At 46.1% G+C, this 64,110-nt stretch overlaps 1 protein-coding gene across 2 annotated transcripts; it reads right to left on the bottom strand.

Moving 5' to 3' along the window:
- Window positions 1-26,137: 26,137 nt before the first annotated feature.
- On the bottom strand, window positions 26,138-57,025 carry TLR5 (toll like receptor 5). Of its 2 annotated transcripts, XM_023203676.1 has the most exons (4): window positions 56,918-56,993; window positions 56,400-56,528; window positions 45,947-46,112; window positions 26,138-29,768 (listed from the first exon to the last, which is right to left on the bottom strand). In XM_023203676.1, the coding sequence occupies exon 4, from the start codon at window positions 29,762-29,764 to the stop codon at window positions 27,188-27,190; it is 2,577 nt and encodes an 858-aa protein (XP_023059444.1). In that variant the 5' UTR covers window positions 29,765-29,768; window positions 45,947-46,112; window positions 56,400-56,528; window positions 56,918-56,993; the 3' UTR covers window positions 26,138-27,187. The 2 variants fall into 2 exon arrangements, with proteins under 2 accessions (XP_023059444.1, XP_023059441.1); XM_023203673.1 differs by lacking the exon at window positions 56,400-56,528 and having other exon boundaries at window positions 56,918-57,025.
- Between the last annotated feature and the right edge of the window lie 7,085 nt (window positions 57,026-64,110).

Raw genomic sequence — 64,110 nt, forward strand, 5'->3', positions numbered from 1 at the left:
TCCTTGGGAAAACGTTAGCAAGGATTTCATTACTAATCCTTAGACTGGAGTGAGATCTGTGTTGGGTCAGGGCAATGTGAGGACGCCCCGGCACTACGGAGGGGCCCAGGGAGAGCCCCAGTGGATCTAAATCGTTCTTACCCTTCCAGGACTAACTCACGTCCTTCTTCCTGGCACGTCTGAGCTTGCGTTATTCTGGCAAAAACCAAACTAAATTACAGTAAATATATCACACACATTATTTCCAGTGCCACTTCATTAGCCGGTGCTGTTTTGTAGGGCTAATTAACTGTGGCGCATATGTTTGTCTTCTCCAGTTGATGCTGGTGCATGTGTACGGTCTGAGTTTTGTTTTTCCCCAGCCCCACCCCCATGGTGCCTAATACACCACACTGTGCACAGCAGGCGCTTGGCGCACGCCTGTAAACTGAAGGCTGCTTGGGAGCCCATCGCGTTCCCTTATGCCAGCCTTAGCACAGTGTTGGGGTCGCCCACACCCAAGGCTCCCCATGTACCTGTGGAGGGGCTAGAATGGAAACGAAAGGCATGCCCCACACATTGTACTTTCTCAGTTTTGGAGAGGCTCGCCCTAAGGTCCTATGCAGATATTTCCATTCTCAACAACGTTGGCCACACCCCTGGAGGTTTTGGAAGTTACTTGAAGGGCCCGAGTTTGACAAGGCCGTCTGCTGCTCTCTCTGATCTCAGGCCCTCAGGAAAGAAGGCGGAGGCATTTGGCACTGTAGTGGATGGAAACCAGGCTGCCCCGAGTGACTGTTTTCTTTCGACACCAAAGAAATGGAATTTGCCTGAGAGTCTCAGAGCGTCTCTTCCCACTTAATAAATTCTGTTTGAAATGGATGATAATGGCTTCAGGGACAATGTGTTCGAGACGGATTGTAACGGGAGATTAGGGAACAACGGGTTCACAACCCCCAGACCTGACGCCGCAGGCTTTGAGTCAGGGCCCTCCTGGGAGGACAAGCAGCTGGTCTAGGTGGAGGCAGAATTTGGAAAGAACCCAGGGCTGGAGCAGGGCTGCATAATGAACTGAGGATGTGTAGGAGATCTGAGGCCAGAAGATGTTTCAAAGGTAGGGAAGGCCAGTGGGGAGAGTGCTGGGGAGGGGCCCTCTTTGAGGCTGTTCCAGGAGATCAGCTCTTGCCAGGAGCTGGACTTTGAACGTGGTTCCTGTGATTACAAAATCCAGTGGGCCAGTAACAAATGATAACGATTATGTCCCCTTGCTACCTTAGGATTTGGTGCTGCTGAATGCTCTGGCCTCAGAGGGCCCCGTGACTTTGGGGTACTGTCAAAGAAAAAATTATTCATGATACTTGTTATAGATGGTAAGGCAGACTCTATTCACTGGGGGATCACAGTAGCCCTCGGGACCACTGCGGTGGGGTCTTGCAGGGGGGAGAGAGACTGACTCAACCGAGTCCAACAGGGACGAGTGAGGATTCATAGCCCAGGAGCAGAGTGGGTGTCCGCAGATGGAAAATTACTAAGAGGAGGCATTTTTGCTAGACTGACCACAGAATTCCTGCTGCAGGCAGGCCAGGCTGAGAAGATACCCAGGGTGATTGGCTTCCAAGGGTGGGGAGTTGTTGCTAAACTAACAATAGGATTCTTGCTCAAACTGGATTCTGCAAGACAGAATGAAGCCCAAAGTCATACCTAGTTGAGTAGAGGACTCAGAGGAGCCTAAAGGTTTGCTCAAATGCAAGAGTCTTTGTCAGTGCCCATATTCAAACCAGGTCAGGGGGAGCCCTGCTGTTGGCTTGCTGGGAGAGAGAACCCCGACACACTCACATCATTGGAAATGTGTCAATACTTATGCAATGTGGATTAATATGTGTTTTACACATTACATATTCATGTGGCATATAATGGAAGCTCCCCCAAGAACCAGCAGAGAATGCATGGGAGCACACAGAATGCATAAGGACACCATTCATTTTGGATTAGTAATGGCCTCATTTTAACTTGACTACCTTTCTAAAGCCTTATCTTCAAATGAGGTCCCATTCTGAGGAACATGGGACTGTCCATGACAGATAGAGTAGCTGTCATCATTGTCGCCATCATCATCACCCCCATTTCACAGATGAGGAAATTGAGGCCCGAAGAAGTTGGGGTCGCCTGAAACACAAGAAATAAATGGCAGAGGCAGACCCTGTGGCTCAGGTGCCTCTACTACTATTATTTTTACATGCAGGAATTGCTTATTGGACACATACTTGTGCCAGGTCTCACAACAGCCCCACAAAGAAGAACCTGAAACTGGAAGAAGTAACTTGCAATAGCAACAATTTTCAGAGCTGGATGTTGAACTTGGGTCCTGTGATTCCAAATCCCATGCTCTGTTGACTCCCTGGCCTTTTGTCTCCTCAGGGTGTGTAGCTCACTCCAAACCCTATGCATATGGGGAAGTCTCCTCTGGCCCCACAGCCGGCATGGACCGAGCACATCCCTTATAGATAAGCCAGGTCAAGCCTAACGTTTTCTTGTGAGTTTGTAGGGATCACAGTTTGTCCTTGGGGATAGCTGAGCCTTGTTTTTAGAGCTTTCCTTTGACAGGCCCGCTCTGTCGCCCAGGCTGGAGTGCAGTGGCACGATCTCGGCTCACTGCAACCTCTGCCTCCCAGGTTAAGTGATTCTTGTGCCTCAGCCTCCTGAGTAACTGGACTACAGGTACGTGCCACCACACCTGGCTAATTTTTGTATTATTATAATTTTTTGAGATAGAGTCTCACTCTGTGACCAGGTTGGAGTGCAGTGGTGTGATCTCGGCTCACTGCAACCTCTGCCTCGTGGGTTCAAGCAATTTTCCCGCCTCAGCCTCCTAAGTAGCTGGGTGCCCGCCACCATGCCCAGCTAATTTTTGTATTTTTAATACAGACGGGGTTTCACCATGTTGGCCAGCATGGTCTTGATCTCTTGACGTTGTGATCCAACTGCCAAGGCCTCCCAGAGTGCTGGGATTACAGGCGTGAGCCACCACGCCTGGCCTAATTTTTGTATGTTTAGTGGAGATCAGGTTGGCCAGCCTGGTCTCGAACTCTTGGCCTCAAGTGATCCACCCACCTCAGCCTCCCAAAGTGCTAGGTTTACAGGTGTGGGCCACTGCACCTGGCAAACTGAGCCATTTTTTAATCTGCTGTGTTTGAATTTTAAGGTGCACTGTGGGGAATATGATCTTCTGTTCTCCTTACTCCTCTCACAGGCTTGATATTTAGCTCCCCAGTGCCTGGAATTGTACTATCTCTGTCTTCAAATGCGGATTTAAATACCCACATCAATCCTGAAAAACTCTGGCAATTGTCTCCAGAGTCAGTGAAGGTGTCTGCGGGAGCTTAGGTCTTTGAAGTTCAGGCTTAGGAGTTTGCTAATTTCTCATTGTGCTGCTGGGTGATAAATGTTGTTTTGCTTTCTTTTTCTTTTTTTTTTTTTTTCAGCCTTGTTTTAAATGAAAAGAAATGGCAGTTGGCAATATCCCTGAAGCTTTTTAGTGGGGCTCCTATAATGAGGTTTGCTGAAATTCTGGATAGGAAATATTTCCCTCTGTAGACTCAGATGCAGGATTTTAAACTTTTGTGATGTCTGTGGTCTTTTTCTTTTGAGCTGGCTGGGTTTGCCTCTTCAAAGATGTCAGCCCCAGCCTTGCCAAGTTTGGAGTTTACAGCTCCATTGCTAGTGACTTGCGTGAGTGTAAAAATAGGTCAGTGGTTTTTTTCCTCCCTCTCTTTTAAAGAAGAGAGAGAAATGTGTGTGTGTGTGTGTGTGTGTGTGTCTGTGTTTTCCAACATCCCATCAGTCAAAAACAGTTAAAGCAATTTTAGCTCACTTTTTCCCCAAAAGATTCACTCCAAGTATGACTCAGATCATGGAACACTTCAAGGAAAATTTTTTCTGTGAAAGTTAAGTGCAATTAATGAGGAGAGATCTGGTGGGAGAAAGAATTCCTCAGTGTTCGCTGTAATGTCAATTACGCGCTGCCTGACAAACACACATAAAACGTGTAACAGATCCACTGCCTGCTCCTGTGCCACATCAGATTATTATGAGAGTGAGCATTTCTTTCCATTACGAATCTGTATGGCTTAATTTTCCCAGCTGAAACTTTAAACAAGATGAAATTGCATGCACCCATATGTGTGTGCGCGCGCGCGCACACACACACTCAACTATATTCTTTGAAAATACCACTGAAGAAAGTTTCCTAAAAACACATAAAACAAGGAAGCAGTTCAGTCATGAATACGTTTTCTATATGCTAAAAGCGGGTAGGTTAGAGTCTAGATGCAAAACAGCTTAAACAGTTCTTGCTGCAACAAGGTTGCTGCCAGCTCTGTAAAGACTTGGAGTTTTATCCTATTCAGAATTGGCTTCTATTTCTTCCAAGTGCAGACACATCCTTATGGCCTTGCCTATAAACACAGCCACTAGTATTTGCGTAGAAGTCTGGGAGTCCCCGCCTCACGCTTCTCCTCCTTCCCTCGCTCCACACTAACTTGCTCCCATATGGTCTCTGTAGTGCTCTGGAGGCTCCCTTGTCCGTGTCTGTTTTCTTACCCACCCCCAATCAGGGACCTCCTCTTTTCCCCAAGTCCTCAGGTTTCTCCTCTCTCCTTTCCATGAGCACTTCAATGTCCTCAAGCCTCTCCCACCTTGGAACAGAAACCTCTCAACTCCATGTCTCCCTCCTAAACACCCTATAGCTCCTCTGCCCTTCACAGCCAAATTGCTTGCTGCAGCTGTCTACATTTGCTGCCTCCACCTTCATATCTACGCATTCCCCCAAAACAACTGCCTGATGCTTTCCTGACATCCTTGGGGTCGGCCTCCTGGCTTCTGTGCTGCTGCTTTTTGCCTCCAACCCCACCTCTCCTTTGCCCACACTTCTAGCATCTCTTCTTCTACTCTCCCCTTAAATGCCATTTTTTTTTCCAGGGCTCCGTCCATCCTTAACCTCAGGTTTCTCACTCTGCAAGCTCTGCACCCGATCCCACCTCTCCCTTTGTGTTGATGGTTCTCAAACCTGCACCTGCCACTTGGGCCTCTTTCCTAAGCTCCAGAGGCCTGCTGACTTCTCATGGATCAGGGCTTTGATCTAAGTTGCCATGTTACCTGCAGCCCACTCATGACTCTGTGTTCAGGAACGTCTCTGGAATCCTGGGGCCATCCTTGACTCCTCCCTCTCCTTCTAGTCAACTTCAGATCTCTCCCGTTCAGGCAGAGCAGTCTGATTCCCTTACCAGCTCCCCCATGCCTCTAGACCAGGGATCCCAGCACCACATACCAGAAGTCAGGGTGTTACCCAGCTCCACCTCCAACCCACCTGCCCTGACCTGCTCCGCTTCCTACTGACCCCAACTGCAGCCTCTTCTCTTTTAAATAATAACAGCAGTTAACATGTATTCAGTGCCTGTTGTGTGCCAGCTGCTGAGAAAAGCGCCTCATCGCTTTCAGACCCTGTGAGCTCAGTACCCATATTATCCCATTTTACGAATGGGAAAATGGAGGCCCAGGGTGGGTTTTGTTGGGTCTTTCCTGTGAACCCCTCTTGGGCTCCCCAGCCTGCTGTGGCCGCTTCACAGCTTTTGGCTGCCCCGTGCACTTTATGTCGCAACCCCAGAGCAGCCGTCACCCCCATTCCTGTGCTCAGCCCTGTCCTCAAAACGCAGCCGGGTCAGAGCCCTGGGGTCCCACTTGCTCGGGCCTCATTTCCTCTGCCCTCACCCCTTGCTCCTGAATTTCTAAATGAAAAAGAAAAAAAGTCTACTAACTAATATTCTCTGCTCTCAGGTAGTATCTTTGCAACCCAACCTCCTCACTGTAGCAGGATTATTTCTTCAAAATTGCAATCCAGTCATGTCCCTTCCAGCTTAAGACACTTCCACGACATCTCATTGTTGTCCTCAGGACAAAGTTTAAACTCTTAGCTTGGAACTGATCATGGCGGTCACTCTAATGTCCGCTCTCCCGACTCCTTGGGCAGCCCCAGGGGCACAGCAGGCAGTCCAGCCTTCCTTGCTTCCTTTTCCCTCTCCTTTACAAACATTCTTGGGATGTGCCAGACAAGCACTGGGCTGATCACGGAGAATGTGGAGATGAAACAGACAAGCTAGCAGACAAAGAGCAGGGTTCCTGCAGGCGTGTGGGGAGGGTCAGCTCCCTAGAACAATTTTAGACGAGCACCACAAGTATTACGTCGCAGGTGCATGGCTTCCCCGGTTCCGGGTCGATGGACTCCTGATGACTCCTTTGGCTCCGATAACCTCCCCTCATCTGGCTCTCCAGCTCCTAGTGAGTTCTAAACCCGGAAAGCTCAGCGGAGCATCTCCTCTGCTCCAGGATGCCTCCCAGGCTCCCCCTGCTGGAGGCTGGACACAGCTCAGGAACAGCCCTAGAGGATGCTGTGTTAAGATAAATGAGCCCGGCGCGGTGGCTCACGTCTGTAATCCCAGCACTTTGGAAGTCCGAGGCGGACGGATCACGAGGTCAGGAAATCGAGACCATCCTGGCTAACACAGTGAAACCTTGCCTCTACTAAAAATACAAAAAAAAAAAAAAAAAATAGCTGGACGTGGTGGCGGGCACCTGTGGTCCCAGCTACTCGGGAGGCTAAGGCAGGAGAATGGCGTGACCCGGGAGGCGGAGCTTGCAGTGAGCCGAGATCGCACCACTGCGCTCCAGCCTGGATGAGAGCGAGATTCTGTCTCGAAAAATAAATAAATAAATAAATTCTACATTTTATCCTAAATGCAGTAAGGTCCAATTTAAAGATTGCGTGTGTGTGTGTGTGTGTGTGTGTGTGTGTGTGTGTGAGAGAGAGAGAGAGAGAGACAGGGTATCACTCTGTCACTCAGGCTGGAGTGCAGTGGTGCAATCATAGCCTTGACCTCCATACTCAAGTGATTCTCCCACCCCAGCCTCCCAAGTAGCTGGGACCACAGGTGTGTGCCACTCCATCTGGCTAATTTTTAAATTACTTCTTAGAGATGGGGTCTCACTATATTGCCCAGGCTGGTCTTGAATTCCTGGGCTCAAGTGATTCTCCTGCCTTGGCCTCCCAAAGTGCTGGGATTATGGGCATGAGCCACCGCGCCTGACCTCATTTAAAGATTTTAGCTGGAGGGTGACATGGGTGACATGGCTGAATTTGTTCTTGGAATGGTCCCTCTGGCTGCCACGTGGAAAAGGAATAAGAAGACTGGAGTAGTTCTCAGAGCACTGATGCAAAATCCCGGGGTATACTGGAGTCTCCAGGCAGTTTACAGAACCCCAGGCCTGGGTCCCACCCTACAGATCCTAAGCAATTGGTCTGGGGTATAACCTAGGCCATGGGAAGGCCACAGGATTTTTAAAAGCTCCTCATTAGAACAATGATCCTTAATCTGTTTTGCATGAGAACCACCTGGGGGAAACCTTAAACAATGCCCAGGTCCTACCTCCGGGGATCCTGATATAATTTGTATGGAGTGGGGCCTGGGTGTTGAGAGTTTTGAAAGGCTCCCCAGGTGATTCTGATGTGGACTTACATGGCTGAGAACCACTGAGTAAGAGGCTATCACAGTAATCCAGATGAGTGAGCCAGACCCTGGGGATGGCAGGAAGTAGAGTCGGAAACACTTAGGAGGTAGAACTGGCTGAGCTTGGTGATGGACTGCATGGGCAGGTCTAAGGCAGGAGAAGAAGAAGGCCTACACAGTTCTTAGTTTCCTGACTTGGTCAAGGGGGAAATGGTGGCCGCTGCAGGCTGGGGTCAACTCTCATCCTAAATCTGCTGCTGCTACCTGCAGTCCTGGCAATTGAGAAACACTCTACTTCAGTCTTGGACAATGACAATATTCCAGGTGTGCTTTGCTTTTAAGAAAATCAAGTGCCAATGTCTCTTGATAAGACCCAGTGAAACTCTGAAAGTGCTGCCCCAAGGGACGCCATCTCCCAGGGGGAGATCTAGGCTGTGGAAAGCAACCTGAGGCCCCACAAGGAAGGGACTGGACCAAAACCATAGGATATGAGAGCAGAAAGGGACTTTACAGACCTTCCCTGTCACATCAGAAGGTGGAAGAGTTGGTGTGGGGTGGAGAGGGAAACTGAGGCCCAGGGAGATCAAATGCCTCATACACAGAGAGCAGTTTTTACTACTGCATCTCATAATTCTAAAGCACATTTTTTCATATTTAACATTGAACAAGCGGATGTGTTATGCAATTGTCATTGTTTAAACGTCAGTGTTTTGATTTATTAGTGGTACATCAAATAAAGGAGCATCTTACAATCAATGATATCTTACATATAATGGCATTATTTTACTTTAATTTTACAACCAACTTGGAGATCCATTGAACAAGATGTTCCATTGGCCAAGTACATTGTCATGTGGCTTCACTGAGATAACACAATCATCCATCAGCTGAGCACTTCCTCTGTGAGGTTGGGCTTACCCATTTCTGATACCCTGTGACTTCAGCTCTGTTCTGATCCTCGGCAGGAGCCTGAGAACTACAAGTGGGGACATGACCCTGAAGATGACACTGATGACTGTTCCCAGGGTTCTAGGGATGCTCACACAGCTCTTGCTGCTTTCCCTTTTATGGCTGTGGGAACTCACATTATTTTCATGACAACTAAGGACTTGAGCTAGTTTGGTCAGTAGTGTGTGGACTTCACCGGGCAGCTGCTAGGGCTCGTCCATATTAACCATCATGGTGGTGCAGAATGTGATGCCATTGAAGGAGCCAGGCAAATAGGTCCTGCATGCTATCTGCTAGGTATTTGCTTTAGGGGTATGTGCTATAAATGGGTTATAAACAAGTTTTAAACAGGTTATAAATGGATTGTGTGAACGAGTTCAAGACAGCCCCTGTGTATTGGCCCCCATGCTGTTTACTTCTGCACCACAGCCCAGGACCGTTAACTCAAGACTGCCAGCACCAAACTCAAATTCTGGCACACCCAATTGCTTTAAATGCAGCCCAAATATTATTTGCCCATTTAAAGCCTGCCTGCTTTGATAATTTGCAAAACCACAGCCGACACCCTCTCACCATAGGTAAGAGCTAAAGACCCCAAATGGCTGCTGTTCTTTGGAGCTCTCTGACCCAGAGACTCCTCACCATGATGCTCCCCACCATGAACCCTCTTGGGTTCAAACAATCCTCCAGCCTCAGTCCCCCCCAAGTAGATGAGACTTCAGGTACGTGCCACCATGCCTGGTTAATTTTTAAATCTTTTTTTTAGGGATGGGGTTTCACCATGCTTGCCTAGGTTGGTCTCAAACTCCTGAGCTCAGCAATCTGCACACCTGGGCCTCCCAAAGTGCTGGGATTACAGGTGTGAGCCACTGCACCTGGCCCCTTTTCTTTTCCTCTAGACCTGTGACATCTCCTAGACCTGTAACCTCCTCTCTGATACTCCTCTCCCCTGGGAATGTCCTTGCCCTTTTCTTCTGGTGGCCCTGCCACTGCCTCTGGAAGGCCTCCTGCCATGAGGCACTTTCCCCTTCTGTGCAGTCTGTCCGAGCCTCATCCAAATAAAGCTCTTGTGTGCTACTGCCATGTCATGGTCTTGTCTTTTCCTTGATCCTTCCCCAACATTCAAACTCATGAGAGTATAATTGTGTACATAAGCAGATAAATCTAATTTTAGACAATACCTACCAAGGGGCTTCACTGACATCTGTAATGTGAGAGTTAAGCAGCTTGGCTACTGAAACGCCACTGTTTTTACTGAAAGATACAATATATGCAGGGGTCATTCATCACAGATACAGAACGCCCTAAAAAGAAAAAAAAGTAGCATCAAACACATTTTAAATTACAGACCAGGAGAGTAAACAGACTTGGCTTGTTGGTTTTGTTGCTGCCTCATGGGGCTAAGGGCTGGACCCTGGACGGTCCCAAGGGGCAGCTCAGTTACCATCCTTAGGAAGAGGATACAACTCTCTACAGCTCTTCCCAACACCAAACACAGAGTAGCTATGCATATCTCAGGAATGGAGATGGAGCAAGAGAAAAACTAGCAATAACAGCTAGGGTTAGTTGCACTTCTAGTAGGTGCTAAACAACATGCAAGGTGTTGTGCACGCATTATCTCAGGTATTACTCACAAAATCCTATTATTAGTCCAAAGCTCAGAAGAGTTCATCAATTTGCCCAAAGTTGCAAATCTAATCCATGGTAGAATTGGGATTCAAAGCCTGGTCAATGAGACTCTAGGAAGGACAGGATTTAACTGCCTTACCCTGTTGCAGAAATTCAACTGGCCTGAGCATTTTGCAATGTGTCATCACTTCTGATAATGGGTTGAATAAAGGATGGCAGCAACATAGGTAGGAATTGTGTCTTCTGCTGTCTCTCTCAAAGTTACAGGCCAGGGGAGGGTGGGACAGGTGTCAGCAGACAGGCTCCATGGACATGCTACATTCTGGTGTCAGATTTGGGGTACTGACCTCCACTGGGGTGTGTGTGGTGGAACAGGGTTCTGCCTACTTACAGCCCAGTTCCATCAGCTCAGGAACCCCGTCATCCTCCCAGGCTCCTTTCTGGCCACCTGCAACAGCTGGGCCCAGGGCTGCTTCCCTATTCAAGAAAGAGAGATGTCGAAGTGACAGGGATGGAATAGGATGCTGAGAGATCAAGGGAAGTTTCTAGTTATTTTCCCATCCACACCTAAGCTCTCTTGTTCTCCGTTGTCAGCACAGTCAGGAACATCTCGTCACTCACCCCACCTCCATAGGAACCGACCCACTGTGGATGGTTTTCCATGGCAGCCATAACTATGTGCACAAATGGAGTGGCTTGAACCAAAGAAATGTCTTGTTTCACAGTCCTGGAAGCTGAAAGTCCAAGATCAAGGTGTAAGCAGGGTTGGTTCCTTCTGAGGGCTGTGGGGAGGGTCTGTTCCTGGCCTCTCCCTTGGCTTCTGGTGGTTTTCTGGTGATCCTTGGCTTGTAGAAGCATCACTATAATTGCTGCCTTCATCTTCATCTGGCACTTCTCCTGCGTGAGTGTCTACCTCTAAATTTCCCATTTTTACTTAATTTTTATTTTAAAATTTAAAAAAACTTTTAATAGCAGAAAATTTTGGGCATATACAAAAAAAGAATAGTATAATGAGCCCCCATGTACTGATTACGTAGCGTCGACAATGACCAGTGTATAGCCAATCTTACCTCATTTGTTCCTCCTCCCTGCACCTATCTCTACAGAAATATTTTAAAGCAAATTCTAATTATTATTATTTTATTTACATAAATGTCAGTCACATGTCTTCTAAATGATAACTTTTTTTTTTTTTTTTTGGACATAGAGTCTCACTCTGTCACCCAGGCTAGAGTGCAGTGGTGATATCTTGGCTCACTGCAACCTCCACATCCTGGGTTCAAGCGATTCTCATGCCTCAATCTCCTGAGTAACTGGGATAACAGGCACATGCCACCATGCCCAGCTAATTTTGTGTTTAGTAGAGACAGGGTTTTGCCATATTGGCTAGGCTGGTCTTGAACTCCTGATCTCAAGTGATCCACCTGCCTTGGCCTCCTGAAGTGCTGGGATTACAGACATGAGCCACCACACCCAGTCAATAACTCTTAAATACATAATCTTGGTACAATTATCTCACTATTAACTGAACAAAACAGTATTACCTGGCCAGTCATGGTGGCTGACATCTGTAATCCCAGCACTTTGGGAGGCTGAGGCAGGTAGATCACTTGAGGTCAGGAATTTGCGACCAGCCTGGCCAATATAGCGAGACCTCGTCTCTACTACAAAAATTAGCCAGGTGTGGTGGTGTGCACCTATAATCCCAGCTACTCAGGAGGCTGAGGCAGGAGAATCACTTGAACTTGGGAGGCAGAGGTTGCAGTGAGCCAAGATCGCACCACTGCACTCCAGCCTGAGCGACAGAGTGAGACTCTGTCTCAAAAAACAAAACCAAAACCAAAAAACCCAGTATTACCAGATAGCTACACAGTGTTCACGTTTCCCCAAAAGCCTTATTTACAGTCAATTTATTCAAGTCAAGATCTCAACAAGGTCTATGTACACATTGTGTTTGGTTGATATGCCTTAAATTTCTTAAAATCTATAGCAGTTTCCTCTTTTCTCTTTTTTTCTTGTCATTTATTTGTTGGAAAAAATTAGTTCATTTACCTTGTAGCATTTCACACATTTTGAATTTGGCTGATTATATCCTTTTCTTTTCTTGTCTTTTCTTCTTTTTCTTTTCTTTTCTTTCTTGTTTTGTTTTGTTTTGTTTAGAGACAAAGTCTTGCTCTGTCAACCAGGCTAGAGTGCAGTGGCACAAACACGACTCACTGCAATCTCCACCTCCTGGGTTCAAGAGATTCTCTGGCCTCAGCCCCCCAAGTAGTTGGGACTTCAGGTACATGCCACCATGCCTGGCTAATTTTTTTGTATTTTTTGTAGAGATGGGGTTTCGCCGTGTTGCTTAGGCTGGTCTTGAACTCCTGAGCTTAGCAATCCACCCGCGTGGGTGTCCTAAAGTGCTGGGATTATACAGGTGTGAGCCGCCATGCCCAGCCCCTTTTCTTTTCTTTTTTTAAAAAACTTTTAGGTTCAGGGGTACAAGGCCAGTTTTGTTATATAGGTAAACTCTTGACACTGGGGTTTGTTGTGCAGATTATTTCATCACCCAGGTACTAAGCCTAGTACCCAATAGGTATTAGGCTTTTTCTGATCCTCTCCTTCCTCCCACCTTCTACCCTCAAGTAGGCCCCAGTGAGTGCTGTTCCCCTCTATATGTCCATGTGTTCTCATAATTTACCTTCCACTTATAAGTAAGAACATGTGGCATTTGGTTTTCTGTTCCTGCATTAGTTTGCTAAGGATGATGGCCTCTACCTCCATTCATGTTTCTGCAAAGGACATAATCTTCTCCTTTTTTATAGCTGTGAAGTATTCCATAGTGTATACGTACCACATTTCCTTTATCCAATCTGCCCTTGATGAATTTCCCATTTTTTAAGGACACCAGTCATATTGGATTAACCCCTTTCTACTATAGTATAACCTTGTCTTACCTGATTCCACCTTCAGTGATCCTGTGTTAGTCTGTTCTTGCACTGCTATAAAGAAATACCTGAGGGTGGGTAACTTATCAAGGAAAGAGGTTTAATTGGCTCATGGTTCTCCAGGCTGTACAGGAAGCATGGCTATGGCATCTACTCAGCTTCTGGGGAGGCCTCAGGGAGCTTTTACTCAGGGCAGAAGGCAAGCGGAGCAGGCAGGTTTCATGGTCAAAGCAGGAGCAAGAGAGGGAGAAGGAGGGTCCACACACTTTCAGCCCACCTGATCTCACGAGAACTCACTCACTGTCATGAGGACAGCACCACGAGGATGGGGCTGAACCAGTCATGAGAAATCCTCCTCCACGAGCCAGTCACCTCCCACCAGGCCCCACCTTCCACACTGGGGACTACATTTCAACATGAGATTTTGGGGGACAAATAGCTAAACTCTATCAGACCCTATCTCCAAATAAAGGAAAATTCTGAGACACTAGGGGTAGGACTTCAACAAATAAATTTCGGGTGTCCACAACTCAGCCCACAGCACTCCATAATTCACAAAGCCTTTTTTTTTCCTGCAGTAGTTTTGATTGAGTCAATTGACTGTTGTACCTGTAAGTCCCCTCATGTCTCACACTCACAAAGCAGCTCACGATCTTCCCTGGCTGTACGGGGAGCCCAGGTTTCCACCGCCCGTATGAGATTGAGTGTTTTCCCTCCCAGGTCGCAGACTCCCTGATCACAGGGTACAGCTCTCTGCAGAGCACACAGGCTCCCATCAGGGGCTGTGGGAGCGGGCCCAGGCCAGCACGGGTCCTCGGGCTGTCGTGTTCTCAGAAGTGCTGAGTATTCTCTCCTTAAGAGCCTGGTTCCCGAGACGACCATCCTGTCCTGACCTGGTCTCCATGTCACAGCGCTTACTTCTCTCACTTCGGCCTTTGCTTTGCCCTTCAGACGAGCTGCTCTCCATTGTCTTGTTGGCTAAGGCATTGGCTCTTGCTCATGGTTGCCTTGGCCACCTTGGGGAATGTCTCTAAGGTTTGGGCTGACCCTGAATCATCCTGCCCCTGCCACTCTCCTGGGGGGACACTCCCACTCCAAGCCCCAGCTTCCTGGGAGAGGCTGAAAATGCTATTCACAGGGTGCTGACTTCCCTCATGGGGCTGGAGCCATACTCAGAGAGAGTGCTGGATTGTCCAAGGTAAACTTGGCGTTACCACCAACCCCTGGCTCTCCCTCAGAGCCAAAGTCCCTTCTGCAGAGAGAGGCAAAGCCAGGAATACTTCCCTGAACTCTGTCCCTGTCTGGTTCCTGGTTAGAGTTTGCAAATGAGAAGCACCCTTGAGATTAGGACAGAGGCAGGGGAAAGGTCTTTGTTCTTCAGGGGTAGTTACAGCCAGATCTGTAAGGAGTTGAGATTTGGGAACAAACATGCTTGCTGCTGCCAACAAGCATGGGACATATACATCTCTTTGAGTGTTTTGGGATGAGGTCTTTAGTGTCAACTTTCCTGACCTCCACTCCCCCAGGTCTTGCAATATTTCAGTATACCTTTACTTCTCTAAATTAAAACTTTGAACACCTGGAGTACATACAGTGGCTTCTGTTTTCTTGATTGAACCCTGTCTGAGATAGGGAGAAGGAGCAAACCTCCAATGAGAGGCAATGTCTTATGGATCCTGTGGTGTTTTGTTAGGACGCAGTGACAGTGCTTCAGCAGTGAGGAGAGAACAAGGTAAATTCCAGCAAACAGAGCAGCCTCTCTGGGAGAGCCACCTTGAGGAGAAGAAAAGGGGCATTTCAGGGGTGGAGGAAGGTTAAGCAAAGGATCAGCAAAACTCAGATTGGAATCACTAGCTAGACAAGTTGCTTCATCTTTCAAGTCAGAGTCTCAGTTTCCTGATCTGTGAAATGGGGAGGTGACCACTCTTTACATTATCTAGTTATGTGAATTCAATGAGATGATTTAGGTAAATTCTCTAGAATGGAGCCTGGAAGTAGAAGGTGCCCAATTAATGCTTCTTTTTTTCTTCCTTCTTGGCAGAGACAATCCATTTGCTTAACAAAGATGCTGCCGTCAGCTATCACAGAGGGCTAGGGTACTCCTTTGCTTTCAGCTGGAGGGAACAGCTTCTTACTCTTTCTTCCCATTAAGGAAGAAGGGGGATGAGGGAGGGCGGAGAACAATATTTTCAGTGCTGTGAGTTCCTTTCTGCTGGTGTATAGTCTAAGGCTGGAACAGCTCCTTAAGGCCATACATTTAATTTTCCTCAATTTAAACATAAAGAGCTAAAACTAGAAATCCTCTAGAAGAAAACATCTTTATGATCTTGGTGTAGGCAAATGTTCCCTAGGCAGGATACAAGAACACAAACCATAAAATAAATAGATAAATTGGACTTCATCAAAATTTAAAAGCTTTACTGATTGTTAACAAAATGAAAAGGCAAACCACAGAGTGTGAGAAATTAATAGTGATACATATATCTGATAAAGACTTGTATCTGAATACATAAAACATGCCTACAAATAAATACTAAAAGACAAGCAACTCAGTTAAAATGAGCACAAATCTTGACCAGGCACTCCATAAAAGAAGATACATGAATGGCTAATAAGCATGTGAAGAGGTACTCAGCATGTTAGTCATTAGGGAAATGCAAATGAAAATACTGTAAGCTACTACTTCACACCCAACAGAATGGCTAAAATGCAAAAGACTGACCATATCAAGTATTGACAAGGATATGGAGCAACTGGAACCTCATACATAGCTGGCAGAAGTATAAAATGTTACCATTATTTTAGAAAACAGCTTGGCGGTTTCTTTCACAGGTGATATGGTTTGGCTGTGTCCCCATCTAGATCTCATCTTGAATTCCCATGTGTTGTGGGAGGCACCCAGTGAAAGGTAATGGAATCATGGGGGCAGGTCTTTCCCATGCTGTTCTCGCAATAGCAAATGAGTCTCATGAGATCTGATGGTATTATAAGGGGGAGTTTCCCTGAAAAGCTCTTTTCTCTTGTCTACCACCATCTAAGATGTGGCTTTCACCTTCTGCCATGATTGTGAGGCCTCCCCAGCCATGTGGAACTGTGAGTCCAATAAACCTTTCTTTTGTAAATTGCCCAGTCTGGGTATGTCTTTATCAGCAGTGTGAAAATGGACTAATACAGTAAATTAATATCAGTAGACTGGGGTGCTACTGAACAGATACCCAATAATATGGAAGCAACTTTGGAACTGGGTAACAGGCAGGCATTGGAAGAGTTTGGAGGGCTCAGAAGAAGACAGGAAAATGTACAAAAGTTTGGAACTTCCTAGAGACTTGTTGAATGGCTTTGCCCAAAATCCTAATAGCGATATGGACAATTAAGTCCAGGCTGAAGTGGTCCCAGATGGAAATGAGAAACTTGTTGGGAACTGGAGCAAAGGTGACTCTTTTTATGTTTTAGCAAAGAGACTGGTGGCATTTTGTCCCTTCCCTAGAGATATGTGGAACTTTGAACTTGAGAAAGATGATTTAGGGTATCTGGCAGAAGAAATTTCTAACCAGCAAAGCATTCAAGAGGTGATTTGGGTGCTGTTAAAGGCCTTCAGTTTTATAATGGAAGCAGAGCAAACAAGTTCAGAAAATTTGCAGCTTGATAATGAGATAGAAAAGAAAGTCCCATTTTCTGAGGAGAAATTCAAGCTGGCTGCAGAAATTTGCATAAGTAATGAGAAGCCAAATGTTAATCCCCAAGACAATGGGAAAAATGCCTCCAGGACATGTCAGAGGGCTTCACAGCAGCCCCTCCCATCACAGACTTAGAGGCCTAGAAGGAAAAAGTGGTTTCATGGGCCAGGCCCAGGTTCCCCATGCTGTGTGCAGCCTAGGGACTTGGTCCCAGCTGCTCCAGCTGTGGCTGACAGGGGCCAACGTAGAGCTCAGGCTGTGGTTTCAGAAGGTGCAAGCCTCAAGCCTTGGCAGCTTCCACATGGTGTTGAGCCTGCGAGTGCACTGAAGTCAAGAATTGAGGTTTTGGGAACGTCTGCCTAGATTTCAGAGGAAGTGTGGAAACACCTGGATGTCCAGGTAGAAGTTTGCTACAGGGGCGGGGCTGTCAGGCGGAAGCTCTGCTGGAGCAGTGCAGAAGGGAAATGTGGGGTCAAAGTCCCCACAGAGAGTCCCTACTGAGGTACTACCTAGTGAAGCTGTGAGAAGAGGGCCACTGTCCTCCAGACCCCAGAATGGTAGATCCACTGACAGCTTGCACTGTGTGTCTGGAAAAGCTGCAGACACTCAATGCCAGTCCATGAAAGCAGCTGGGAGAGAGGCTGTACACTGCAAAGCCACAGGGGTGAAGCTGCCCAAGACCATGGGAACCTACCTATTGCATCAGCATGATCTGGATGTGAGACATGGAATCAAAGGACATAATTTGGGAGCTTTAAGATTTGACTGCCCTGCTGGATTTCAGACTTGTATGGGTCCTGTAACCCCTTATTTTGGCCAGTTTCTCCCATTTGGAATGGCTGTATTTACCGAAGGCCTGTACCCCCATTGTATCTAGGAAGTAACTAACTTGCTTTTGATTTTACAGGCTCATAGGCAGAAGGGACTTGCCTGGTCTCAGATGAGACATTGGACTGTGGACTTCTGAGTTAATGCTAAAATGAGTTAAGACTTTGGGGACTGTTGGGAAGGCATGATTGTCTTTGAAATGTGAGGACATGAAATTTGGGAGGGGTCAGGGGCAGAATGATATGGTTTGGCTGTGTCCCCACCCAAATCTCACCTTGAATTCCCATATGTTGTGGGAGGGACCTAGAGAAAGGTAATTGAATCATGGGGGCACATCTTTCCTGTGCTGTTCTCATGATAGCAAATGAGTCTCATGAGATCTGATGGTGTAGTAAGGGGGAGTTTCCCTGTACAAGCTCTCTTCTCTTGTCTGCTGCCATGTGAGACGTGCCTTTCACCTTCCACCATGATTGTGAGGCTTCTCCAGCCACATGGAACTGTAAGTCCAACAGACCTCTTTTTTTTTTTTTTTTTTTTTTGAGATGAAGTCTTGCTCTGTTGCCCAGGCTGGAGTGCAGTGACACAATCTCGGCTCACTGCAACCTCTGCCTCCTGGGTTCAAGTGGTCCTCCTGCCTCAGCCCCCCAGTAGATGGGATTACAGGTACATGCCACCATGCCTGGCTAATTTTTGTATTTTTAGTAGAGACGGGGTTTCGCCATGTTGGCCAAGCTGGTCTCAAACTCCTGACCTCAGGTGATCCACACGCCTCAGCCTCCCAAAGTGCTGGATTACAGGTTGGAACCACTGTGCCCAGCCTATAAACCTCTTTCTTTTGTAAATTGCCCAGTCTTGGGTATGCCTTTATCAACAGCATGAAAACAGACTAATACAACAGGAGAACATACACCTACCTTATGACCTGGCAATTTCACTCCTACATGTTTATCCAAGAGAAAGGAAAACATGTCCACAAAAAGATTTGTAAATGAATGGACATAGTAGCTTTATTTCTAATAGCTAAAAACTGGAAACAACCCAGGTATCCCTCAATAGGAGACTGGATAAATAAATTGAAACATATCCACACTGCAATAAAAAGGAAACTCACTGATATTATAATATCCTGGAAGCATCTCAAAAAATTATGTTACATAAAGGAAGACAGATGCAAAGGTTGATCGAATGAATCAATCAATGAATGAAGTTCTAGAGCAGCCAAAATCAGTCTATGTTGATAGATTACAACAGTGGTTGTCTGAGTTGGGGCAGGGGTAAGGATTGGCAGGAAAGGGAAAGAGGGAACTTTCTGGAGCAAAGGAAACATTCTATATGCTGATGGAGGTAATGGTTACATGGGTGTAGACACTGAAATATACATTTGGAATGTATCCATTGTATTGTATGTTTAAGAAAAACCCAGTTTACTGATTTTCTTCTCAGATTTCCAGAGGTATTGCCTTGACCTCCAAAGAGATTAGATTCACCCGAGGGACAAGGAACTGTGTCCAGACCAGTGGAACTAGAAGCAGACCTGTGGAACCCAGAGAAACCTAGATGGTCAACTTTTCCACAACATGGTTTCTGTCTCTGCACTACCAGGTGTTAATGTGCATTTATTTTGTGCTAGGAACTGTGCTAATTAGTTCCATATACCTTTTAATCCTGGGGGAAACAACAACAACAAACCAAACCCTGAAGCTCCAAGGGGTGAAACAACACACAGCTAAGACTGCAACTCCGCATTCTCATTCCAAGCCCAGAAGAAGCCGGCTGGGGAACTCCTCCCCCGAGGCTCACGTTGGGGTTGTCCCTTGCCAGCCAGGAACTTCCTATACCAGCTTCTCCTTTGTTTCACACCTAAGCCTGAGTGTCTTCCTTAAATAACCAGTGGTGATCCCTAGTTCCCACTCCAAAAAGCTTCTTTTGTTTTCACAGGGACCAGTGCACGGAAACCACTGGTGACTTACTTTTGCAAATCCTTCCAGGCTTGGCACAACCTGCAGGCTTGGAAGATCCTGGCACTATAACATAGCTGCAGCTGGGGAAAGCCCTGGGAACTCATTAATGGCCAAGAAAAAACCATGAAGGTGACCTCAAGTGTTAGGCCCCTAGGACTAGGGCTAATGGTAGACGCAGGCCAGCGCAGCAGAAAAATGCCCCAGTCTCCACTCTGCCAAAGCACCTGCTTCCTGAAGGGTGGCTGGGGCCCGATGAGACATGATGTCATTGATTTTTATCGCAACCTTCCTGGGGAGGAGACAGGAAAACAGGGGCCCAAGGAGGTGAATAGCCTAAGCTGGGAAAAGAAACACAATTTCCAGTTTGTTGGATCATATCCCTGAGTTTCAGGAATAAAGCCACCTTGTCAGACTCTCCTGGACTGTGGTGTCTAAGAGGACCATGGAAGCCTAGTGAGTTCTTTCCATGGAATTTTTTGTGAAATAAAAATGTTTAATTTCTTAAAAGGTCTATCTAAATGGAAGTTATTGTGGCCATGAAGAAATCAAATATTTAATTGCTAAGTAAAAGAGATTAAAAGTGCCTTTAATCTTAAGAAAACTAAAATTGGGCAAAACATTATACATAAAACATATTATATATGTGTGTGTATCATTTGTATGTATATTCACCTGTTGAAATAGTTTTTTTTATTGGTGGCTTAATTTTAGAATTTTGGCTAATTATTTCTAGATTCTCCGTCTTCTGCCAAGGGCAGGAGTTACTGTCTCAATTTTATGTAAGTACATATTTATTTTTGTTTCTGTCTGTTTTAAGTATTATTAATGAAATGCATGCACAGAGTTAAACTTTAAATAATATCAAATACTCGTAATAAAAGCTTGCAGTTCCCTGACTCCTCCAATCTCCCTAAGCTCTCCAGGATAATCACGTATGTTTTTCCTTTGGTGGGAGCAGAGCATTGAAACACATTTAGATCAGAGGCCATCCCTGACAAAAATAAGGTATCTTGGGAAGAATGTCCCAGAAGCTCTACATGAATTAGTCTGCTACATGTTTCTATTCCTTTAACCAACAAATCTGCCTAATTCATATCCCAGCACCCTGCGAGGCCGAGGTGGGTGGATCACCTGAGGTCAGGAGTTCAAGATGAGCTTGGCCAACATGGTGAAACCCTGTCTCTACTAAAAACACAAAAATTATCTGGGCCTGGTGGCACACATCTGTAATCCTAGCTACTTGGGAGGCTGAGGCAGGGGAATTGCTCCAGCCCAGGAGGCAAAGGTTGCAGTGAACCAAGATTGTGACACTGCACTCCAGCCTGGGTGACAGAGTGAGACTCCATCTCAAAAAAAAAAATTGTTTTTTAAACGGAAAACTACTATCTCACAGAAAAGTGAACAAATTCATCAGTGCAGATAAGATGTATTATCAAAAGTCTTGCTGTCACCCAGGTCAGGCCATAAAACATATCCAGCATCCTGGAAGCCCCCTCCAGTGCTACCCGCTCCTCCACAGAGGTGACTACTGTCCTCATTATCACCACAGATAAGTTCTGCCTTGTTAAAATTTCTCAAATTGCAATCACTTGGTGTCTCATCATTATGCCTTGCTTCTTTGACTTAACATTTTTTTCAAGATTCACTTATGTTGTTACATGTAGCTATAATTGGCTAATTGTCATTTCTGTAAGGCTTTCAATTACCAGAATTTATTGATCCATTTTGTGGTTGACGGACACGTGGATTGTTTCCAATGTTGGCTACTACAAATAATGCTACTACCAACATTTTTGTACATGTGTTTTAGTGCATAAGTGCATGGATTTCTAGTGTGTATATACTTATGAGTAGAATTTCAGCATCACAGGGCATGTGTGGTTCAACTTTAGTAGATGACTAACTGTTCTTTAAAGTAACAGTCTCCGACTGGGCACAGCTCACGCCTGTAATCCCAGCACTTTGGGAGCCCAAGCAGGCAGATCGCTTGAGGTCAGGAGTTCAAGACCAGTCTGGCCAACATGGCAAAACCCCATCTCTACTAAAAAGACAAAAAAATTAGCTGAGTGTGGTGGCACGCACCTGTAATCCCAGCTACTTGGGAGGCTGAGGCAGAAGAATTGCTTAAACCTGGGAGGTGGATGTTACAGTGAGCTGAGATTGTGCCACTGCACTCCAGACTGTGTGACAGAGTAAGACTTCCTCTCAAAAAAAAAATAATAACAAAATAAAAAATAAAAGGAGCAGTCGTCAACCTTTTTGGCACCAGGGACCAGTTTCAGAGAAAACAATTTTTCCACCGACTGGTGGGGGATAAGGGTGGGTTGGTTTCAGAATGATTCAAGCCCATTACATTTATTGTGCACTATATTTCTATTATTATTACATTGTAATATAGAATGAAATAATTATACAGCTCACCACAATGTAGAATCAGTGGGAGCCCTGAGCTTGTTCTCCTGCAACTAGATGGTCCCATCTGGGGGTGATGGAAGACAATGACGACCATCAGGCATTAGATTCTCATAAGGGTCAAACAACCTAGATCCCTCGTACACGAATTTCGAGCGCCTATGAGAATCTAATGCCGCAGCTGATCTGACAGGAGGCGGAGCTCAGGCAGTAATACAAGTGATGAAGAGTGGCTGCAAACACAGACGAAGTTTCATTCGCTTGCCTGCTGCTCACCTCCCGCTATATGACACGCTTCCTATCAGGCTACAGACCAGTACGGGTCTGTGGCCCTGGGGGTTGGGGAACCCTGCTTTATAGTGTGCCAATTTACATTCTCACCAATCACGCAGGGAAGTTTCAATTGCTTCACAGCCTTGCCAATACTTGGTACTGTCAGTCTTCTTAATGTTAGCCATTCTGGTGGGTGGGTAGTGGGATTGCGATGTGGTTTCAATTTGTACGTCTCTGATGACTAAAGGAGGCTGAATATCTTTTCATTTCCTTATTGGACATTGGATATCCTTTTGTGAAATTCTTAAGTGTCATGTCCATTTTTCTTTTCTGTGGTCTTTTTCTTATTGATTTGCAGAAGTTCTTTTAGATTTTGGCTTGAGTCCTTTTTGGATACGTGTATTACATATATCTCCCTCCATGCTGAAGTTTCCCTTTTCATTCACTGATAGTCTTTCTTTGGTGAATAGATGGTCTTAATTGCAATGTAGTCATCTTTCTTTTTTTTTTTTTTTTTTTTTTTTTTTTTTTTTGAGACGGAGTCTCGCTCTGTCGCCCAGGCTGGAGTGCAGTGGCCGGATCTCAGCTCACTGCAAGCTCTGCCTCCCGGGTTCACGCCATTCTCCTGCCTCAGCCTCCCGAGTAGCTGGGACTACAGGCGCCCGCCAACACGCCCGGCTAATTTTTTGTATTTTAGTAGAGACGGGGTTTCACCGTGTTAGCCAGGATGGTCTCGATCTCCTGACCTCGTGATCCGCCCGTCTCGGCCTCCCAAAGTGCTGGGATTACAGGCTTGAGCCACCGCGCCCGGCTAGTCATCTTTCTTGATTTCATTCTTCTCTTGCCTCTTGGCCCCATTTACTACCTTGTAGCTTTCCAGTGTCTTTAAATAGATTCTAAAAAATAGTTTCTCCAGCTTTTCTAGATGCTCCAAATGGAATAATTGGGCAGAACTTCCTCAGGCAATCATCATTAATTTGTCTGGTTCTTTCTTCTGGCATTTTCATACTTCGAAATACATATATTTGGAATGTTATTTCTTGATTTAATATTGCAGACTTTTTAAAATCAATTTTATATTGTGGTACATGAGCATTTAACTGTCTTAAACTTTTACTCCACAGTCTCTTGTCCTCTTAATGTGGTTCTTTCATGATTTGAAACTTCAAACCACATTTGCTGTACATAATATCAAGACTCTCTAAAACATTCTTCACTGCAAGTGCATGTAGTTGGCAAGGGATTTTCAGAGTCAATTGTACTTGGCATGAGTGGGATTCTCTTTGAAGTTTTCAGCAGCCCTAGTCAATATTCTAGATCTTTCCAGAATAGTCGCGGTTTCAACTACAGAAAGCTCTAGCCGTTCTGAGATCGAACTGTGGTAGTTTCTCACTATTTTGGAGTGACCCCAGAAGTCCATGCTATGTGGAATTTATCTACTTCCTGAGGCATGGCTTTGAATCACTGCCCCGTGGAAGACAGGGCAGTCACTTAGCAACCAGCGTCTCAGCAGACTCCCCAGGGCCCACTTCCCAACGTGGCTCCCTCCGTTGGGCCTTCCTTTTGTCAGGCACGCAGCAAGTCTTGTGACGTGATAAATACTTGGGAAAATGGCCTCAAAAAGAATTCCAACTGCTGGGCCTGACCATGGAAAAGAAGACGAATTAAAATAATTTTAGTAAGTTTTGGATCTTTGCCAGAAAAGGGAAGTTTTTGAAATAGCGTGGTATGTTGAATCCAACAGTGGCTAGGATGTAGAAGTGAACAGGTCTCCCATACACTCTATACAAAGACCACAAAAGATGCCTTTTAAATGTGTTTCATTAGGAAAATTACCTATAATTTGTGTTTTTAAATAAGAAGATTAGAAAAGGCTGTGGGATAGACTTCTTTCCTATGTTGAGAGTTATCTGTGTTTCAGCTTGTTCTTCCTGTAAATACACCCGCACTTGTCATTTTACATGTCCCAGGTTTGGTTTGGAAAATAGAGTCATAGCGATGGTCACCCAAACCAAGGGAAGTCCCTGTTGTAGCACTACCTCCAACCCCTAGCCAGACTAGGAAACCCCTTTCCCTAGGAGTTTCTTACAAGGTGTTCTGACCAGGAGATTTCTTCAGTGTCCTGGGTGCCCCTTCTGCACTCCCTAGAGCTGGGGGAAAACCATGGCTGAACAGCAGGTGGGACAGGACAGCATGAACCGAGGCAGAGTGGTCTTTCCAGTCTTCCTGATTTGCAGCTATACCTGTTACTGGCACAGTATACTTTTGTTTGGTTTTATTGTATTTCTTTCTTTCTTTTTCTTTTCCTTTTTTTTTTTTTTTTTTTTGAGTTAGGATCTCACTCTGTCACCCAGGAGTACAATAGTGCCATCTTGGCTCACTGCAATCTCCACCTCTTGGGTTCGAGGAATTCTCCTGCCTCAGCCTCCCTAGTAGCTGGGATTACAGGCGTGCACCACCATGCCCAGCTAATTTTTGTATTTTTAGTAGAGATGGGTTTTCACCATGTTGGGCAGGCTGGTCTCAAACTCCTGACCTCAAGTGATTGGCTCACCTTGGCCTCCCAAAGTGCTGGGATTACAGGCATGAGCCACCAGTGCTTGGCCCTGTTTTACTGTATTTCTTAGCACAAGGTTCCAGGAGACCTTATTCACTGCAAATTCATGTGGGTTCTGTTTTCCTCCCCACCCCTTCAGCTCTCCATTCTAGCCCTGCTCCCAGCTGCTTATCCAGGCTGCCACTGTCCCACTACCCAGGAGCCCTGTGCCACGCCTGGCCATTTGAAATGGTGTTCAGGGGTGTCTGACAGCCTGTGGTCTCCTGCCCTCTTCAGCTCACCACTCAGCACCTCCATGGACATCTTGCTCCTTCAGGCCCTCATCCTCCCTGCGCCTCCTGTGCAAAGTCTAATAACAGCAGGTGTTGACATGAGGAAAGCTGGGCTTCCCAATATACTTCATTGATCCACAAGACATTTATTAAGCACATACTGTGGGCCAGGCACCATAATGGGCCTGCGATACACAGATGAACAAGACAAGGTCCTGACTGCAGTGTCTCACAAACTAAGCCGTTCACACACATACACAAACACACTGGCGCAACACAATGTCATGTATCTGTGACAGAAAATCTGTCACTGGGGTCAAGAGGGATGGGCAGTCGTGCTAATCAAGGAAATTCACCAGGCAGACAGGTGGTAGGATGGGGAGAAGAAATTCCATGGGGAGGAAGAAGCATGGGCAGATGTATAGGTGGGAAACCCATGAATGGTCCCAAAACCATAAGTGATCTGCTATAGCCAGTGAGGGCAGGACACAGAAGACAAGGTCTTTCCTCAGGGAACTTATCTTCTAGAGGGGTGGGCGGCCAGGCAGGCTTAGAACAAAGGAAACAGGAAGTGGTAGTAAGAGCTACTTTTAAAAGACCAGATAAAGTGTCAAGAGTTTTCACAAAAGGGAGACAGGACTTTGGGTTGGAGGGATCCCAGGGAGCTTCATGGGCTGGATTTTGAACATGTAGGATGGATGTGCAGAGATGGCAGAAGAATCCAGAGGAAAGAGGAAGAGTGGGGCCTGCATGGTGTGCATGAAAATAATGCCATCACTGGGTGCAGGGCAAGCTTGGTCTCATTGATTTTAAGTGGCCAAAAGAAGTTGGGATGAGAATAGCATGATAGCGTGTGTGTGTGTGTGTGTGTGTGTGTGTGTGTGTGTGTGTGTGTATTGGAGGAGTCAGGATTGAGGGGCCCAGTGAGGGGAAGAAGGTGACAGTCTGGAGAGCTGAGGAGGTGACCTGGAGTTATGCTGGACTTGGAGGAGGCAGTGTGTGAAGCTATGGCAAAGCTATTTTGGCACAGTTTCCTTGCTTTAAATGTTCTTAGTCCTTTTGCAAAAACACATTTCTATATTAATAAACATGAAAAAAGGAACAGAATGGAAAATACACATAGATTTCATTTAAGATAAAAAAATACAACTTCAATGAAATTGCAACTGCCCCCAGAAGGCCTTCAGTGTATGTGTTCTCTTGTGGTCATTAGGGCAACAAAGGAAAAGATCTGAGAGGCCCTGACATCCTTGGCCAATTTAATTTTCACAGGAATTCCATGACATAGATGCTGTTATGTGAGAAAATGTAGGCCCAGCAAGGGCATACCATGGCCCAGGTTACACAGCTAATACACAGCTGACTCAGAACTCAACCCAGGATCTGTGTGCAAAGTCCGTATTTTTCATGTAACAGCCTGAGCGGCTGATCAATGAGGTGTGCTAGGAAATAAAGCTGAAAAGGTAGGTTGGTGATAAATCATGGAAGGTCTTGAAGGCCAGGCTGAAATAAAGGCAGCATGTGAAAGAAAGTTCTTGGCTCACTAGGGCGAGACCTGGAGAAGCTGAAGGTAAGAACATGAAGTGCAGTACAGCCACAAGAGAGGGAGTGACTCTCATTCATCCCAGCTTCTTTGGGGCCACCTCTTATCTACAAGACAAAGTGTGACTGGCACTCAACAGTGGCATTGTTTCTGTGGCAAAAGAAGGAAATGTGCCTCTGCTTCTGTTTGTTTTGTACTTAATGTTGTTTTGCAAAACACAGAGAACCCAGAATCATGGACCATCTCATTTTTGAGCTGAATGCTAGAGAAAGCACGTCAGCCATCTGCAGCTTCTCCCAAGTGTCCTTCCCATGATTAGGGATACATTCCATAATCAACACAGCAGGACAGAACAGTATTATTGGATCTGAAAGAAAACCAATGGAGACTGGGAATCTCTAAAGGCAGCTGCAATTTTCTAGATCTATTTTTTTCCATTTGGAGGTTAGTGAGACAGAACATGGTGTTGATATGAAAATCGAGAGATTTATGTTGTTTTCATAGTAGCAAAAAGAAAAAAAAAATCTCCGGAGAGGACCACAAAATGGTAACTTGGTGCAAATACAAAGTGAAGAGTTATTGGTGGCTTGAGATAGGTTGGAAATTGCTCCTTTGATTAGGAGATGGTTGCTATAGTTTGCAATGGAATGTTACTGTCTTTCTTCTTTTCTTTTTCTTTCTTTAGTATCTGTTGAGAGAGTTTATGAAGAAACCAGCCAACATCCTGGAGATCCTCAGGCCACCTCAAGTACTGCTGTTTCTGTACAAAGCCTCTAATGGATTGATGTTTCATCAACTGGTACTGGGACAAGGACCCAACCACCACCATGATGAGAGCACTGTTAAGGTCAGATAAGCACCTGCCCTGGGCATAACTGAAGGCTTCAAGGCACCAGCCATCTCTAAGGAAGTGTCTGCTCACAAGACAAACAATCTTTCTACTGTTCCAGATGGCATGCTGGATATTGGTAATGTGGTTTTCTCCTGGGACAAAGTCTCTTTCTTCAAAGCACAGGTTAAATCTGTTTTGGTCACTGTATTGAGTGTCCAAGTGTTTGAGCAAAGCATTCTGCACCCATGCGAAATCTTTGCTGCTGAAGCACAAATAGGCATCATATTTGTACATATCAGGTTCTGTGCCCTGGGGATGGTACTTGAACACCAGTCTCTGGGCTGTCTTATAACAGATAAAACAGAAGCCCCGGAACTTCGTGACTGTGAGGATGGTCACGAGGAACAGAGCCACAGTGACAGTGCATACAATGAAAAGGGAGAACTTTAGGGACTTTAAGACTTCCTCTTCATCACAAGCTTCCGTGGAAAGAGAGAAGAGGGAAACCCCAGAGAGCGAGTCAGGGTACATGCAATATATGTCTGCATGAGGCCCAGCTATAGTGACACTGGTGTGATTAAGCCAATGGATAAAAGTGCTAATTGCACATTCACAAATGAACTTGTTATGAGTTATATTCAAGACACTAAGTGATACAAATAAATCAGGATCGGGAGCTAGGAGCTGATTCCCAGATATGTCAAGGATCTTTAAATTAGCCGGTAAATCATTGTGAGAAAGAACTGTCAGCCTGTTGGAGTTGAGGCTTAGTCGCTTTAATGCAGTCAGATGGCTAAATACTCCTGGTGGAAGGGAATTAAGATAATTATTATTCAAATACAGAACTTGAAGATGAGAAAGTCCCTCAAAAACATCCCAACAGAGCTCAGTGTCCCAGGCAAGTTTCAACATATTTTCTCCAAGGAAAAGCTGTTCTAAGCTGGGATTCTCTGAAGGGGTTTGATCTCCACTACAAGAGGATAAGCGATTTTGATTTAAAATGAGAATCTGGAGATGAGGTACCCGTAGGAGAAAGTAGAGAATATCTAGATTTTCTAGCCTGTTTTCTGATAAGTGGATGAAGTTGGCTGTAAGGTTGATCTCTGACAAAGTCACTAGTTTATTGCCACTCAAGAAGATGTCAGGTATGCTTGGAATAAAATGAATGGTTGTAAGAGCGTTGTCTCGGAGATCCAAGGTGTGTAAGTTTTCCAGGAATTTGAATGTTTGGTCTTGAATTATTCCAATGTGATTCTTTTGCAAATCAATGTAGGCTACCTTAGGTAGTCCATAGAAATTCGAACTGTAAAGTTCCCCCAGTAGGTTATACGACAAATTGAGAACTTGAAGGTTGTCAAGTCCGTAAAATGCTTCAACTGCAATCTTATTTATCTTGTTGTAGGCAAGGTTCAGAACCTGCAAATCCTGGAGTGTCTCAAAGACTCGGGAGTTCAGGGAGAAGATAAACCCATGTGAAAGGTCCAGGTGTCTCACTGAACTTCTGGCCAGGCCAGCAAATGTGTTCTGGTCAGGATCTTTGATGTTATGGAAGCCAAACCCGGCACCCATGATGTGGTGCGCAAGAATCAAAGAGAAGGCCTGGCTTTTGCTGATGGCATTGCTAAAGTTTCCTGTGATATCCACTGTCCAGCCATTTCCAGAAACATCTAGTATCTCCAGCACCATGTTTCTGAATGGGTTCATGCATTTTCCCCAGTCCACTGAGACTCTGCTATACAAGTTATTAGCTGCGAGGCTGAAAAAGGAGAGCATTTTCCCTTGGAGGGGCTCGAGCTCATGTTCACATACAAGAAATATTTGGTTGGAGGAAAAATCTATGGACTTCAAGGAATTCAGCTTCCCAAATGAAGGATGAAGGTAAAGGCTATGAATCTGATTTTTGGATAGATCCAAGCGAGTTAAAGACTTTAAATTTCTGAAATAACCATCTCTCAATACAGCATCGGAGAGACCACAGAAATACAGTCTAAGTTCAAACAGATGGAATAGTCCCTGAAAAGCATCTGGATGCAAGAAGTATATCTGACTACCTCCCAGGTCCAAGATTCTAAGGTTGGGCAGGTTTCTGAAGGCCTCCTTGTCAATAGTCAAGGGGGTATACTGGTTCCCGAGCTCCAGCAGCTGCAGCTGTTCCAGAAAGGGGAAGGATGAAACAGTGACTGTCTGGATATAGTTGAAGCTCAGCAGGAGCCTCTCAGTGGTGTTGAGGACCTGGGGGACCTGGGTGAGGTTGCAGAAACGATAAAAGGCTATTTGGCCATCAAAGGAGCAGGAAGGAAATCCAAACACAGGACTGGCCACAAGCACCACTCCTAGGAGAAGGTCCAGGTGGTCTCCCATGATCCTATGGAGAAGAAGGGAGAATGAAAACACAGGCATTTAAGCTCGAGGTATTGCACTTGGGTCTTCAGATCCTGGGGGTATTCTCTATGATGTTCCTGCTCCCTTTGACCCCTTCATTCCTCTGACTCCACAAACGTGGCTGCTGGCAGATACAGACAAAGCTATTCTTACTCTCTTTCTGTTTTTTTGAGACAGGGTCTTGCTCTGTCGCCCAGACTGTAGGGCAGTGGCACCATCACGGCTCACTGCCACCTCCGCCTCCCGCGTTCAAACCATCCTCCCATCTCAGCCTCCTGATTAGCTGGAACTACAGACATGTGCCACCGTACCTGGCTAATTTTTGTATTTTTAGTAGAAATGGGGTTTCACCACATTGCCCAGGCTGGTCTCCAACTTGTGGGCTCAAGCGACCTGCCCGCCTCAACCTCCTAAAGTGCTGGGATTACAGGTATGAGTCACTACACCTGGCCTATTCTTGCTCTCTTTCTATCAAACACTTATGTTGAATTCTCTATATACTAGGCACTATTCTAGGTACTTAAAAAACATTTCACTTAATCTTTTAAAAAATTTTATTTATTATTCTAAATTAAAATTTAAAAATTGAGATGGGGTATCGCTTTGTTGCCCAGGCTGGTCTTGAACTCCTGAGCTGAAGTGATCCTCCCACCTCGGCCTCCCAACGTGCTGGGATTACAGGCATGAGCCACTGCACCCTGCCTGCACTTAATCTTTATAATAACTCTACGTTTGTTCATTCATTCATTTTTTCATTCATGATTTGCTGACGGGAGTTGGAGAAAACAGCAGGAAGAGACACAGTGTTGCTTCACTTCAGCCAGGCACCCTGTTCCTAGCCCACAGAAAGTTCGGCTGATGGGTGGAAAATAAATTCACTGTTTTTCTCCCTTAACTTGTCTAGGCTACTGGCCCATCTCTGTTTATCCGACCTTTCTCCACACACAGTCCATCCCATCATGCAGAAATCGGGCACTTTCTGGCATCCCTACAAAGAGTCAGATGTGATGGGCTTAATAAAAGTGTGATAAGTGCCTAGTGCTCTCCTGGCAGCTGTGTGAGTGTGTGAGTGTACAACAATAAACAGAGACTGGCCCACTTGCTTAAGTCCTGTGGGGGAGCTGACTGTCTGTCTGGGTGGGTTGAGTGTTTCCTTCATGGATGCAGCAGAAATGGTGCTCAACAAATGTGTCTGGCTTATGTTCCAAGTATTGTGCTGGGTGCTATGAAGAGAAAACGCACAAGAACCCCACCCACAGAGCACTTGGTGTCTGTTATTTGCATAGCACCTCCATCTTTGGTGCCTGCTATGCATTCCATTTGCTCTAAATGTAACGAAAGGCCTCTGTTGGAAGGTAAAGGAAGAGTTACATAGCTCAGAGGGCAGGTGAATGAGAGGAAAAATAAATGAAAGAAACAGGAAGAAGGCAATGGTTTATAAAGAGCATGAATCCTATGATCACATGAGACAACATCACTGGCAAAGGTGTCAACACCAGAAGAGATTAAGCCTGGAGCAGTCACGGTGCTGGAGGTAAGCTATCTCTAACGAGGCTGTGCTTTGTGTTGGGGCTGATGTATGGTGGGGTTTCCACAGAAACTGTGAGGCCGTGGCACACAAGCTACAGCAAATCAGAAGTAGGCATCGATGCCTGGGTTGACTCGAAATATCAAACTCAGGCATCTGATAATTGTTAGGAAAAACTTGGTGAGAATGTTTATCACCACTCTGAATTTCTCCCTCATCTTAGTAAATGGCTTCACCATATCCATCCAGAGACTCAGGATGACAACATAGCAGAGTCACCCTCATTCTTTTAAACATCACCCCCATATCCAATCCATCAGCAAGTCCTGTTGGTGCCACCTCCCAAGCCTATTCACTGCCCTACTGTAAGCCACCGCCATCTCTTTGTGTGGGCCAGACTGGAGACTCCTCACTGGCTCTCTTATTTCTGGTCTTCCTTTCATTTTCCAGCCAGCAGCCAGCATGATCTTTTAAAAACATAATCTAGTTGATATCATTCCTCTTTGTACAGGGCCCTTTCCTTCCTTCCCACTGTACTTGGAATAAAATCCTACGAGGACTTACATGAGTCAGCTCTTGACTGTCTTGTCAACATTATCTTGAATAGTTTTTCTACTCAATAACTCACTAAAAAAAAATTTGCTGAGTACCTATTATGTGTCAGGCACGGTTTTATTTATCATTTATTTATTTGAGACAGGGTCTCACTCTGTCACCCAGGCTGGAGTGCAGTGGTGCTATCTCAGCTCACTGCAACCTCTGCCTCCCAGGTTCAAGTGATCCTCCCACCTCAGCCTCCTGAGTAGCTTGGATTAGAAGTGTGTGCCACCCACGCCCGGCTAATTTTTGTATTTTCAGCAGAAACGGGGTTTCAGCATGTTGGCCAGGCTGTTCTTCAACTCCTGACCTCAAGTGATCCGCCGGCCTCAGCCTCCCAAAGTGCTGGGATTACAGGCGTGAGCCAGCACACCAAGCCTTGGGCATTGTTTTAGGAGCTGGAGATACAGCTGTGAACAAAATGGACCAAGCCTGCCCTCGTGGAGCTTACATTCTGGTGGACGGAAGAGGTGATAGACAACAAAAGGAAGAGGAAATATGTACTGACAGGTGGAGGTAAGTGCAATGGAGGAAAGTAAAGTGGGAAAAAGGAGATGGGGTGCCAGGGCTGGGGTGGTGGCTGCTATTTATGGAGAGGAGACAGGAAAGGTGTCTCTGATGTAATGAGATTAGGGCAGGGGTCTGAAGGAAGTAAGGAAAAATGTGGAGAGGCCCAGTGTTTGAGGGAGAGGAGCGGCCAGCACCAAAGTCCTGGGGTGGAAGTTCCAGCCATCCTGGAATACACATGTGGTCCGTCATTCCAATCTCTTTCCAGTCTCGGGATCTTGGCACGTGCTGCCTCCTCCATGTGAACCCTCTTCTTTCTGCTCTTACTGCGACTGGATCTCATACCAGTGTTTCCTCAGCGCCTTCTCCTGCACACACCATTTGAAATAACTCCCCCGCCCAGTTACTCTTTCAAAAACCATCTTATTTCCATCAAAGCAATGATCACAGCCCTTAATTGTTTTGTCTATTTGGTTGCTTATTTATCATACTTAACATCTCTTCCCCTGGTAGACTATATTCTCCACACAGCAAACAGTTAGAAAGAAGCATGGTGCTCACAAAAAAAAAAGGAAAGAGTATGTTGAATATGTTGAATGAACAACACTGCCATCAACAGAAAGATAAAGGGATTGGATCTGTTCAAGGACCTTTGCCTCAGTGCATTTTATCTGTAACACTCTCTAAAAGCAGTGGCTCCTGATGGGGACAGCTGCCTTCTAGGAAGCTGTAAATTTGCAGGCTTGCTTTTTGGTTGTCGCAGTGACAGGGGTGGGTATCCCCCCTGTAATCAGGATGGCATAATAATGTATGTCAATGAAAAGAGCCAAACTGTAAAATATTTGAAGAGATTTATTCTGAGTCAAATACGAGGGCCATGGCCCATGACACAGCCTTCAGGAGACCCTGAGAATGTGTGCCCAAGGTGGTCAGGATGCAGCTTGGTTTTATATATTTTTGGGAGACATGAGACATCAGTCAAATACATTTAAGATACACATTGGTCTGGTCCAGAAGCACGAGACAACTTGAGGGGCGGGGAGGAGCTTCCAATTTATAGGTAGACTTAAAATTTTTCTAATTGGCAATTGGTTGAAAGAGTTATCAATAGAGGCCAGGTGTGGTGGCTCATGCCTGTAATCCCAGCACTTTGGGAGGCTGAGGCAGGCAGATCGCTTGAGGTCAGGGTTGGAGACCAGCCTGGCCAACATGGCAAAACCCCATCTCTACTAAAAATACAAAAATTAGCCAGGCATGGTGGTGTGTGCCTGAAATCCTAGCTACTCAGGAGGCTGAGGCAGGAGAGTTGCTTGAACCCAGGAGGCAGAGGTTGCAGTGAGCTGAGCTTGTGCCATTGTACTCCAGCCTGGGTGACACAGCGAGACTCCATCTCAAAAAAAAAAAAAAAAAAAAAAGAGTTCTCAAAAGGAAAGAATGCCTGGGTTGGGATAGGAGGTTGTGGAGTCCAAAGTTTGATCATGCAGATGAAGCCTCCAGGTAGCCAGCTACAGAGAACAGAATGTAAATGCCTCTCATCAGACCTAAGGTCTGCGTTGATGTTAATGTTGGCGGGTTTAATGAGGCATTTTCAGCCCCCACTTCCATCATGGCCTAAACCAGACTTGTAAGTTAAATTTTTGAGTGCCCTGACCTAGAAGGAAGTCCATTCAGATGGGCCGGGCACAGTGTGTCTCTCCTGTAATCCCAGCACTTTGGGAGGCTGAGGCAGGCGGATCACCTGAGGTCAGGGATTTGAGACCAGGAGGCAGAGTTGCAGTGAGCTGAGCTTGTGCCACTGCACTCCAGCCTGGGTGACACAGAGAGACTCCATCTCAAAAAAAAGAGAAAGAATAAAGAAAGACCATTCAAATGGTTGTGGGGCCTTTGAATTTAATTTTTGGTTTACATGTGCATGACAGTCCTGTACCATGCAGAATCGGCCAGCATCCACACAGCTGTAGGATGTCCTGCCCAAAGTCCCTAAGGGTCAAAAACTTGCTCAAAATTACCTCAGAATGTAACTTTGTGTTATATGCTGAAAAAATAGTTTTTGCACTGTTTTAATATATACTGAACTTTTCAGGAATGCAACTACTATGTCAGTCTAGGCAATTGTCAATCTAGGAAAGACTGTACCTTGTTTAGTTTGGACCTTTATAAAGTGTTATAAACCAAAAACAAAATTCTAAGCTCCCCAACTGACTGATGGACCCCTCTCTTGGCCAAGAGAAGGGGCCTGAAAAACTAGTTCAGGCCATGATGAGAAAGGTGAGGGAGTCAGACACGCCTCATTATACCCTCCTCCCTTTGGAATTCAGGAACAACTGACCAGTATTAACATTAAAACAGACATCTTCAGACTGATAGAACAGACTCTTTGTAGCAATAAGATACCAACACAATAGGCCTGGCACAGTGGTTCATACCTGTAATCCCAGCACTTTGGGAGGTCAAGGTGGGTGGATCAGCTAAGGTCAGGAGTTCAAGACCAGCTTGGCTGACATGGTGGAACCCCGTCTCTACTAAAAATACAAAAAATTAGCCGGGCAGGGTGGTGGCATCTGTATTGGGGAGGTTGAAGCATGAGAATCACTTGAACCCAGGAGGGAGAGGTTGCAGAGATCATGCCACTGCACTCCAGCCTGGGCAACAGAGTGAGACTGTCTCAAAAATAAAATAAAATAAAATAAATAAAATAAAATAAAATACACAACAGATAGCAGGATCTGGAATACATTTAAGTATTTTACCCCAAAATAGAATAATTCTTTGACATATTTTGAAAGGGCCCTGCACAGCTGTCTCTTGTGGGAAAATCTACATCTGTAGAGAATCCCCTTTCCTTTCCAGGTCTTTTCCTGATCCAGGAGAGATTTAATTAAGAGTCTGGCACCTTTTTAGTTCTCATGAAAGAGACATTTACCATCTATTCTCTCTAAAGCCTGCTACCTGGAGGCTTCATCTGCATAAGAACCTTTCTTCACAACCCCTTGATTCCAGGACTTCAGATAAAAACTTAATTCTTTCAGCGAATTGCCAACCAGAAAGTCTTTTAATCCATCTATGACTTGGAAGCCCCAGGCTTTGAGTTGTCCTCCCTTTCAGACCAAACCAATGCATACCCCACATAGATTGATTGATATCTCGTGTCTCTCTACAATATATAAAACCAAGCTGTAGCCCCAACACCTTAGGCACATGTCCTCAGGACTTCCTGAGGCTGTCACAGGTTGTGGTCCTCACATTTGGCTTGGAATAAACCTCTTGAAATATTTCACAGAGTCTGACTCTTTTTTGTTGACAGTGTTATTCAGCATTTCAGAAAATCACTTCATGGTGGCCAGTGCCTCTGTGGAGAGTCAAACAATGTCACACACTGTACCCGTCTGCACCATATGGTGACAGCATTTATGTGTGAGCAAATTTACTTAGTCCTCATTTCAAAATGTCAAGTGTAATACAAAAGTTTGAGAAGAGGCAGGGTGTGGAGGTTCACTCCAGTGATCCCAGCACTTGGGGAGGCCAAGGCGGGTAGATCACTTGATCCCAGAAGTTTAAGACCAGCCTAGGCAACATGGCAAAAACCGATATCTACAAAAAAATGCAAAAATTAGCTGGGCATGGTGGTGCATACCCGTAGTCCCAGCTACTCGGGAGGCTGAGGTGAGAGGATAGCTGAGGCCTGGGAGTTTGAGGCTGCAGTAAGCTGTGTTTGTGCCACTGCACTCCAGCCTGGGCAACAGAGTAAGACCCTGCCTTGGAAAAAAATGTTTAAGAAGTGTCAGTTGAATATTATCTTACTTCTCTTAAATCCAAGCATCTTCTTTATAAGTAGGTGTGAGTGTTTAACTCATTTCATCTTCTAGTTGCACACAAGCATTCACAGGCTGAGACATGTACCAACTCATTATAAATTACTTCCCCTTTTATTTCTTTTTTATATCCCAGTTAGGACAGTATATTGATTTCTATAAAATTATGCATGTAGGTGGATTATGTTACATCTATGAATGTCATTTCAAAATAATAAAGAGGTCATTTCAAATATTTGTTATAAAACGGAGGCCTGGGTCTGACAGTGCTGCAGTGCTGAGAGGTAAAGCTTCCAGGTCTTTTTCCACATTCCTTACAGGCACTCTGATGATGAAAGCCAGGAATTCTGTGAATCCTATGTATTCTTTTCACCTACATAGTCTGTGATTATTTTGTTTTGTTTGAGACAGAGTCTCACTCTGCTGTCCAGGCTGGAGTGCAGTGGTGTGATTACAGCTCACTGCAGCCTCAATTTCCTGGGCTCAAGTGATCCTCCCACCTCAGCCTCCTGAGTAGCTGGGACCACAGGTACATACCACCATGCCAGCTAATGTTTGCACTTTTTTTGTAGAGACAGGGTTTTGCCATATTGTCCAGACAGGTCTCGAACTCCTGGGCTCAAGCAATCAGCCCACCTCCGCCTCCCAAAGTGCTGGGATTACATACATGTGCCTGGCCAGTGTTTGTTTCTTTTGTAGGTGATGAGATTGAGTAATGCAAACTAAAAACTGGTCAGGAGTTGGAGACCAGTCTGGACAACATGGTGAAACCCAACTCTACTAAAAATTCAAAAATTAGCTGTGTGCAGTGGCGGGCGCCTGTAATTCCAGCTACTTGGGAGGCTGAAGCAGGCGAAACCCTTGAACTCAGGTGATGGAGGCTGTAGTGAGCCAAAATCATGCCATTGCAGTCCAGCCTGGGCAACAAGACCAAGACTCTAAAAAAAAAAAAAAAAAGAAAGAAGAAGAAAGGATTGGAACCCCCTTTATGGTAGCACAGTTTTAGCCAAGTTAAATGCTTAAAAATGCATAATAAATATAGCACTTGACTTTGAAAATGACCTGCAGTTTGCTTGCGGAAGTGGGCATTTGAAGGGTTGCAGCTTGTGAGTTATCTTATTTTTATTTTTTGAGATGAAGTCTCAATCTGTCACCCAGGCTGGAATGCAGTCCAGCTTACTGCAGCCTCCGCCTCCCAGGCTCAAGTGATTCTCCTGTCTCAGCCTCCTGAGTAGCTGGGATTACAGGTGTGTACCACTATGCCCAGCTAATTTTTGTACTTTTAGTAGAGATGGCGTTTCACCAAGTTGCCCAGGGTGGTCTCGATCTTCTGACCTCAGGCGATCCACCCACTGTCATGCATGTCCGTGTGAAGAGACCACCAAACAGGTTTTGTGTGAGCAACATGGCAGTTTATTTCACCTGGGTGCAGGCGGGCTGAGTCCAAAAAGAGAGTCAGAAAAGGGAGATAAGGGTGGGGCCATCTTGTAGGATTTGGGTAGGTAAAGGAAAATTATAGTCAAAGGGGGGTTGTTCTCTGGCAGGCAGGAGTGGGGGTTACAAGGTGCTCAGTGGGGGAGCTTTTTGAGCCAGGATGAGCCAGGAAAAGGAATTTCGCAAGATGATATCATCGCTTAAGGCAAGGACCGGCCATTTTCACTTCTTTTGTGGTGGAATGTCATTGGTTAAGGTGAGGCAGGGCATTTGCATTTCTTTTGTGATTCTTCAGTTACTTCAGACCATCTGGGCGTACACGTGCAAGTCACAGGGGATGCGATGGCTTGGCTTGGGCTCAGAGGCCTGACATCCACCTCGGCCTTCCAAATTGCTGGGATTACAGGCGTGAGCCACTGCACCCAGCCAGTGAATTATTGTGAATGGGGGAAGAAGGGTTATTTGATATCAGAGGGGAAGTTACAGCAACAGATGTGGGTGCATGTGGCTTAAATCACACATGGAGAATGAGGTAGCTGACTAATATTGGAGGTGTATTTTGCATATTTTTTGTGTTTTGGCACAGCTGAGTGCAGTTTTCTGCCTTTACATGCAAGAAATTACACATAAGCAAATGTGAAATTCACATTCTTGAATATGTTAATATTATTCTCTAGCATATCAATAATCTTCCCAACACATCAATCATGTTAGAAACAAGTTTACATTCCAAAACAAGCCTTATAGCAGCACTGACTCTACTCTAATTCAAGGATTACAGTTCAAATTAAGAGTAGAAAAGATGCAGGTTCTATATATGATTCTACCCCCTGCACCTGCGAGGCAGAGTATGGAGAACCTGTGGGACTGTCTTGAAAATCAGCCCTGGGAATGAGTGCAGACTCAGACCCTAATGAGCTCAGGGACTTGGGCAGAGCGCCTCACTCCTCACAGTCTCAGTGTTCTCAAGTTTCATTGAAAGACTGAACAAGATTAGTAGCTTTCAGCCTTGGCTACACATTAGAATCACCTGGGAAGTCTTCAGACCCAGGAAGCCCAGACTGACCACAGATGCATTAAATGAGCCTCTTTGGGGTTGGTGGTGGTGGTGGTGGTGGTGGTGGGTGGGGGGAGGAGGTGGTGTGCTCTCTCAGGAATCTGTATCCGTAGCCATTGTGTGAATTTTATACACATTCAAATTTGAGGATCACTGATGGAAACCAATGGTTCTCAAAGTTGACTACACACTGGAATCACCAGGGGACTTTAAAAAAATGCAAGTGTGTGGGTCCCATCTGAGAAAGGCTGATTTAGTTGGTGTGGAGTGTGGTTTGGGCAGCTGGGGTTGTTCAGAGTCTTCAGGTGATTCCACCAGCAGAGAGTCTGATCACCTGGTCTTCTGGTTGCAACCCTGACTGCACCCTAGAACCACGTGGGCTGCTTAAAAACAGTACTGACTCAAAAAATGAAACACAGAACTAATTGCTGCATGACCCAGCAATTCCACTTCTAGGTGTACACCCAAAAGAATTGGAAGCAGAAGCTCAACAGATATTTGCACACCAATATTCATAGCAGTATCACTCACAATAGCCAAAGGGTGGAAACAACCCACATGTCCACCAATGAATGAATAAATGAACAAAATCTGTTGTCCATATAATAGGATATTTTTTCAGCCTTAAAAAGGAATGGAATTCTGACACATGGTATAAGATGGATGAACTTTGAAGACATTATGCTGAGTAAAATAAGCGAGTCACAAAAGAACAAATATTGCAAGAATCCACTTATAAGAGATATCTACCCTAGAACTTAAAGTATATAAAAAAAAAGATATCTAGAACAGATAAATTCAAAGAGACAGAAAGTAGAGCAGAAGTTACCAGGGGCTAGGAGGAGGGAAGGATGGGGAGTTAGTGTTTAATGGGCAGAGTTTCAATCTGAGATGATGAAAACGTTCTGGAGACGAACAGAGGTGAATGTACTTAATGTCACTGAACTGTCTGCTTAAAAATTACTACCATGGACATTTTTTATACAATGAAAATTATATGTCTATTTTTCCACAATTTAAAAAATTAAATTAAACCCAAAAAACCCACTACAAATACCCAAACCTGGCTTCCCAATATTCCAGTTCCACAGGCCTCTGAGGCCTGGAAAGTGCATTTTATATCCATATCCCAGTTACTTTGATGTTAGTGGTCTCAGGCCATGCTTTGAGAAGTATTGGTCTAACGGATCGCCTCCAACTCAGAAACCAAGTGATTCTCTTAGATGAAGGAGGGCTGGTAAGAAAATCTGAGGGCTGTTGAGTATTGGGTTTTTATTATTAAGGCTGATTTAACTTGTATCTAGGGCTTTGAGGGGGAAAAACAGAAACAGAACAATCAATGCAGGCTTCAATACTCCTGCCAAGCACTGTTAATTAAGATAATGAGACCAGAGGGAGAAGGGTCAGTACCCCTTTCATTTGAGCTGAATTCATTTAGCTTTAATCCCAGCCATTAGCTGGGCTGGTTCCCTTTCTTGACTTAATTGCCTGGACAGCAGAGCTGCTCACCTACGCCTGGGGAGTTATGGGCCATGGTATCTCTGCAGCAAAAACACAGCCTGCATTTCAGGGGTGCCTCTGCTCCTGGGGCACCACAGCATGCGGATGCCTCCAGCTGCGCCAGGGCTGCTCCTGTGCCAAGTTAATGCTTGATCCCTAACAGATAATTCCAGTCACAGGCTCGCTGGCAGACCTGGGGTTCTGAGTGGGGCTTGGGTTGGCTGTGCTCAGGTGGAAGCTACAGAGGGAATGCTTCTCCTGGTAGGTGCTGGGCCCAAACCTGGAGGGCCATTGGAACAGCAAGCATGGAGGACTCACTGTCTGAGAAAAACACTAATTCACTTCCAAATGGGTGTCTGAGAGAGTTTCTCCAAATTCACACACGTATAAAATTCCTGGACCAATTCCAAATGTGGGTACAGAATGTGGGTTTAGCCTTGGGTAAAGGCTCGAGGGCAGTGGACAAAGTGAACTCTTCCAGGACAAATACATTCTCTAGATCCATAATATAGCATCCCACTGGAATCATGCCCACCAAATGGGCATTGTCAAGTCCAAAACATTGCTAGGGCCACAGTCCCTCCAGGCCAGCATTCTGCTTCTGACAACAGTTCCAATAAAACAGACAGGGGATTGCACTGCCATTAACCTCAGCACTTGCTCCCCAGGTGCAACTCTAACTTCCTTCATAAAGCGCCATGACTTTAAAGCTTTGCTGGAGTGATTGCTTTTTCATTCAGCACTACCTCTTCTTGCACTGTATCTGGAACTTTTGTTTGTCCTACAGTTACTCCCACTATGTGCCCGTCTCTCCTCAACAGGAGTCCCTGCTGGGGCTCTACAGACTCCAGAGCAGTGGTGCCCACAGTGCAGTCTCGGAACCCCCACCACCAGCAGCAGCAGCACCTGGGCTTAGCGAGCAATGCAAATTACGGGGCTTTATCCCAGCCCCACTGAATCAGAAGCTCTGGGGCTCAGACCTGGCAGTGTTTTTAATGCATCTGGGTCATTCTGATGCATACCCATGTCTGAGAACCACGAGGCTAGAGTCTGGAGGGAGGACAGAAATAGACACAAATCCCTATAATACCATATGGTGGGTTACCCTCGCCTGTACGCTCCTCCCCACACAGCTGGGAGCTCCCTCCCTTTGCTCATCTTCCCAGTCTTTTGTAGATACTATTACTGGGTACCATTACGGTAGGTACCATTTTACGGATGAGGAAACTGAAGCCCTGAGAAGTTAAGTAACTTAAGGCCAAGCAGCTCTGTCTACTGCATGTTAGCCTCTAAACCTAGCATCTCTGGGCATGGCTGCATGTGTTGTTCAGGACTGGACCACGGTCTCGTTCCAGTACATCTCTCAGCCATCATCTGCTGATCTGTGGTCACTTTCCCTCAATCATAAAGGGCTTTGGCCCTGGGTCCCAGTGGCAGGTTAGCCTCTCAGCCTCTCCTCCCCTTCTACCTTCATCTTCATGTGGAGGTCCACCTTACCCCCAGAGTCGTTTACTCCTGACAATGGAACGATGTGAGAGTGAGGCAGAATAGGGTCTGGAAGCAGGCAACCTAAGGCTGTTTCACGCTGACGTCCTAGAACTAAACTGAAAGGAAAACCCAAACTTTCCACGCCTAAGTAACAAAAGGACCAGACGCTACTCCCTTTGTCCTTTTCTGCGCAGCAGATGGGAAATTGGCTGTCTGCAACCAATCAGACTGATTGCAGGTGAGTTTTCATTGGCAACTTTGTAACTTCACTCTAGCCTCTGAATGGCTGCTGTCCACAACCAATCAGACTGATTCCCTGCCGAGTCTTCATTTGCATAGAAGAATAACTGTAACTTCTTCCTAGCCTCTGATTGGTTGCTTTTTGCAACCAATCAGGTATTTGCACAGGAGCCTGGCCTTTGTAACTTCACTTCAGCCTCTGGTCGGCTGCTTTCTGCAACCAATCAGCCTGATTGCGGGCCACCACTTCATTTACATAAGGTGAGCATGAAGTGGCCAATGGGAAACCTCTAGCAGGTATTTGGACCCAAGAAGATTCTGCATCCAGGCCCCTGAGCCTGGCTTGGCTCTGCTCCCACACTATGGAGTGTACTTTCGTTTTCAATAAATCCCTGCTTTTGTTCTTTTGTTGCTTCACTCTGCTTTGCTGGGCGTTTTGTCCAATTCTTTGTTCAAAACCCCAAGAACCTGGACATCTTGCAGTCACGACCCTCTACCGGTGAAAGGAGGGCCTTGTCTCCGACCCTCCTCACAACCGCCCCCTCCAGCTGTTGTGCGCGCTCACTTCTCCACACCATTCCCTGATGGCCTTGAAAGTGCCCTTGAGCCGTCCCTGCCTTTCACGGTGTCAGCCTCCTCATGCCTCCTCACCATTCCAGGCACTCCGGGCTTTCTCTTCAAACCCTCTTTGGACACCTCCAACTGCTGCGCCTCCTTGCTCTTCTAACCCATCTGCCAGTCTCCTGCATGTCTACACCTGACGGCAGGGCTCCGGTCGCGTGTACGCGCCAGGCACATTGGGGCCCACATAAATGTGCAGTGTTCAACACGCCAATGTGGTCAGCACCATTTCTCCACGTCTCCTCTTTCTCTTTCTCCTGCAGTGATCCCACTCCTTCACCAGGTTGCCCTTGCCCCTAGCCCACCAGGCCCGGTCCCTCAGCAGCGGACCTGCAGCCAGTCTGACAAGGAAGGCCCTGCTCGGACCCGGAGCGCGCTGCTGCCCTCTACCGGTCATCCGTGCGGCCGGACACCATGTCAGGAGCGGCGCCCGCGAGGAGGGCTCTGCAGTAGTCCCTGGGAGCAGCATCCAGCAGCGCCACTGGGAGGGGAAGCTGGGGTCAGGCAGGTGTGACTGGGCCCTAGGCAGCTCATACGCAGGCTAACGAGGTGAGGGAGGGAGAGCAGCTCACTCGTGCAAACATGAGTGCAAAATGCACTCCACAGCCAGGAACAGGCAGTCCGTTCATGTGAGCAAAACGGAAAGCGAGCTCCTACCTAGGTTTCTCCTCAGACCCATCACACGCCTGAGCAGCAACAGTCATTAGCATCAGGGATTAACACAGCGGGGTTTAAGTCTGACGACTGACTACTGTTATCTAAAGAGGACTCAGAATCAGCACACGAGGCTTCGGTGCACTGCAGAATGGTTGATTTATTTACTGATGCCCGGTGGTCTCATTATGGTCTGTTTGCCTCTCTAGGTCTTTATGATTCCGTAATGCAAAGCACATCTATTAAGTGTAGCCTAAATTTCCCTTTCATGTGCACTTTTATGTGCAGCCTTTGTTCCATTAGCAATGGGTGGGGGTTGGGGGGTACCCTGAGAGACTGTCAAATGCCCTGCCAAATTCCTAGAGTTGCTAGAAAAGGGTAACTGTCAGGATGGAAACGAGCTGAGTTCTCTGTGACTCACCATTCAGAAACACAGGCTGACATACAGGGATCCCCACACCATTCCACAGAGCTGCAGACCACCTACTAAACCTCCTAGAAATTTGTCCACAGTTGCTGTCAAGCACGCTGGGTTGTGGTTTAAAAGCCCACCTGTGTCCCATTTTGTGAATCAGAATTTTGTTCCGGAGGCCAGGTATTGTTTGGTTCTCTTTGGCTCACCGTGTTGCCAGCACCTAGAATGTAGTATGTTGGCAAATATCTGCTGAATGAATGAATTTGCTCACATCCTGCCTGGTGCCTCCTTCCCTCTTCGTGGCCCTGCAGAAAAGGCTGCTAGGTGCAGAGAGCTCCTCTGCCAGTTCTCTGGGTTCCTTGGATGGGCTGGTCTGAGAAGGACTTGGGCAGATTCAGAACAGCCACATGTCACTTGCTTGCTTCTTTCTCTCCTACATGGGCCATCACTTCTCTCCTGTCAGGGAGTGGTTATCTGCTAGTATTACACCATTGCACCATCTGCTTCTCAGAGTGAGCTTGTTGCTTCTTCCTTATCTGAACAGAGCTTGAAAAATCATTTTGCATATTTGTAGCATTTCCCCCAAATTCAGAGCATTTAGGGCTATGGCCTGAGACCCTTCTCACTGGTCAGACACTGCCTCATACTCATCTTTGCTCATGGATCCTTATTTCTGTCTTTAGTGTACATATCCTTAAAATCTAACCAGGAGGGTGAGGTCATTCTGGTTTCCTTAATTCCCAGCTGGAGGAAGCCTCAAGCAGGGCATCAATGCTGTTGGTGGCCAGTTCTGTGAATTTCACATCAGGATGCCTCCAGCATCCATTCCCCTTCTTCCAATTCTACAGCCACTGCTCGGCCGCAAGGCTCCACTGCCTCCTCTCTAGATATGGGAGACACCACCTTGCTAGGCTCCCAGAGTAAGCCTGACCCTGACACACACACCCCTTGCTACCTGAGGGGGCTTCCTAGGGCATGACTCTGATTAGAAGTCTTCACTGATTCCTCATGCCCATATCACTCAAACTCTTCAGGATGACCTCAGGGTCCCCACCACAGACTCTAAGTAAATTCTGGAATGGCTGACAGGAGAGGCCCTCAGTGCTTGAACCCTTTCATTTCACAGAGGGGGAAACTCCAGCCACCCTGCCTTCCTGGCTGTATCTACACTGGCGTCCCATCACTGCCTTGTGCTTGACGTCTAACTTGCCATTCCCAGAGTCTGCCCTCCACCTGATCTCTCGGCTTAGGCTGGTCCCAGGGCTTAGAATGCTCGTGCACATCTCATCTGCTCATCCCATTCCAACTGCCCCATTGAAGGCCACCTCAGAGGCCACCTCTGCCATGAGACTTCTACGTGCACTTCTCATACTTCTACGTGCACTAGTTTCTTTTGTTTTGAGGCAAGGTCTCGCTCTGTTACCCAGGCTGGAGTACAGTGGTGCAATCAGGGCTTACTGCAGCCACATCCCTCTGGGCTCAAGTGATGCTCCCACCTCAGCTTCCCAGGTAGTTGGGACTACAGGCTTGCACCACCATGCCCAGCTAATTTTGTTGTTGTTGTTTTTATTTTGTAGAGACAGGGTTCCACCATGTTGCCCAGGCTGGTCTCGAACTCCTGGGATCCAGCGATTCATCTGCCTCAGCCTCCCAAGTGTTGGGATTACAGGCATGAGCCACCACGCCCAGCCTACATACACTCTTCATCTCCCTCCCCTGGTATTGTGGGTACATCTCCATCATGGCACGTTTATTACATTATGCCTTCTCCACTAGATTGTAAGTCTTGAGGGGCAGGCACTCAGTTTTATTCACACAGGATCCTCCTGTAGTACTTGGCACAACTTAAGTACCCCAGCAATATTTTTCCCTATTAATATTTTGAAGATAGGACTGGGCATGGTGACTCATGCCTGTAATTCCAGCACTTTCAGAGGCCAAGATGGGAGGATTGCTTGAGCCCAGGAGTTCCATACTACCCTGGGCCACATAGTGAGACCTTATCTCTACAAAAAATAGAAAAATTAGCCAGGCATGCTGGTGTGCACCTGTGGTCTGAGCTCTTTGGGAGACTGAGGCAGGAGGATCCGTTGAGCCTAAGAGTTTGAGGCTGCAATGAACTATGATCACACTGCTATATTCCAGCCTGGTCAACAGAGAGACCCTATCTCAAATATACATACATATGTATATTTGTACATATGTATATAAATGTACAAATATGTATAAATTTGTATATGTATCACACACACACACACACACACACACAGACACACACACATGATACATTTTTACCAGAAGCACTTACCTCCTTGTCCTAGCAGAAGGGACTTCTAATATGTTCTTATTCTAGGGGCAGAGGGCCCCCTGGTTGTTTAAAGACTTCAGTTCCTGAGACTATAGGAATCTCATCACAGTGATGGCAGTCAGTATTTTATTTTTTGGCCAATCAGGAGAAAGGGCTTTTTGTTTTCCTAAGGAAGAACAGGAAAGCTAATTAAGAAGACGAAACCAAAAAAATTATGTAGGTATTTTTCTGTGCCATACAGCAGTTTTCTTGTGGAAGAATTGCAAACTTTCTGTGTATCTCTACTAAATGGAATTTTAATTGGAAAAGATCAAGACCAGTTTGTAAATCAAGGTGTACAGAACACCAAGGTTGAAGGGATCTTGAAAAATCTCTGGCCCAACCTCTTGTTCAGAAGGTGGATGCCTAAGCCATTCAGTTCCTCTGGGACCTAAAAATCTCTTCCATGACATTTCTGGGGTCATTTGGTTTCTAAAGACTCAAGAACAAGGATGAGGACAATTCCACTGTCCCTATTGTCCAGTGAGCAGAGAACCTCCAGACAAAATGGTCTGGTGGCTCTCCAGGGACAAATAGAACTAAGGTCACCATCAGAGTGAGACTTCTAAGCAGTACATCTAGGTAAATTATGGTTGTGTTAGAAGACAGTGCACAGTTACTGGATTTCGGGTTTCGGGTGAACAATGTCCTGGAAGTTGAAGAGTTGACTTATACTGCTTTTCATTATTTTATAGATGATTAACGCAGAGAGGTTAAGAACTTGTCTAAGATCTCATATTTATTACATTGTGGAGCTCGGATTTGAATCCAGCTGCAAACTTAGTTGTCACTGTGACCTTTAAACAGAATCAAAATTCAATATGCTGCAAAACATCCACAGGGTCTCAAAGCGAGCTCGGAACCTGAAACGGCCCGAGACCTCCTTGAAACGGTGATTCTGATTCATCAGGGCTGTGGCTGCGGGACCTGAAAGTCTGCATTTCTAACGAGCTCCCAGGTGATGCTGCTGCTGGTCCACTGACCACACTGTTAGCGGTGAGAACCTAAGAGCCTGTAATTCACCTCCCTGCTCATTATCCCCATGCCCATGTGAGCTGCCTCATTCTTCCAGGATGAAGCATGACTAAGATGCTGCACGACTGGTTTTGAGAAGGGGCTATACTAATACATTCACTCCCCCCCTCCCCATTTTTCTCAGCGCTGAAGAGTGAAGCATCAGAGAGTGCCTCAAAGAAGATTCATGTGAGGCTTTGAGGAGGAAGGGATGGACGGGTCATATCGCTTTACTAGAAGCTAAGGAAACAGGACAGCTTGGCTGCTACTTCTCTGGTTTCAGGAGAGGCGCTTTCCCTGGAGACCAGCAGAGGGCGCACAAGGGGCACGGACCGAGGGGGAGGAGCCCGCGGAGACGCAGGGGGAGAGTCGAGCGGGGCGGGGAGGAGCTGCAAGCCGCCCTGAGCTGAGCTCCGCTGGGACGTTCCTATCGCTTGCGCAACAGAGTGCATCTAGACATTTCAATGACAACTAAGTTTGTAGCTAGATTCAAATCCTAGCTCCACAGTTTAGTAGGTGTGTGAGCTTGGGCAAGTGCTGAACCTCTCTGAGCATCAGTTTACTGCCTATAAAATCACAGCAGTAATAGTTTCTACCTCCCACTCCTGCCGCCCCCTACCCTGGCAGCAACAGCCTGCTTCAGGCTTGCAAGGATCCTCCAGTGCCCAAACCAGAGGATCCAGTTACCCATGCTTAATACTCCCAACAGTTCTTGCTTGCTGAAGTAGGCAGCCATCATTTACGCAACTACCCCTCACCAGAAACGCCTTCCCTTTAGAACACCACTGAAGTGGAAAGTGAGAGAGGGAAAGGACATTTCTCAAGGCACTGCGGTGATTTTGTGTTTCTTTAGCATGAGTGGGAAATTACGGGAAAGCTTCCTCTGTTTTCTTCACTGTCTTTAGGTGGTGATTCCCAGCATCAGAAAACAACAAAAACAGCAGCAACAAAGGCGCTGATACTCTGAAAATAGTTATGTTGAAAACTCACATGGTTTAGGTACAGAATGGCTTCCCTGTTGTCAGCACATTGTAACTCTTTATTACACAATTTTAAAGCATCATTTTGTCTGAGTGATATTAAAAACGAACAACTAGCATAACATTTAAAATCGTCGGGAAAAGGTAGCTCGTCCACAAGGTGAACATCCCTGTGTCCAGGTTCAGACAGCGCCAATATTCTCAATTAGAAAATTAACATCTGAGGCTCCGACATTCTCCCTGGATGCTACTCAGCTAAATCCTGTGTATTGATGAGCAAAGTCAATTGCCAGGAAAGCTGGGCAACTGTAAGGTCAGGGAGCTGGAGCAGATGAGAGTAGGGAAGTCCAATATAGCATCCCTGAAAGTAATGACACAATCTGCTAAGCGCTGCAAAAATCATTTGGATTGTGATGTAAATTGGAAACAGTTGTGGTGGGGATGGTGACCGGGGACTAGGAACCCTATTAAACTGATCGGTTAGACACGGAATAGGAATGTGAAGAGAAAGTATCAAACACTTGAGAACTGTTCTGAGAGGGATGTGTAGTCTGTGCTGGGCTAGCAAAGGCATCAAGAGAAAGTTTTCCAGGCAGATAAAATCCAATGCACCATGCAGCTGCTGGAGACACCCCCTGATGCAAGGTGAACCCTTAAGAGGCTGAGAAAGAAAGGTGGGGGGCACTCAGGCCAGGATGAAGATGCCCTGAGAGGAAGTGATTTCACTGGTGTTGCCTGAGGGACTGTAAGCAGGGACAGGTGAGGCTGGGGAGTGTACCCCTGCTGGAAGCACAGGTCCCCACGTCCCCATCCTGTGCCCAGTGTCCTGGGACCCAAAGGAGGTTTATTGCATGTGGAATCTGCCTGGGCAGGCTGCCCAGGGTGGCTGTGCTCCATTCTGAGTCAGGGCAGGGAGTCAGCTAGTTGATTTGGCTCCAACTTGCTAGTGGTGGTTACTTCCAAGATAAATGAGACCATGGCAAAAGTGCCAGGCTGGGAGAGGGTAAATCTCAGTTCTAATCCTCCTTCAGCTACAGTCTGGGTATCCTAGACAAGTCCAACTTTCATTGTCCTCAGTTTCTGCATATGTATAACGGTGAGTCTGAAATGGAAGCATTTTTACATCCTTGTTAACTCTAAAGTTATCTAAGGAAACTTGCTCAGTATCATCATGACAGCAGTCACAGACCAGAGCCAATCCTCCCTGGAGCAGAACATTCCTTCTTCATTCTGGCAAATTTACAAGCCTGTTACACCAGATCTTGAAGACACATAGTGGAAAATGATGTTATTAATGTACCAATGAAAAAAATGCATCCACATATATCCTAGCTTTAAATAGCAACTTTTTCCCCCCTCAAGAAATTACCCTCAGAGGATCTTGTGTCTGTGGCTAGATATTTTGAGATTAGACAACATTTTTTTCCCCTCTCCTTGTATTTCTACTTTCCTAGGCTCACCTCCACCTCTGTAGCCAGCTCCCTAGTCATTGGCCCAGGGCAGGTACATGTCAGAACCCTACCAGGAATAGCTTGTAGGTTCTTCTGGCTTCGATTTCCCAAACAGGACCTTAGGTTGGGACACAAGGCTTTGCTAAGTTGGGGGAAGAGGGGTGGGGGGTACTGATGGGTAGAAGCAGAGAGACATGCTTCTAGAAACAGGAAGACAGGAAGGGAAAAGAGGCCTGTGGGTCCCAGGAAGACAGGACTCTGGCAGGACCCCAGTGTTAGCTATGTGGTCTGGAAGCAGTGGGGACTTGCTAGGCAAGACAGGCACAAGAGTGCATTCAGTAGTAACCCAAGTGGACCAGATCGGGGAGCAGGAGACACCTGCACCCGTGCCCCTGGGATCTTGGCAATGCATAACAGATCTGAAATTGTGACACAGTGACACAACCTGGGGTGGTTTCTATGGTTGCCAGCCAGATGAGATGAAGGCTCTAAACCCATATTAATATCTAGAAAATAGAGAAGAGGTAGTATTTTTCGCACATCTGTGCATACTAGAGATTCATACTCACTACCCTTTTGGTTCACAGGTTGGGAAAGAAAATAAAAGGTAGTCTTGAAACTTCCCGAACCTAGTTATATCGCTGACCAAGATGAGGAGGAATCTCAGACCCCAGAAACTCAGGACTAAAGGTGGCTTACGATTTTGCCTTATTATGGTCTTTTGAGTTCAAATCCAGAGAGTTTCCCTGACTATAAAATGGGATGGTTATGAAGAGTAAATGAGATGGGACACATAGCTTATATTTTTTGGTCCCTTGCAATACTTTACATGTGGCAGATTACTTGTTGACTATCAAATTTTTTACTATTTTTTTAATTTCTTTTTTTTCTTTTTTGAGACAGAGTCTCACTCTGTCACCCCAGTTAGAGTGCGGTGGCGTGATCATGGTGCAGCCTCAAACTCCCCCGGCTCAGGTGATCCTCCCACCTCAGCTTCCCAAGTAGCTGGGGCTACAGGCACATGCTACCATGCCCAGCTAATTTTTCTATTTTCTGTAGAAGCAGGTCTCGCCATGTTGCCCAGGCTGGTCTCGAACACCTGGGATCAAGAGATTTGCCCGTCTCAGCATCCCAAAGTGCTGGGATTACAAGCGTGTGCCACTGTCCCTGGCCTTATTGACTATTAAAGCTAGTCCAACCCACAGTGAACCTGGGTCCAGAGAGATGCCTGGTTTGGTGACTGTGGACAAGCCACGTTATTAGTAGCATCAGGACTATGAATGTTGTAGTAGTGTCAGGAACATGAACATCAATATATGGTAAAATACAAACTTATTTATCTTGAATTTAGCATAGTGCTTTAAGTGCATGGACCCTGAAGACAGATATGTTGAGTTTGAATACTGGTTCACCATTTACTCCTCACAGGTACTCAGAATAGTCTCTAGCTCAGAGTTAAGTGCTATCTATGCATTTGCTGTTAGTGCTGGTGTTATTAATTTGTGCAAAGTAAAACAGAAAATGCCTGACTAGCACTATTAGGAAGGAAAGTTGTCTGGAAGCATTTGAGAGAAGCTTATTACAGGCCAGTGAGGTGAGAACAAATCATTTCAGTGTTGCAACACCCTGTCACTGGATTTAGCAATACCATGACTTTGGCAATTCCCCAGAAAGAAAGTTCTATGGGACACTTGCAGGGGAGGGGAAAACAGGATAGGAAGGTTTAAATGAAATATAACCAATGTGAGGCCAGGCGCGTTGGCTCAAGCCTGTAATCCCAGCACTTTGGGAGGCCGAGACGGGCGGTTCACGAGGTCAGGAGATTGAGACCATCCTGGCGAACACAGTGAAACTGTGTCTCTACTAAAAAATACAAAAAGCTAGCCGGGCGAGGTGGCGGGCGCCTGTAGTCCCAGCTACTCGGGAGGCTGAGGCAGGAGAATGGCGTAAACCCGGGAGGCGGAGCTTGCAGTGAGCTGAGATCCGGCCACTGCACTCCAGCCCGGGTGACAGAGCGAGACTCCATCTCAAAAAAAAAATAAATAAATAAAAAAAAAATAACCAATGTGAACAATATAAATATTTATCCATATTCCTTTAGCATAAATGAGCTCCTTCCCTAGTGTGATCAAAGGCAGGCAGATCTCTCTCACCATAAAACAAACAGAATGTCTTCTCTTGAGCAGATCATTCCTTCCTTCTTTCTTTTACGGCCAAATTCCTCAGACAAGAAGTCTAAAAACTCCACCCAACATTTCCACTGCCCAGTAACTCAGTAACTAGCCTCTCTTTAACCTCCTCAGGTCTGGCTTTTTTTTTTTTTTTTTTTTTTTGAGACCAGGTCTCATTGCGTCACCCAGACTGGAGTGAAGTGGTACGATCGGAGCTCACTGCAGCCTTGAACTCCTGGGTTCAAGTGATCCTCCCACCTCAGCTTCTGGAATAGCTGGGACTATAGGCATGTGCCACTATGCTCAGATAATTTGTGTGTGTGTGTGTAGGGGGCTGTCTCACTATGCTGCCCAGACTGGTCTTGAACTCTTGGTTTCAAACAATCCTCCTGCCTTGGCCTCCCAAGGTATTACAGGCATGAACCACTGTACCTAGCCTCTTTTCTTTTTTGAATCTCCTAGTGGGGTGTGTGTGTGTGTGTGGTTTGGTGTTTTGTTTTTTGTTTTTTGTTTTTAGCATTGGGTAGTTTTGGCTACCTATTTCTTCTTGAAATATCTCTTCCTTTGGCTTCCTTGATTTTTTCCCTATCTTTCTGTCATTCTATTTTCCAACAGATCCTTTTCTTTTTTCCACTCCCATGGCTTCCAGGTTTCCCCAAGACCTTGTTCTCTGCTTTAGGCTTCTTCCCTCAGTGACCACATTTGCTTTCACAAGTTAAACTGTCACCACTAAGCTCCCAAAATCTTTCTCTAGGCTCGACCTCACCTGTACTCAAAGGTGTGTTTCAGTTGACTCTAGAACATTTCCATTTTGTCATCAGACTCAACATGTCTCAAAGTGACTTAATATTTTGAATTTTGAAAATCCTCCAGGAAACAAAAACATTTTTGCATAGTACTCAGAGACATATAAGTGGACCTCTCCCCAGGCCAGGGAATCCTACCCCTGTAGGACACCATCTCCACCTGCCTCATAGGTTTTAAGGAACCTTGTTCCTTACTCTTTGATATGGTTTGGCTGTGTCCCCAACCAAATCTCATCTTGAATTGTAGCTCCCATAATTCCCACGTGTTGTGGGAGGAATTCAGTGCGAGGTAATTGAATCATGGGGGCAGGTCTTTCCGTGCTGTTCTTGTGACAATAAGTCTCAAGAGATTTGATGGTTTTATAAATGGGAGTTCCCCTGCACATGCTGTCTTGGCTGCTGCCATGTAAGATGTGACTTTGCTCCTCCTTGCCTTCCACAATGATTGTGAGGCCTCCCTAACCATGTGGAACTGTGAGTCAATTAAACTTCTTTCCTTTATAAATCACTCAGACTCAGGTATATCTTTATTAGTAGTCTGAGAACAGACTAATACACTCTTTTTATATAACTAATCACCAAATTCTAGTTTTCCCCTTCCAGATGTCTCTATATTTGTCCTTCTTTTGATATTTTTATCACCCTGTTTCAGCCTGCCATCCAGTGCACACTTATTGGACACCATCTCCTAGGAACAACATTAGCTGATGGGGGGATATATCAAGGATTAACCCACTCCCTGCCTTCAGGGAGCTAACCAGCAGGGAGATGGTCAAGTAAACAGCAGCCATAAGAGGGTGTGGTAAATGCTGTTAGAGGCTGTGCAGGGTGCTACGGAGCACAGAGAACTTGAAAACCCAGCCTGAGGGGCCTCTGCACATAGAGGATTCAGATCTGGAGTCTTAATGATCAGGAATTAGCTGGGGAGAGCAGAAGGCATTCCTGGTCAAGGCTGCCAAACAGCATGGACAAAGGAGAAGAGACAGCCCAGGCCTGGGGAGCTACCTGGGGCTGGAGTGGCTCAGAAGGTAGACTTGTGGATTCAAGGTGGGAGCTGGTGGAAGATGAGGTTAACGAGGATATGCTGAGGGCAGAATTCTACAGTGAAGGCAATAGGGGGTGCTATGAGTTTTTAGCACCATCACTGCATTGCACTCAGACTCCTCAAGGCCTCTGGGAATTGGCTCCATCTAATTTATCCAGTCTGAGACTCTCTATAACACATAACCCATGCCTTCTACTCCAAGTTGGTGGGGCACTTCACTGTTACCTATAAGGACTTGAATTTCAATCAAGAATCATTTATCAAATGCTTCTTATGTACCAGACACCAAATTTGGCTCAGGGGAACCCTAGGTAAGTGAGACACAGCTCTGCTTCAGTGAGTGGGTCAAAGACCCCTTAACTCCTATGGACAATACAGAGCTTCAACAGAGGTCTATGCAAGGACTAATGGAGGACAAAGGAGAAACCCTCCAATTCTGCTCAAAAACTCGGATAGGGGCCTGCCAGGGAAGTCTTCACTGGAGAAGGTGCCATTTGAGCTGCTTCTTAAAAACTGTAGAGGATTGCTCAGCAGAGCATTTTGAGCATAGGAGAGTAGGCATAAAGTGAAGGAGGCACACAAAAAAGGCATGGTCAGGCTGGGCGTGGTGGCTCATGCCTGTAATCCCAGCACTTTGGGAGGCCAAGGCAGTGGGATCACCTGAGGTCAGGAGTTCAAGACCAGACTGGCCAACATGGTGAAATCCTGTCTCTACTAAAAATACAAAAATTAGCTGGGCATGGTGGTACGTGACTATAGTCCCAGCTACTCGGGAGGCTGAGGCAGGAGAATTACTTGAACCCAGGAGGCAGAGGTTGCAGTGAGCCAAGATCACAGGAATGCACTCCAGCCTGGGTGACAGAGTGAGACTCCATCTCAGAAAAAAAAAAAAAAAAAAAAAAAAAGCCATGGTTAGAATGCTATAAGAAGGGCAGTATGACTGGGTGCAGGAAGAGACTGGCAGGACCCACAGCCAGAATTCCTGGAAGGCACCAATTTGGATTGGCTCTGGGCAGCAAGTGCTTTTGGTTATTGTGAGTTTCATATATCCTCATGCTTCCTTTCCTGGGCCTGGCCCAGCCCTTGATGGTCATTCTTAAGTCAAGCTGAACACCAGCTGGCTCTGTGAAGCTCTTTCTTCCTTTCCCAGTCAGTCCACACTAGCTGTCTTCTTTGAGCTAGCAGATGCTGCCACATACTTTCACACTTAATTGCTCTCTAATTGTTTCACAGGTGCTGGTTTTGTCGTCCCACTTAGACCTAGGAACTTCTGGACAGCAGGGACTGTGCCTCAAACTTGGGTTTGTCCCAGAGACACTATACGCTGAAGACACTATACGCTGTGGCTCACACATTAAAGGACCAAGGCTGGGAATCACTCAAGCTTCAGAAATCTGATTGAAGCTTTGGATCTGCCTTCTGCATTCTTTCCCACAATGTTAAGAGTGAAACAAACACCTCTGGGTGCAGTAACTGGACATTGCAGTGCTGTCTGCTGTCTAAGTCTGTCAGCATACAGAAACAAACAAACAGGAGAGTTTTGCTTTCAACACTGAGCAGAGCCAAACTTCCTGATGCACAGGAATGAACAACAGAGGCACTATTCTGGAAACACCTTTCTCCGGAGAGGTGCTTCCTCCTCAGAAACAACATCAAAAACCTGGCAGGGCTGATTTTACATTCAGACAATGGCACCTACATGCTTTTTGCTTTGCTCAGAGCTGTAAATGTCCAAAGAGGTTATCCTCTGCCATCATTTTGAAAGGAAGAATCAGTCAGACTGATAATTAGGCCCATATGCACAAACATGGTCATACTGACTGTTGAAATTTAGATTATTTTTGGCCCAGTGCAGTGGCTCACACCTGTAATCCCAGCACTTTGGGAGGCTAAGGCAGGCGGATCACTTGAGGTCAGCAGTTGGAGATCAGCCTGACCAACATGGTGAAACCCCGTTTCTACTAAAAATACAAAAATTAGCCAAGCATGGTGGTAGGCATCTGTAATCCCAGTTACTTGGGAGGCTGAGGCAAGAGAATCGCTTGAACCCGGGAGGCAGTGGTTTCTGTGAGCTGAGATTGTGTGACTGCACTCCAGCCTGGGCGGCAGAGCGAGACTCTTTCTCAAAAAAAAAAAAAAAAAGTGCGTGTATATATATATAATTTTTGTACTGCTTGGTAATTAGCTTTAGCTCAGTCCCTCCTCTGGGACCTCCCCTGGAATTTCCTCACAATCCAGTAACTGAATAATTAGCATCTAGCTCCACAGAACTTTTCCCAGGGCTCTGCTCCAGGGCCTCCCTTCTGACTGGCCGTGCATGGCACACTGGGAATTGTTTTCTGCCCACAGGAACAAGGGTGAAGTGAGTCACGGAGTTCAAGAGATCTTGGACACACGTTTCAGAATTCAGAGGGGATGGGTAAATGCAGGAGAAAACTGATGAAATCACACAGGCCCTACAAGAGCCTGACTGCTCCGGTAGGGTAGCTACCCCTAGCATTAGCCAAGAGTCACCAATGCCTCTTCCAGGCACTGAGCAAGAGGGCGGCATTACAGATGTACCTGCTGTCCAAACAGAGCATCTCATTGATTAGGTCACTGCTTAGCAACAGTATCTGAAGGACACTGGGGTTACTCTGCTTGTTGGCAATTCAGGGTGCTGGACGGATGTGCTCCTAACACTAGGTAACAACACGGCTCTCCCTCCTCCCGGAGAAAGCCGCAGCCATCGATTCCCACCCAACAGGGCCTCGGCGCCTTCCTGGGGCAGCACCCTCACTCCCGCGACCATCAATCACCCAAGCCACAGCATGGTCCCAGACCCACCCTCGCCCCTTAGGACGTGGTTTTCCAATTGTGTTTTCACAGGAGCGTGGCAACTGGGCGATGATCTTCACAGGCAGGCTTCCCCCCCCCCCCCCCCAAAAAAAAAGGCAGCAATTTTTACCACGGAGTCCTGGCCAGGGTGCACTGCCTGGTGCGGTGGGGTGGGGTGTTTAGGGCCTTTTGTTGAGCAGCTCAGTGACTTTCTGGGATTTCCACGGCCCTGCTGGAGGTGGCCCTCTGTCTTCCTTTTCTAAGGAAGAAAGTGACTGGGGACAAGCCACCTGCCTCTTCCACAGGGTAGAGGCGAGAGTGACAGAGAGACAGCACAAGAGGGACCCGCTCTGTTTCAAGGAGAGGATGTGAGTGACTTCGTCACTGCCGAGGTCTCCTCATCTCCAACCTGTCGGGCACAGGGCACCCACATGACACCCTCACGCCGTCCCTGGGCCGACGGACCCCACGTCTCGCGGGTGCCGCCTAGTGAGGCGGCGCGAGTTGGACATAGATTGGAAAATAGACCGGGACAGACCGGGGGGAGGGCGGAGAGGCGTCCGACAGCCGCAGGCAGCCGCGTCCCCGCCCCGCGCCGCCTACGACTTAGGGCCCCCGGCCCGTCCCCTGCCGCTGCAGGGCTCTCACCTCTGGGACGCCTCCCCGCGCCGCCCGCGCCTCGTCTGGCTACTCCCGGCCGCAGAAGCTGCGCCCTTGCTCGGGCTCCAGAAAGCCCCACGGCCCCGCCCACAGAAGGGCCCGCCCACCGGCCAGGCCACGCCCCCGTCTCGGCCACGCCCCAGCCCAGGGAAAGATTTTCTCCGAGGGCTGTGAGAGGCGAGGCCCGGGGAGAGGAGGCAGAGGTTTTGCTTCGGTCTCTGCAGACTCCCACAATGTCCATCGAGATCACACAGGCCAGCATTGCCCCTTCCTATCCTCTCCTCATCGTGCAGAGAAGGAAACTCAGGCCGAAGACCTGAAGTGTTGTCCAAAAGCACAGCCAGGCCAAAGAGAAGCACCATCCCATGTTCTCCGACTGCCAATCCGGTGCTTCTTCAGCTAGGCTAAACTTCAGGCTAAAATGTGAAGATCACAGTGACACATTCTTGCCAGCAGAATCTACTGCATAAATTTGGGAGCAGGGGTGTTTGGGAGCTCCGATTTGGTGTGGAGGACCCAAGAGAGAAGACAGACCCTTCCTGTCCTATAAGAACAGTGCTCCTTTTGCCCTAACTTCTCTTTTCCTTTTTCACACCCCCTCTGCCTATGGGGTTTGCTGAAACTTTCAGGAAAAGGAACGTGTCAAAAGAAAAAGAAATGGACACCCCAGAGGCCCTGCAACCATAGGGTTAAAAGGAGGTAGCCTTATGAGAAAGCGGTGGAGTGACTTTCTGGGGTGAAATCCGGTTCAAGGACAGAAATACACTGTCTTGAGTTAAGACTAGTGGTGGGGGAAGTCTGGGGGTGTGGTGCAGACTGCGGGCGGAGGAGCTCCCTGCCACCTGCCACTTGGGGTGTAATCACAGAGCTGCTGACACTCCCCACTCACTGCCTGGAGGAGCTTGGCGGTGGAATCGGGCAAGGCGGGAAAGATAGGTGTAAAACAAAGCCTGGCACTTAATTACAGCACAAAGATCTCATTATAGAGTCTTCTCAGCTCCCCTCCTCGGCTGGCAGCTTGAAGCCTGAGTGACAAATTGCCTAAGTAGGTCTCCAAGGGCTGCATGTAGAGGGATGAAACCACCTCCCCGCCCACCCGAACGTCACTGCGGGGGCTGTGGAGAGGGAGGGGGTGTTCACACTCGGGCGTATGCAGGGGGCAGTGAGGAGGTCTGTAAGGGCACCTTGAAAGCAGTAAGAGCTGGGAGCCACGGTGGCCCTAGCCTAACATAAATAACACCTTGCTGGGGCAAGCCCAGCAAAGTTCCCTCTTTTGGTAGTGGAACCGAGGACAAGGTTGGAGACAGCTTGACGGGTGGCACTGTTTACTCTGCATCATAGGGGGATGCTGCAAGACCAGCAGGGGCCTGGCTTATCATGGAGCTTTGCGAATATGTGGGAGAGAGGAGCCTTCCAGGCGGTGTTATGGCCTCCCAGGAACTTCCAAAGCCCCCCTTCCCAGGGTGGCATCTGGCTTTGGACACTGTTTTCTGTCACTGAGCTCCAGGGACTCATGTCACACCTGGAAGAACTTTTAGATTCTGTTTGCCTGGCCATGTCTTCCAATAGCCGAAATCATTGAGGAAGATGACAGCTTCTACCTGAACGGCCAGGACAGCTTAGGATCTTCTCACATGCGGCCCTTGAAATGCACTTCCGTTATTTTTCTCCAGTATATTCAGGGGAAGGGGGCTGGTGATCAAAGCTTTTGCTGAGCAGGGACAGAAGGGTTGTCACTTGCTTTTTTCTCCACTGAAACCTAGAGTAGCGCACACAGAGTGCTACGTGATGCTCACAGGCAGAGCCCTGCTAGAGGTTCCTGTCATTCCCATATGTTAAACCTTCAATGTCTTCCCTATGAACTACAAACGAAATTTATAGTCTAGGTCAAAACCCCATTGTCTAGCCCCTGACAACTTCTCTAGGTTTGTCTGTTCCCGGTCCCCAACTCCCAGGTTCCAGCCTCAGCAGCTGCCTTCCACTTGCCTAAGGCCTTCACGCATACTGTTTCTTCTGCCTGGAATGCTCTTTCTCCGTGACTTTGTGTGGCTCACTCCTACCCACCTTTCAGTGTTTCCTCTAATGTAACTTCTTCAAAGAGAACTTCCCTAAGTCCTCTATCTAAATTAGCTCCCTCCCATTATTCTTCCTCTTTGTAACCTGTTGTTTTCCTTCACAACTCTCATTTCAATTTATGATTTTACATGGACCTGTTTATTGGTTCAAGGTCAGTCTGTCCTTCATACTTAATAGATTTAATAGACTGTAAGCCTCATGAGGGTAGGGGCCATGTCTGATTTGTTCACTTCAAATCAGTATCTGACAAATGTCTCCCGATAAATATTTATTGATGAATGAATGAATGAATGATATTAGCAATTTTTATCTTAAAGGATAAAATTAGAACCCAATAAACTTGTAAACGTAAGCAGTAGTGACTATTTCTATTAAGAAAGGTAGCAACCAAAACAAGTATTTAAGGAAATACAATTACCAAGGTTTATTAGGTACTTCTTAAAACTAACCATCCATTCAGCAAATTGATATTAAGTTTCCACAGCCCTTGTGCTTCTTGCCAGAAATACAAATCTAAATACGATCTGGCTCTCAGGAGCTTGCAGCCTGGGGGAGTGGGGGTGGACATGTAAATAAATGGTTACAGTGTAATTTGATAAATGCTGCAATAATACATGTATCTAACTCTGCCTGGAAGTGCCTACATCTGGGACTTGGCGAAAAAGAAAAAGATGACTTTGTCACCTGCACAGGACAGAGGGAGGGCATTTTGGGCAGGAGAGGAATAAAGGAATGTGACTCATTTGGGGAACTGCCAGTGGTTTGGTAAATGGAGTGCAGGTTGTGTGAAGGATAGAGGTGGGTAAAGAGATAGGTAATTGCCAGATCACATGTTCATGCACATGTGTTCTATTGAGGAGTTTGGACTATGCTGTGGCTCCCCATGGGGCTTGGGGATCCACTGCATGGTGTTAAGCAATGGAGTGGCACCACACCTTCATGTTTATATACAAGAAGTTATAACCTTAATGGCCGTGTGTAGAATGAATAGAAAAGGGAATGGGATGGTTAGCAGAAAGTAAGCCCAGTTAGGAAGCTACTGCAATTGTCTAAGCAAAGATAATAAGAGTCTAAATTAGAGGAGTGGCATTCATTCATTTCTGTTGATATATATTATTTGATGCTTAGTTGTTTGATGATAAATATTTTTTGATGCTTAAAATATATTTTGATGCTTAATATTATACCCTACCCCATGCTAAGTGGTAGGGTATAGTATTAATAGTCAATATTTATTGAGTGCTTATCATATGCCCTGTTCTTTTCTAAGTACTATACATGCATGAACTGATTCAACCCTTACCACAACCCTATGAATCAGTACTATCATCATCCCCCATTTTACCAATGGGGAAACTGAGGGAGAAGAGGTCATGTAACTTCCACTTCCTTAGATAGCTAATAATTGGTGGAATCAGGATTTGAATCAGGTAATTGGGCTCCAAAATTCATGCTGTTAAGCACTATCCCCTACTGATATTGTGGTAATGAACAAGCTGGACGAGGTCCCTGGTCTCATGAAACTTACATTCTGACACTGGAGATGTAGAGGAGAAGACAGAGTAGGGCAAGGTTTAGATCGTAGAATCAGAAAAACTGGATCCTTATAAGAGAAAGAGCAGTCAGGACAAACTCACAAGACACTGGTTTTGTGATTGGTGGATAGTTGTGTCAGTCATGGAGTTAGGAAATACAAGTTAGGGGTGGTAGCGTGGCGGAAGGTGAACTTGGAGGGATGAGTTCAGTTTGGGGTAAATTGGTATTGGACTGACTGTGGGATATGGAGGTGAAGCCATCAAGTTAGCAGTTGAAGTCATGTGTCCAGAGCATAGAAAAGATGTTTATCTGGAGACAATAGCGAGGGATCAAGAGGGGTGGACAGTTGGAGACAAAGGTGGAAAGCAATAGCCAGAAGACAGGCTTAATCCAAGAGTTCATAAAGGAAAAGATTGATAAATTCAACTGCCTTAAAATGAAGACCTTGTGTTCATCAAAAGACATATTTAAAAGAATAAAAAGATAGGAAACAAAACCAGAGAAGATGCTTGCAACACATGTAACTACCTCAGCCCAAGCATCCAGATTATCTTCAGAACTCATACAAATCAGAAAGAAAAGTCAATAGAAAAATGGACAAAAGATTCAGGCAGATACTTCATAAAAGAGGAAATACAAGATGACCAATAAATAAATGAAAAAGTGCCAAACCTCACTAGTAATCTTAGAAATGCAAATTAAAGCTATAATACATCACATATTACATAAATCATATTGGCCAAAAATAAAATGTCTGATAATAAAAAGTGTTGGTGATGATATGGAGCAAACAGAATTCTCACTTGTTGCTAGTGGGAATGTGAATTTGTGTAACCACTTGGGAAAAGTTTGGCATTGTCATGGAAAGTTGAGGATTCACATGCCCTAAGACCTAGAAATTCCATGCCTAGGTGCATAACCTGATATGCATATATCACAATATACATCCAAAAATCTGTAAGGCAGCATTGTTTGTTATATCCTTATTCTAGACAGCTTCTATGATGGCTCCCTAAGATTTCTGCTTCCTGGTATTCATGCCTTTCTGTAATCTTCTCTCCTTAAGTGTGAACTGGACCTAGGGACTTCTTCTAACAAATAGAGCATGACAAAATTGATGGGATATCACTTCTGAGATTAGATTACAAAAGCATGTGACTTCTGCCTTGCTCACACTCTCTCTCTGGCCCTCTTGCTTGCTTGCTGTCATGAAGCTGGCTGCCACATTGTCAGCTGCCCTATAGAAGGACCCATATGGCAAGGACTTAAGGGAGGCCTCCTGCGAACAACTGGTGCGGGACTGAAGCCATCAGTCTAACAGCCCGTGAGAAAATGGTTCTTGCCAACAACCACTCAATCACTTGAGTGAATTTAGCATTGAATCACCCCCTGCTCAAGCCTTAAGATGAGACCATAGCCCCAGCTAACACCTTGATTACAGTCTTGTGAGAGACCAGAGCCAGAGGACCCAGCCAGGCCATGCCTGGAGTCTCAATCTACAGAAACTGTCACATAACGCATGGTGTTTTAATCCACTATGTTTTGGCATGATTTGCCACACAGCAATAGATAACTAATACAAATCACCAAACTAGAGATCCCTCAAATGTCCATCAAAAGTAGAATGGATAAGCTGGGTTGGGCTCAGTGTTACAGGCTTGAGCCCAGGAGTTCAAGATTGTAGTGTGCAATGATCACACCTAGGAATAACCACTTCACTCCAGCCTGGGCAGCATAGTGAGAGCCAAACTCTATTTGTTTTTTGTTTTTTTTTTTGTTTTTTTTTTGAGATGGAGTCTTGCTCTGTCGCCCGGGCTGGAGTGCAGTGCTCCGCCTCCCGGGTTTACGCCATTCTCCTGCCTCAGCCTCCGGAGTAGCTGGGACTACAGGCGCCTGCCACCTCGCCTGGCTACTTTTTTGTATTTTTAGTAGAGGCGGGGTTTCACCGTGTTAGCCAGGATGGTCTCGATCTCCTGACCTCGTGATCCGCCCGTCTCGGCCTCCCAAAGTGCTGGGATTACAGGCTTGAGCCACCACGCCCAGCCTGTGAGAACCAAACTCTAAAAAATAAAAAATAAAAATAAAAAAATTTCAAGTAGAATGGATAAATAAATTGCTGATCAATAATGGTCATATAATGGAGCATTAGACATTGTAAAGGCTATCCAGCAACATGGATGAAACATACAAACATATGTTCAGCAAAAGAATGAAGACTCAAAAGAATAGGTAAATGTTACTTTATTTATATAAAATTCAGAAACAGGTGAAGCTAAATTATATTGTTTAAGCACACATAATTAGGTGATGAAACAATTTTAAAAGATCAAGAAAATGATTATTGCAGAAGTCAGGGTGGCCAAAGGGAGGAAGCATTATTGGGAAAAAGGCCCAGGGGTCTTTTCAGGGTGGGGGAATGTTCTGTTTCTTGGCCTAGGGAATGGTTACATAAGGGTTTGCTTTATGATTGTTCATGACAATGTGCAGTTATATTTGATGCACTTTTATATATGTGTAATATATTTCACATTTGAAAAATTACAAAACAGAGAGAAAAAGAACAAAGAATGTAGAAAGAAAAAAACAGGAGAAAAATCAAAATAGAGGAACTAGGAGTCACTGAATGAATTTCAAGGTGGGAGTGGTCAATGGTGCCAACTCTTCTAGAGTCAAATACTAAAAAGAGTGAAGTTTCCCCATTGGATGCGACAAGTTGCTGGTTTGCAGACATGATTCTGAGATGGCCCTCAAGATTCCCGTCTTTGGCACCCCTCTCCATTTTTGTGGGTGGGATCTGTGACTGTAATGGGATCATTGCTCCCTTGATTAGGTGCTGTTATGTACGACTCCATTCGAGCAGGCTGTCTAGCAATTCATGGCTGGCCTCAAAGAAGCAAATGGCCATGTTATGAACTACTTACTTCATGTCCTGGCCACGTGGCCCCCTTCAAAGGCTAAGAGTGACTCTCACCAAGCAGCAGTGATCAAATAGGATGTCATTTCTACAGCTACAAGGAACTGGTTTCTGCCAACAACCCCAAGCTCCAGAAGAAATTCAGCCCAGCAAACACCCTGATTTCAACCTGTAAGACTCTGAACAGAGACCCCAGCTACACTATGCCTGGATTCCTGACCCCTTGTAACTGTGAGATAATAAATGGCTATTGTTTTATGTCAATAAATTTCTTGTATTTTGTTATGCAATAGGAGAAAATAAATATAGCAGGTCATCAATGACCTAAGGGTAGAGTGGGTAACAGAGATCGTGTGAAGCCTTTAAAATAGGATTATGACATACCTTCCCTAACCCGTTGTCCTTCTGCCTGGATTTAATAAAGCCTCCTTCACTTTGTTACCTGGCACATGTGGCTCAAATCAATCTCGACTTCCACCCTGTGCTGCCGTAGCACCTCATTCATGTCATTGGTTATGCTTTTCACCTTGAATCTAAATTCGATCCTGTTCACTGTCCCTGCCAGGCTGTGAGCTCCAAGAAAGCAGGACTCTTTCCAGAGTTTTCTTTCCTTCCTTCCTTCCTTCCTTCCTTCCTTCCTTCCTTCCTTCCTTCC

The sequence above is a fragment of the Piliocolobus tephrosceles genome, chromosome 1, assembly GCF_002776525.5.
Source record: "Piliocolobus tephrosceles isolate RC106 chromosome 1, ASM277652v3, whole genome shotgun sequence".
NCBI classification, from domain to species: Eukaryota; Metazoa; Chordata; class Mammalia; order Primates; family Cercopithecidae; genus Piliocolobus; species Piliocolobus tephrosceles.

Excerpts from the sequence above, each read along its gene's own strand:
- TLR5 (XM_023203673.1), bottom strand. The coding sequence starts at position 29,764 with ATGGGAGACCACCTGGACCTTCTCCTAGGAGTGGTGCTTGTGGCCAGT.